At 44.8% G+C, this 71,963-nt stretch overlaps 1 protein-coding gene across 1 annotated transcript; it reads left to right on the forward strand.

Annotated features, from left to right (window-relative positions):
* The first annotated feature begins 8,353 nt into the window (after positions 1 to 8,353).
* Positions 8,354 to 38,032, forward strand: WNT9B (Wnt family member 9B). The gene is made up of 4 exons (XM_007529653.2): positions 8,354 to 8,483; positions 33,109 to 33,365; positions 35,048 to 35,313; positions 36,419 to 38,032. Exons 1-4 carry the CDS (start codon positions 8,407 to 8,409, stop codon positions 36,890 to 36,892), a joined length of 1,074 nt encoding a protein of 357 aa, XP_007529715.1. The 5' UTR covers positions 8,354 to 8,406; the 3' UTR covers positions 36,893 to 38,032.
* The last annotated feature ends 33,931 nt before the right edge of the window (positions 38,033 to 71,963 follow it).

A 71,963-nucleotide genomic window follows, 5' to 3' on the forward strand; every position in this document is an offset into this window, starting at 1 on the left:
ACACAAGGACAGATAGATGGATGTCACAGCAGGACTTCCACATGAACTTCCCTGATTCCTCCCAAATATCTTTCCTGCCAAAGCTTAAAGTTCTACAATTAAAGACTTATTCTGATGTATTTGTCCTCTCACCCCTTTTAAGGAAAGCTTTTATTTTTTGTTTATTTGTTTGTTTTCTCCAGAGCACTACTCAGCTCTGGCTTGTGATGATGCTGGGGACTAAATATGGGGTCTCAAATCTCAGGCATGAGTGGTCCGGGAGGTGGCACAGTGGATACAGCATTAGACTCTCAAGCACAAGGTCCTGAGTTCAATCCCCGGCAACACATGCCCAGAGTTATATCTGGTTCTTTCCCTCTCTTCTCCTCTTTCCCATCAATAAATCTTAAAAAAAAAAAAAAAAAATCTTAAATAAAGTCTTAAATAAAGTCTTAAAAAAAAAACAAAGTCTCAGGCTTGAAAGTCACCTTTTGCATAAAAATTATACTGTCTCTCTAGCCTGATTTTTTTTTACATTATAAGTGTTAAATATGCTCATAGGAGAAAAATTGGGAAATATAAAGATAATATAAACAGTTTTCCCCACACTCCCAAACTCTAAGTCACCTCTAAGAGTATTTTTTTATTTACTTTTGTTCTTTTTTAATTTTTAAAAAAAATATTAATTTTCCGTTTTGTTGCCCTTTTTTTTTTTTTATTGTTGTAGTTACTGATGGCTGCCAGTTCTTAGCAACATCGCCCCACCAGATATTCGTCGGGATGCGGGCATCATCTAAGTTCATTTCCCACGTCTACGCTCGACTGGACCTGCCAATATACGCGGATATCTTCGCCCACCTGTTCAACGCTTGACGTCTCGTCACCCAATCTGGTCCCCTACGCCTACACTGAACTTCTCTGTTCCAGTCTCTTGGAAACAGAGCTGGCAGTCAGCTGAGGTAAAGAAGAAACACCTCATCACAGACCCCTGCAAGCGTCAACCTGGCTTTGACCTAGCACGTTATGATTGGGCCCTCCTCAATCGCTACCGAACAGGCCATGGCCAGTGCACCGCTATGTTCCATCGCTGGGGAGCCAGAGATGACCCGAACTGCCCCTGCGGCTACAGACAGACTATGCCCCACATAGTCAACAACTGCCACCTCTCCAGATTCAAAGGAGGTCTCGAAACTTTACATCAGGCTCAACCTGATGCTGTTGACTGGCTACGGAAGAAGGGCAAATGCTAGAAGAAGAAGAAGTTACTGATGTCATCATTGTTGGATAAGATAGAGAGAAATGGAGAGAGGAGGGGAAGACAGAGAGGGGGAGAGAAAGATAGACACCTGCAGATCTGTTTCACCGCCTGTGAAGCGACTCCCCTGCAGGTGGGGAGACAGGGGCTCGAACCAGGTTCCTTAGGCCAGTCCTTGTGCTTCATGCCACCTATGCTTAACCCCTGCACTACTGCCTGACTCCCTCCCTGTATTTTTTTTAAGTTTTCTTTTATTTATTTTTTCTCTATTGGATAGAGAAAGCCAGAAATCAGGAGGGAAGGAGATGATAGAGAGGGAGAGAGATATCTGCAACACTGTTTTACCACTAACAAAGCTTTCCCCCTGTAGGTGGGGACTGGGGGAAATCCAGCTCCCTGCCCATTGTAACATGTGTGCTCAACCAGGTGCACCACCACCCAGCCCCAAAATATGTATTTTTAGTCAGGAAAATAGCTTAGTGGTTATACAAAAAAAAATTTTTTTTTTCATGCTTGAAGTTCTGAGTTCCCAGGTTCAATCCCTGACACCACCAGAAGCCAAAGTTGAGTACTGATGGGGCAGGGAGAGAAAAGAACATGAAAAAAGAAAATGTATTTTGTTGTCTTTTTCTGTTTTTATCATTGTTTTCAAGCATAGTAAACTAAGTGTGGGGTTTGGAAGTTCACATTTCACACTAAACTTCTGTCCTCTTTCAATTTGAAGTTCCAGAAACATCAAGTCCCCAACCACCAATTGACAGCAAATTCTGTGACTCAAGGAAGTTACTCATATTTGTGGAATTCTGTGTCATGCCTGTGAAGGGGAGATATTGAGGCCCAGGATGCCATCTCACAGAGTCAAATAATTCAGGTGAAAGTCAAGTTCAGTTTAAAGGTGTGGGAATGACAAGAACAGGACTAATATGTACCACAGAGTTGGGAGGAAGTATACTCACCCAGTAGGACAAAATGAGCCTAAGGCCTGGCTTAGGCACCCAAGTCTTCCCTTTGGAACTGCTGGGACATCACCTGCCCCTTTCCAGTCAGGTCTGGTGGCTCCATTTCTGGAGCCTAGAATTCCCCTTTTCAGCTAGATTATGAGCTTGGGGAATGGTATTTGGATTTTACACAGGGCCTGATTGTAGCTAGGATTTGGAGTCATACTGATGTGGGGGTTTTGTGATGAGAGCATAGGGGAGGCCTGATGGTCTGAATTTGATGAAGCCATTGCATATGTTTCATTCACACATTTGAGCTCTAAGGTGTGTGTGTATTTGTGTGCACATGTGCAGCGGCTGAGGACTCCATCTCCTCAGAACTATAGCTACCTTAGGCTGGTTCATGGAAGCAGGTAGCTGCATGTGGATGTCTAAGAATTCTTCTGCATACCTGTGTGAACGTGTGGGTCCAGGAATAGTTGTGAATCTGCCTAGGAATTTAGCCATTCATGGGGGATGTGAGGGGAGTTTGTCACTGAATGCTTGGACTTGTGCTGTGTGTACGTGTGTGTGTGTGTGTGTGTGTGTGTGTGTGTGTGTGCAGAGAAGGGATACTTTTGTGAATATACACTGTATCCATAGGATATTTTTAAAAAGAATTTATTTATTTAATTATTTATTAATAAAAAAGATAGGAGGAGAGAGAGAAAGAACCAGGCATCCCTCTAGTACATATGTTGCTGGGGATCAAATCAGGACCTCATGCTTGAGAGTTCAACACTTTATCCATGGTCCACTGCCTGGACCACTCCATAGGGCGTTTTCTACCTCCACAACTCCATAAAAAAGACCACATTCCAAGGCTTTAGCAACAGCATATGTTTCCTGCCTGCCTACTATGGGCTGGGTCCTGTGCTGGAAGTGACACTCAGGCCCACCTTTAGGGAGCTCAGAGGTTAGAAGAGAGGCAGGGACAATCAGCCATCAATAGCACAAGGCAGTCACCCCTCATGTCCTTCCTTAGGGTAGTCACAATACCCATTGTTGACATGACTGGTTGTCACCATCATCTTCTCTTCTAGCCTAGAAGGTGGGCAGTTAGGAGGTGCAAGGGACAGCTAGAGTCAATCATGAGTCACAGCCAGTGTGACAGTCCTACTGGAGCTGCTCCCACTTCTTAGATTTGAGTCACATGTATTAACTATTTAAGCTTGCTGAGCCTCAGTCTCCTCACCTGTACAATGGGAATAAGAGTTGTCTGAATCTCAAGGGGGCATGAGCCTCTGTGAGAATACAGGATCAACTGTTCTATGAGAGCTCAGTACCCTGGAGCTGCTACAGGGATTGACACTGGCAGCAGGAGTTGCCATCCATGCAGGCCCATAAAGCTCTGTTGCCAAGAACAGCAGAAGCAGAATTATAAAGCCTCTAAAGGCAAACTGGGGTAGGCAGACACCAGGCACTGACCGATTACTAGGAGGAAGGCACTCAAGGGAGGGTCTTAAGAATATGCACTTCCTAACAAAGCCTCAAAACCTAGATATAGACCAGGGCCCATGAGATAGGGCATATGTACACATGTATCCATAAGTTAGAAGAAATATATACCTTAAAGCCAAAGTGCACAATAGTTTGCAGTGAGTCAAAAAGTGCAGCATGCAAGTAGAAAGACCTAAAAAAAGACACCATAAAGTACCTAATCAAATAATTTCTACTTAGACCTCCTCACCAACTACCTATTTCACTTCCCTCACTTCCCTTAATCACTTCAAGGTTAACATTGTCAGACAAAGTAAGGAATACAAAAGCTAGATAAGGGCAAAAGATTTTAATGATGGCTCTTTTGGTTACTACTAGGCCATCCAGGGCCCTAGTCAGGGAGTCTTGGGATTCCCACATAGACATGATGGGACTAGACCTCTAACAGATCCCTCTCGCCACTGTCACTGGTCATCTCCATCAGGAACAACACAATGGACCCCTTTGTGGGCCCCTATAGGACCTTGTCCTCAATGTGGATCAACAATGGTAGGGACAGCCCCATTCTCCATAGGGATGCTAGGAAACATACTCTACTGCCTGAGGAAGATGGGTCCTGAAATTAGCCTGGAATGTTCCTAGCTGTGACCACAGAATGTGAACTCGGACCTACAAGGATGAGAGGTTACATAGGCTCCTGTGCTGAATATGGGCCCCAGATCAAAGTAGTGGAGTTTACAGTTAACAATATTTATATACTTAACCCATACTTGGTAGCTACTCTCTTTACTGATCCAGCTTTCTAGCCCTTTTTCCAACTCTGACACTGTCTCCCCAGACAATACTTTTGGTCCACCTACATGTTAGCAGTCAGACTCAGGCAAAAATTAGCAAAGTTATAGGCCCCTTGGAATATACCTAAAATAGACCCACTAGCTTTTTTCCAAGATGGAGACCCCAAATCTTTATCTGCAATATTCTTGCCTTTAGGTTCCTGGCTGTTTAACAATTGTTCTGCTTTATATCTTAATGCATTTTCAGTCACCAGGTTCCAGGTACTACCATGATGCCAACCTGACTTCCCCCGGCAGACGACCAAACCAATGTGTCCTGGAGCCCTGCCTCCCCAGAGCCTTGCCCCACTAGGGAAAAAGAGAGAGAGGCTGGGAGTATGGATTGTCCTGTCGATGTCCATCCATGTCCAGTGGAGGAGCAATTACAGAAGCCAAATCTTCCACCTTCTGCACCCCCTAATGATCTTGGGTCCATAGTCCCAGAGGGATAAAGAATAGGTAAGCTTTCAATGGAGGGAATGAGCTACGGAGTTCTGGTGGTGGGAAATTTTTTTTCCCTTTTTTGTTGCCCTTGTTTTTTTTTTTTTTTTGCTTTTTTTATTGTTGTTATAGTTATTATTGTTATTGATGTCATTGTTAGATAGGACAGAGAGAAATGGAGAGAGGAAGGGAAGACAGAGAGGAGGAGAGAAAGATAGACACCTGAAGACCTGCTTCACTGGTTGTGAAGCGACTCCCCTGCAGGTGAGGAGAGGGGGATCCTTATGCCGGTCCTTGTGCTTTGCGCCACGTGTGCTTAACCTGCCGCTACCGCCCAACTCCCTGGTGGTGAGAATTTTATGGAATTGTGCCCCTCTTATGCTATGGTCTTGTCAATATTTCTTTTTAAAATTTTTTTATTGTTTTTATTTATTTACTGGATAGAGATAGCCAGAAATCGAGAGAGAAGGTGGTGATAGATGGGGAGAAAGAGAGACACCTGCAACACTGCTTCACCACACAGAAAGCTTTCCCCCTGCAGGTGGGGACTAGGAATTTAAGCCCAGGTACTTGAGCAGCATAACATGTGCACTCAACGAGGTGCACCAACACCCGACCCCTCAATATTTTCATTTTATAAATAAATAAATATTAGCCACCTGGAAACCCCAGGTTCTATCCCAGCACCACTATAAGTCAGAGTTGAACAGTGCGCTCATCAAAATAGTTAAAAACAGAAAACCAAAACAATTGCTGTAGCACAGGGATTAAGTGCACGGGGTGAAAAGCCCAAGGACTGGCTTAAGGATCTCAGTTGGAGCTCCCAGCTCCCCACCTGCAGGGGAGTCACTTCACAGACGGTGAAGCAGGTCTGCAGGTGTCTATCTTTCTCTCCCCCTCTCTGTCTTCCCCTCCTCTCTCCATTTCTCTCTGTCCTATCCAACAATGACGACATCAATAACAACAACAATAATAACTACAACAATTAAACATCAAGGGCAACAAAAGGGAATAAATAAATAAAATAAATATTAAAAAAAAAGAATTGTCTGTTCTTCTGTCTATCTCATTATGGTACAACCACTGAAGCTTATAAAATCTCTGGTGCCTCCTCTATTTTTTTTCCATAACACCCTGAAGAGTCAGGTGTCAACATGTATCTTTCATGCAATGTTAAAATTGTGTCACTTTGAGAGGATATGCACCGCTCACCTCTCCACCCACTCCAGGCACATGCATGCTTGTGCAGGCTTATGTTTGGTCTGGGCTTATGGGTCTGAGCACAGGAGGGACAGATGAACAGCCCACGCTGGACCAGTTCCCTCCTCACCTGTTGGACACACCTGGTTCTGGTGGGAGCTTTCCCTCCTTTCTGACTCACACTGGTGCAGCCTGACACTTTTCTCTGATTCTCAATGTGCCTGTCTCTGAGTCTGCAACCAACTCAGTCTGACAGGTAGAACTGACTACAAATCTCCTCCTACCTTCAGTGACCAGAGACAGTGTCATATTTGTAGCCATAGTGAAATTATTTACACCACAGAAATAGGCAGAGGATACAAAGCGGACATTCATTCATTTCCCCAAAACAATTATAAACACCCAAAGACATACCACTAGTTTGAGTGCCAGTACCATAAAGACTCAATATCACTTCCCCTCTTTTTTCTTTACCAGAATATTGCTCAGCAATGGCTTATGGTGATGTAGATTTGCACCTGGGACCTTTGGTGCCTCTGGCATAGAAGGCCATTTGCATAACCGTTATGCTATTCTTCCAGCCAGGTATCACTCTTATTTACAAGGAAACCCTGAGATGTCAGTGGAATATGTGTTATCAGGCCCATTTTATATCTGGGGTCTATAATTTACACAGTTTCATTCCAGGTTTCTGCCCACTTAATTATGGACCTCAATAAATAGAGGCATGGGAGATTTAATCAGGCTAGCATTGCTGCTAAAGATCACAGATCATCGAATCACTGACCACTAAGCAGGAAGACCACACTCAGAGAGGCTCACTGTAGCCATTATAGCTGGGGGTTCCTCTGCAAGCACCACCCACATAACCTCTGTCATTTTCCCACTGTCCTCCCAGTCCCCACCATTCTGTTACCCACTATAAGCCGAGGTCACTGTCACCTGATGTTCTGCATGCATGGCTGATTATTTGGAAATCTTTAATATAGAGTTTGACATTCAGTGCAAGTTATAGTTTGTTTCACTAGATTTAACCCACTGTCTGAAATTCTCAAAACCAATCTTGTTTGGGTCATTTGGTGTATGTGCCCCTTATGGTCTCCATCACTGTATCTTTGTTGAAAGAATCCGGCTCCAATTGAGAAAAGAAGCAAGACAGCGCTGTGTGCTGACACTGGAGATCCCAATCCTGTCTGACAGTGGTTCTGGCACCTCCACTTTCCCCAGCCCCGCTGCTGCCTACCCCACTGGCTCAGAATCTGGGGTTTTGCCCATGATCATTTTGTTGTGTTCACTCCCCAGATGAGTTCCACAAGGAACATTTGGCTCTTGAGAGAATCCATTTAGAAAGAGGGCTGGGGCTGGGCGGTGGCGCACCTGGTAGAGCACACATGTTATCATACCCAAGGATGGGGGTTCAAGTCCCCAGCCCCCACCTGCTGGGGGAAGAAGCTTCAAGAGCAATGAAGCAATGCTACAGGTATCGCCCTCACTCTTTCCTCTGTTTCTGTCTCTACACAAAACAAACAAGATCATTTAATTTTAGGAAGGAAGAATGGAAGAGGAGAATAGAGGAGAGGGGAGGGGAGAGGGAAGGGGAAAAGAGAGGGGAAGGGAAGGGAAGGGAAGGGAAGGGAAGGGAAGGGAAGGGAAGGGAAGGGAAGGGAAGGGAAGGGAAGGGAAGGGGGAGGGGAGGGCTTCCTTTCCTCCTGGGCTCCCACAAGAGTCGCGCCAGGGCCCGTTTGTTTGTTGAGGATATGCCCGCTGCCATAAGACCTGAGTCCCGGGCTCCGGAGAACTGTTCTGCGTGGGGGAGGCGGGGGGTTGGGACAGAAAAAGGACTCGACCTACTTCTCGCAAATTCTGGGGCCTCCCTCCTTCCCTGTCCCTCGGGGAAGAAAGTTCTCTGGGCCCCTCCACCCCATCCAGAGAGGCACACATTCCGCGCCCGGCCCTCGCCCCCCATCTCTGCTCTGCAGACCCATGGCGGGGTAGTGGGAGCTTCAGGTTCCGCGACTTGACTCCAGGCGGCACCCGCTCAGGTGAGCTCTCACCTGGGTGGGTGAGAAGGCGAGGTGGGGGCGGTCCAGATCATCGGCCCCTCCCGCGACGGGGCGGGCAGAAAGCCGCGGGGCCAATGGGGTAGGGGGCTCGCTGCTTGAGGGTTGGTGCCCAGCGCGCGCCCGCCCTCCCAGTCTTAAAGCCCCGCGGGAGGCGAGTGACCGCTCAGCTAGCGCTCCCGGGCGCAAGGAGATGCAAGAGGGTGCCTGCCGCCGGCACCATGCACCCCGGGCCCGTGCCTGCCCTGGCCGCGCTCTGCCTGCTGGCGCTGCCTGTCGCCGCCGCCGCCTACTTCGGGTCAGTGCCCGCCGCCCTTGCCCTGGAGCACGGTCAGCGGACGGGATCTGCGCCCTTGACCGGAGCCCCGGGGGTGGGGGACAGACCCTTCTGCAGGTGTGAGTTCGCGCCCCGAGCGCCGGGCATGGTTTCCCGGGCTCACACCCGGACAGTGCCTTCTGGAGGTCTTCTGGGCTCCTCACCGCCGCTCTTCCCACCCCACCGGGAACATTCCGCTGGTGTCGGACTCGGGGCCGAACCTCCAGTGTCTCAGACCCTGTCCCCGCTGTCCGGGAGACCCTCCCGCGCCCTCAGGATCCTCACCCAGTGCCCTGTGTCTGGTGCTGGGGCTTCCTCTCCACTCGCTGCTGGCGCCCAGCGCAGACCCAGAGAGGGCTGGGTGGCTGGGTGGTTACCAACACGGGGGGGCGGGCGGGGGGCGGTGATAATGGGGCAGGGGGCGGGGGCGTATAGCTCAGATCCAAAGGGAGGGGCCGCCTGCGCACGGTGAGGACAGTCATCTGGAGGCGCCCATGGGAATGGTTCTGGGGGAAAAGTAGACCAAATCGCGTCCCCGCCGTCGGCTGAGGGTGGGTTCTGGGGAGAATGCCGCGAGGCATGTGGGTCGAGAATGGGAGATGGGCAATCAGGACGAAGGCGGGTTGACTCCAGGCAGACAGTGCCTTCTCTGACCCTGAATGTCAGCAACTTGTGGGTAGGAATAGGATCTGGGATGCAAGAGCTCTTCCCACCCAAATTCCACTCTGAATGTGTACAGTCTGTAACTTTCATTCTTGCCAGTTTTTTTTTTTGGGGGGGGGGTAGTGACAAAAAACAAACAAACAAAAAAAACTATGTCCTAAAACGAAGGCAAGAAATAGCAAGTCAGAGATGGCTCTTCAGGACCTGCAGGGAGGGGCATAAAGGCTCTTCTTCTTCTTCTTCTTCTTCTTCTAGCGTTTACCCTTCTTTCGTAGCCAGTCAACAGCGTCAGGTTGAGCCTGATGTAAAGTTTCGAGACCTCCTTTGAATCTGGAGAGGTGGCAGTCGTTGACTATAAAGGCTCTGAGAAGACACTGCACTGGCTGGACTAAGGATCCAGAGCTAATTTCCAGGTCGTGACCCCTGGTAAACGTGCTTTGGCTGTGGGCAATGACCCAGCCTGAGATATTGGGGGGTGGAGCTGTCAACCCAGACACTAGCTCAGAGCTCAGCTTGCTGGTGAGCTGGGAAGATTCATTTCTAGCCTTTGGCTTGTACACAGAGAGAAGGCCGAACTTGATAGTGCAATGCACGCATACATCATTCCATGCTGGAAGGCACCCGTGCTGCTTCAGCAAGCAGGATGTGATGGATAAAGCACAGATTCTGACCTCAGTCTCCAGCCCTGCCACTTGCTAGCTGTATCCTCTTGGCCAAATTACTTAATCTCTCTGTGCTTCCCTTTCTCATTTGCAATACAAGGGTAATCGTGCCTATTTAATATGAGGGTTATGTTGGGTAGTATCTGGAAAGTGCTTAGGACAATATGATACAGTCACTTTCATATAGTGCATGCTCAACTAGTGCTACCAATAGTTATTATTATTAAGTGGATGAGGCACAGTATCTTAACATTTTAACACTGGGACTAGGGAGATAGAGTATCATATTTTACCATAACTGAGCAGTGTTCTGGCAAAAATAAATAAGTAGAGAGATAAATAAATAAATAAGTAAATAAAATTTATGCTGAGGAATTTTCTTTTCTTTCTTTCTTTCTTTCTTTTTCTTTTCTTTCTTTTTTTTTTTGCCTCTAGGGTTATCACTGGGACTCAATGCCTGCACTAGGAGTCCACTACTCCTGGAGGCCATTTTTCCCATTTTGTTGCCCTTATTGCTGCACTTGTTGTAGTTGTTATTATTGTTATCATAGCTGTTGTTGGATAGGACAGAAAGAAATTGAGAGGAGGGGAAGACAGAGGGGAGGAGAGAAAGATAGACACCTGCAGACCTGCTTCACTGCTTGTGAGGCTATCTCCTGCAGGTAGGGAGCTGGGGGCTTGAACCGGGATCCTTATGCTGCCCTTGCGCTTTGCAACATGTGCGCTTAACCCGCTGTTCTACCACCCAGCTCCCAATTTATTTCTCTTTAAAAACATTTTATTTATTTTTACTTTAATGAGAGATACAGAGAGAAAGACCAGAGCACTGCTCAGCTCTAGCTTATAGTGGTTACTGAACCTGTGCTCTCTGGAACTTCAGGAATAAAAGTTTTCTTTGCATAGCTATCATGCTGTCTCCCCAGCCCAATACTCAGAGATTTCTGAGCTGAAATTGAGAGGAGGAGGACAAGCAGTACTTGTATCCTTTTAGACTTTAGCTCATTTTCACAATTATCTTGTTTGGGAATTGGTATTGAAGATGAGGGCCGGGTGGGGTGGGAGGAGTGGGCACCAGCAAGCCCGGCCCTCCATGGCTAGTGTGCTTAGTAAGGGAAGGAGTTCACAGCCATGTAAAGCTTAGAGTTTGAAGGCTGTGAACAAGGGGGAAGTTGTTTTAGATGTAGATTTGGGCTGAGAGTGTCATGTGAGTACTGAAGCAGCACTCCTCCTCACCTTCCTACTCCCGCCCTATCAAGTGGCGTATCCAGCTGGCAAAGCTGACAAAGCTCACACAAGCCACTGCCACCCCAACCTGGGCAGCAGGGCAGATAGTTTGAGACTAAGCTCAAATTGGTGTGTGAGGCTATTCTACGCTTGGTCTCAGATGATGGACAGGATTCATCCTGAGTTCTCATTTAGAAGACTGCTATGACTCAAACCAGTTTTCCAACTTTTCCATGGGTATTTTCTCTGGAAGGAATCTGGGAATGAAAGGCCACGTGCTTCTACCTTTTCCAGATCATTTGAATTCCAGCTCCCATTTCTGAGTGTAACATAAAATGTTTGGGCATCTTGCAGAAAAAAAATGCAAATGTCAGGAAAGCAGGTGAGGCCAACCTTCCTGGGGTCTTTGGAATCTTAGCATTATAGATTTAATAACTGCAAAGGATCCCTGGAGGGTCTGTATTACAACTCCCTGCCTCAAGTAGCATGTGACAGTACCCATTTTCCAGATAAAACAAACACCATTCCCCAACCAGAGCCAGCACCTCCTGCTTTTTTTGTGAGCCAAGAGCCTGGTTCTGTTTGTGATAACATAATTACTAGTACTGTAATTTAAATATTATTACCTCATTAAGACTCTCTCTTGTCTGATCCCCAGAGCTATTTCTGAGGTATGTAAGGTAGATATAGAAGGTCCCCAAAGAAAGACTGGGGAGAAAGCATAATGGTTATCAAAAGACTTTCCCTCCTGAGGCCCTGAGCCCCCAGGTTCAATCCCCAGCACCACCATAAGCAAGAACTGAACAGTGCTCTAGTCTCTCTTTCTCTCTCTCTTTCATTAAAAATAAGTACAATATTAAAATCAAGAAAGTTTCAAAAGGAAAATGAGGATCAGAGAGGATTAGTGACTCACTCTCTATCACACAGTGAATTGGAAGAGAGACTAGACAGAAAGCAGGTCCTGCTTCCAGCCTAGGCTATTTGCCCCAAGAGATTCCATGTGGATGGCAGGTGGAGCAGAAGTCAGGGATAAGGGATTGTTCTGCTCTGGACCATTTTCTATTAAGTCTCTCTCTTTTTAAATTATTAATTAGTTATGCATAGAGACAAGGAAAAATTGAGATGGAAGGGGAGACAGATAGAGAGAGAGAAAGAGAGAAGAGAGAGAGAGAAGAGAGAGAGAGAGAGAAGAGAGAGAGAGAGAGAGAGAGAGAGACTTCCAGCACTGCTTTACTGCTTGTGAAGCTGTCCATTTGCAGATGGGGATCAGAGCCTTGAACATTTGCCAGGTGTAACACCACCCAGCTTCCTGTTTTTTGTTTATTTGTTTATTTATTTACCTCTGAGGCCTTTAGCATTAGGATATCCCAAGACTCCCTATCCCTAACTGGCTGGTCCAGGATTAAAAGTCTAAGATTACTTAAGAGCTCTGACTTGCCACAGATGGACTGCGAATTCTGCAAATATTAGCTTCTGTGGTGTTTTATTTATTTATTTATTTATTTATTTTATCTTTTTAATTTATTTATAAAAAGGAAACACTGAAAAAACCATAGGATAAGAGGGGTACAACGCCACACAATTCCCACCACCAGAACTCCATATCCCATCCCCTCTCCTGATAGCATTCCTATTCTTTAACCCTCTGGGAGTATGGACCCAAGGTCATTGTGGAATGCAAAATGTAGAAGGTCTGGCTTTTGTAATTGCTTCCCCGCTCAACATGGGTATTGACAGGTCAATTCATACTCCCAGCCTGCCTCTCTCTTTCCCTAGTGGGGCAAGGTTCTGGGGAAGTGGAGCTCCAGGACACATTGGTGGAGTTGTCTGTCCAGGGAAATCTGGTTGGCATCATGCTAATATCTGGAATCTGGTGGCTGAAAAGAAAGTTAACATATAAAGTCAAACAAGTTGTTGACTAATCATGAACCTAAAGGCTGGAGTAGTGCAGATGAAGAGTTGGAGGGTCTCCGTTTTGTAGATAGCTAGTAGCCTATTTTAGTTCTATTCCAAAGGGCCTGTGACTATATTAGTTTTTTTTTTTTTTCCCTGAGCCTGAAATCTGATGCAGGTGGATCCAAGTTATTGTCTGGGAAGATGATGTCATGGCTAGAAAAAGGACCAGAAAGCTGGATCAGAAAAGAGAGTAGCTCCCAAATGTGGGAAAGGTGTATAAATATTGTTGACTGTAATCCCCATTGATTTGATGTGATCTGGGGCCCATATTCAGCTTAGGAGCCTATGTGACCTCTGCATCCCTGTAGATCTGAGCTCACATTCTGTGGTTATGAGTAGGAACGTTCCAAGCTGCTCCGATTTCAGGACCCATCTTCCTCAGGTGTAGCATAGAGTATGTTGTCCATTCTCCCTTCAGAGGATGGAACATTCTCTACCATTGTTGATCCAAGTTGAGGGCAAGGTCCTATGGGGGCCCACAAAGGGGTCTGTTTTGTTGTTACTGATAGAGATGACTGATAACAATGGAGAGAGGGGTTTATTCGAGGTCTAGGCCCATCATGTCTGTTTGGGAATCTCAGGACTCGCCAGCTAGGGCCCCAGATGATGGGGTGGCCTGATAGTGACTAAAGAGTCATCATTAAAGTATGAAAGTCTCTTGCCCTTATTCAGCTTTTGCAGTCCTTGCTTTGATAAGGATAGCTTGGGAGTGAGGGAAGTATAACAGGAAATAGGTGAGGAGGGTATCTAAGTCTAAGTAGATACTATTTCATTATGAACTGTATACTGTTCACTGCAGACTATTGTGTACTTTTGCTTTCAGGTATATATATTTTGCCCTAATTTACAGATACATGTGAAAATATGCTCTATCTCATGGGACCTGGTCTATATCTAGTTTTTGGGACTTTGTAAGGAAGTGAACCACCTGAAATGGAATTAGAGAATTCTATGAAAGGAAAGAGCTCACCTGAGTAATGAGGCTGAAGGGTTGGCATTCCACTCCTAATGTCTCTGAACACAGTCCGAAGTGAAGCATGCTGAGGTGGTACTTGTTGCATTGATTAGGTTAGGATCAGCAGATGTGATATCATTTGGTATGAATTGAGCTTCTGTGGTGTTTTTTATACATGACCAAACTATATGTTATGTGACATACTGGACATATGACAGGCCTTGCTACCAAATCCAGCCTTTAAATTTTTTTAAAAATTATTTTTATTGGATAGAGACAGTCAGAAATTGATAGGGTAGGGGGAGATAGAGAGGGAGAGAGAAAGAGAAACACCTGCAGCCCTGCTTCCCCACTTGCAAATCTTTCCTCCTCCGGGTGGGAACCAGGGGCTAGAACCTGGGTCCTTGTGTATTGTGACATTCACACTCAACCAGGTGTGCTACCACCCAACCCCTCAATTTAGTCTTTATATAGATAGTAACAGGCCTATTTTCTTTTCTTTCCTTTTTTTTTAAATTGGGGGATTAATGTTTTACACTCAACAATTAATACAGTAGTTTGTAAATGCATAACATTTCCCAGTTTTCCACACAACCCCCATTCAGGTCTATCATGTTGCAGGACCTGAACCCTCCCCCACCCCCAGAACCTTGCTTTAGTGCAATACACCAACTCCAATCCAAGTTCTGCTTAGTGTTTTCTCGTCTGATCTTGTTTTTCAAACAGTACCGTCTTTATATCAGACTTTGTAACAAGTAATAATTCATGCAGATGTAATTTTCAAAGTTCCAGTTCATTTTGGTAGTATCTTAAAATTATATGGTCTCTGAGTTGTTTTTTTTCTTTTCTATTTTGGAATGAGCAGAGAAGTTTATGAAAGCATTGCCTTTTGAGTCAGATACACCCCCAGTTTATATGCTAGTCATGTCTCTTGCTATTTATGTGACTTGGGCCAAATGTCTTAACCTGACTGAGTTCAGAGTGATCACAATTTTCCCTCTTTAAGATTGGCATGAAGCTTATTGAAACAACAGATGAGGGACCTAATAGGCTGCCTAGAACATACTGAATGCTCAGGACTTGTGTATAATTGGTGATTGTAGTGTTCTAACCATTTTCTTAGGCTGTAGAGGCATCACCATTGTAAAGAAGCAAAATACAATATTACCATCACCCAAATCTGTGTTACAAATAACTCATGCATTCCTGGGGCACAGTGTGGGTTTCAACAAATGTACATCATACCATATGCTGTATGAAACCACCATAACAATTCATAGATGGGACATTTCTTTTTTAAAAAATTTTTTATTGAGGGATTAATGGTTTATAGTCAACAATAAAATACAATAGTTTGTACATATGTAACATTTCTCAGTTTTCCACATAACAATTCAGCCCCCACTAGTTCCTCTTCTGCCATCATGTTCCAGGACCTGAATGCTACCCCCCTACCCCAGAGTCTTTTACTTTGATGCATTATACCAACTCCAGTCCAAGTTCTGTTTAGTGTTTTCCCTTCTGATCTTATTTTTCAACTTCTTTTTTTGCCTCCAGGGTTATTGCTGGGGCTTGGTGTCTGCAGTATGAATCCACTGCTCCTGGAGGTCATTTTTGTTACTCTTGTTATTATTGTTATTGCTGTTGTTGTTATTGGGTAGGACAGAGAGAAATTGAGAGAGGAAGGGAAGGCAGAGAGGGGAGAGAAAGACAGACACCTGCAGACCTACTTCACCACCTGTGAAGTGACTCCCCTGCAGGTGGGGAGCTGGAAGCTCCAACTGGGATCCTTACACAGATCCTTGCACTTCACACTATGTGCACTCAACCCGCTGCACTACTGACCAGCCCCCATTTCTCAACTTCTGTTTATGAGTGAGATCATCCCATATTAATTTTTTAAAAAAATATTTATTTATTTATTCCTTTTGTTGCCCTTGTTGTTTTATTGTTGTAGTTATTATTGTTGTTGTTATTGATATTGTCATTGTTGGATAGGACAGAGAGAAATGGAGAGAGAAGGGGAAGATAGAAGGGGGAGAGAAAGATAGACACCTGCAGACCTGCTTCACTACCTGTGAAGGGACTCCCCTACAGGAGGGCTGCTGGGGGTTCGAACTGGGATCCTTATGTGGTCCTTGCACTTTGTGCCACCTGTGCTTAACCCACTACGCTACCGCATGACTCCCATCTTTTTGTTTTTGACTTATCTCACTTAACATAATCCCTTCAAGCCCCATCCAAGATGAAATGAAGAAGGGGAATTCACCATTTTTAATAGCTGAGTGGTATTCCATTGTGTATATAGACCACAACTTATCTCAGCCACTCATCTGTTGTTGGACACCTGGGCTGTTATTTACATGAAAAGCAATAATTACTTCACATCATAGAAAGTAGCACAAAATCAATCACAAATCTGAATTTAAAATCTAAAATTACAAAGTTTCTAGACAAAAACATAGAAGGAAAACTTTGCAACCTCAGGTAGGTGGGGGAATTTTTGTTCAATATTTTAGTATCTGTGTTCATCAGAGGTATCAGTCTGTATTTTTTTTCATTGTATTCCTATCTGCTTTTGGTATCAGAGTGATGTTGGCTTCAAAGAAAGTGAAAGGGAGTATTCCTGTGTCTTCAATCACTTGGAAGACTTTTAAAAGTAGGAGGATTAAGTCATCCTTGAAGGTTTTGTAGAATTTGTAAAACCATCTGGTCCAGGACTTTTATTCTTGGGAAGGCTTTTGATAACTGTTTCAATTTCATTGGCTGTGATTGGCCTGTTCATATTATCTAGTTCCTCTTTATTTAATTTTGGAAGTTCATAGGTATCTAGGAAATTGTCCATTTTTTCCAGGTTCTCTAGCTTGGAGGCATATAGTTGTCCATAGAAGCATCACATTAAATATGTTGAATTTCTGTAGTGTCTGTTGTGATATCTCCTCTTTCATGTACAATCCAATTTATTTGGATCTTCTTTTTTTAAAAATTATTTTTTAACTTTTAGGATTATTTATTTATTCCCTTTTGTTGCCCTTGCTGTTTTATTGTTGTAGTTATTATTGTTGTTATTGATATCATCATTTTTGGATAGGACAGAGAGAAATGGAGAGAGATGGGGAAGACAGAGAAGGGGAGAGAAAGATAGACACCTGCAGACCTTCTTCACTGCCTGTGAAATGACTCCCCTGCAGGTGAGGAGCCGGGGATTTGAACCAGGATCCTTACTCTGGTCCTAACTCTTTGTGCCATGTGCGCTTAACCTGCTGCACTACCGCCTGACTCCCTCCTTTGTGTGTGTGTGTGTGTGTGTGTGTGTGTGTGTGTGTGTGTGTGTGTCTGGACTGTCAATTTTGTTTACTCTTTTGAAGAACCAACATTTACTTTTGTTGATCTCTTGTATGGTTTTCTTATTTTCAGTGTTATTTATTTCTGCCCTAACTTTAGTTATTTCTGTCCTTCTGGTTGCTTTAGGGTTCTTTTGTTCTTCTTCTAAGTCTTTAAGGTGTGCAATGAGGTTGTTTATTTGAACTTTTTCTTGTTTCTGAATGTGTGCTTGTATGACTATGAATTCCTTCTCAGTGCTGCCTTAGCTGTGTCCCAAATATTTTGATAGCTGGTGCCTTCATTTTCATTGAACTCTGGAAATATTTTGATTTCTTCCTTTATTTCCTCTTTGGCTTAGTATTTGTTAGGTAGTGTACTTTTGAGTTTCCACATTTTGGGACTATTAGTAATTTTTTGCTTATTGTTAAGTGTTACTTTAATTCCACTGTGGTCTGAGAAGATGCTTGGGATGATTTCAATGCTCTTGAATTTGCTGATGCTGTCTTTGGGGCCTAACATATGGTCTGTCCTTGAGAATGACCCATGCTGACATGAGTAGAATGTATATTCCAGTTTCTTGGGGTGAATGACGCTGAAAATGTCCAATAGTTCTATTTTATCTATCTGTTTATTTAGCTGCCTCTTTTCTTTATTGATTTTCTGCCTATATGATCTGTCAAATTGAGAGAGTAGGGTGGTGAAGTCCCCTACTATGATTGTGTTGCTGTTAATATATTGCTGTAGATTTTTCAGTGGATATTTGATGTATTTAGGGTGCACAGATGTTGCTAATCATCAAGTCCTCTTGACTGATTTATCCTCTGAGCACTAAGTAATATCCATCCCTATTTTTAAAAATTTTATTTATTTTAAAATTTATTGTGTAAGATATGAGAATAGATTTTTGTGTTCCCTTGGCTTGTATGATAGTTTTCCATCCTTTCACTTTGAGTTTGTGTTTGTATTGTTGAGTTAGGTGGGTTTCTGATCCATCCTCCTACTCTGGGCCTTTTAATAGGTGAATTCAGACCACTGACATTTATTGATAGTATAGACTGAAGATATTTTAGTGCCATTATTGTATATTTTTATAGTGTATTGGTACATGACATGTTTAAGGTGATCTGATTATTTATAGGAGACCTTTCAGAACTTCTTTCAGGGCAGGCTTGGTGATAGTTGATTCCTTCAACTATTGCTTGTCTGAGAAGGTTTTTATGCCTCGATCTATTCTGAATAACATTTTAGTGGGATACAGTAGTCTTAGTTGAAAGCTTTTCTCATTTAGTACTCGAAAGATATCTTACCATTTTCTTCTGGCCTGTAGAGTTTGTGTGGAGAAATCTGCTGCTAATCTTATGGGTTTTGCTCTGTAGGTGACTCTTTGTTTTTCTCTTGCAGCCTTCACGATCCTTTCTTTATCCTTATTCTTTTCCATTCTAAATATGATGTGTCTTGGTGTCTTTAAGTCTGGGTTAATTCTGTTTGGGACCCTCTGGGCTTCTTGAACCTTTATATCTTTTATGTTGTCTAGACTAGAGAAGTTCTCAGGTATGATTTCCTGTAGAATGCTTTCTTCCCCTCCCTCTCTTTCTTCCTCTGGTAAGCCAATAATGCGTATAGTATTTCTTTTGAAGTCATCCCATAGGTCTCTGTTGTTGTTTTCAGTATCTCTTAATCTCTTTTTGAGATTTCTTCTTTCTTATTTTTCTCTAATTCATCCTTGATCTTGCTAATTTTGTTTTTTGCCTCACTTATTCTATCCTCTCTCCCCTCTGTTGTTTTCTATAGCTCAGCTATTTCGTTACCCTGTTGAAATACTATATTATCTTGTTCAGCTAATTGTGTTCTTAGTTCAGCTATTTCAGCTTTCAGCTCTCTAATAACCTTGAGATAATTAGTATTTTTCTTCTAGAGTCTCATTTGTTGCTTCTACATTTCTGATGACTTTTACTTTTAAACTTTTCCCTCACTCCTGTGACTAATTCCTCAATTAGCATTTGGATGCTGATCTCATTCTTCTTTGTTTCTACTTTTGGAGGACTTTTAGCTGGTTCATGTCTCCAGTGTTTCTTCTTGATTTAATCATTGTATATATTATGTTATGAGGTCCCTCTCTCAGTACTTTTTAATCTACTGATCACTCTTGCCTGGATTGACTTTTGTCTAAGTAAGAGACTTAAAGAGTTCACAGTTGTGGAAATTAACAGTTGTTTCAATATTATCTCAAGCCCTGAGTTGAAGCATAGTGGGTGATAAAGTCTCCTTTGTTCTTTTTCTTCCCTGTAGGCTATGGGAGCCTTAGGGCTTTTAAAGTATAAGTGGGTTTTTAAACTTAATCACTCACTCCTGACCAAGAGATAAATCAGGGTGGGGGGAGAGATGGCACAGTGATATGCACAGAGACTCCCATGCTCTGAGGATCCAAAGCCCCCAGGCTCTTTTCAACTGCTCTTCCAGCAGCCAGTACCAAGCTGGAAGTATTACTTGGCCCTGTGATTTCCCAAAGAAATCCTGTTTATACTCTGTGGGTTCTATGGCAATTATTCACCATGTCTCCCAATTCATCAGGAGAACAATGAGTAAGGGTTCCCACTATACAGCCCCACCTCTAGACCACTGGGGTGTAGATCTTCTCCTGAGTTTCCCAGCCAGATCTCTGCCCCCTGCCCCACAATGTCAGCACGGGGCCTCCTGTCTGCTGCTCCAGCCTCCGAGTGGCAACAAATGGAGACTCACAGTTGCATTTGGTGAGTCTTAGGGGAGTCCTCTCCACCCCTCAGCAGTCTTCTGGTGATTTGGCGGATCACCAAAGTGGTTACAGTTCTGTCTTGTTGAGGTCCCAGGTAATCTCCCTTGATATTCCTAGTTTACAGGGGAGAGAACTCACGTTGTTATCTGGAGTTTCATACACCAGGAACAGGACTAAGTAATTTATAAACATGCCATATTTCTCCTTTTAGAACTTCCAAAATTTCCACATTATTTTATAGTTTTCAGTGTATGAGTCTTACAAATATTAAAATAATTCTTAAATGTTTTATGTATTTGGATAATATTGTTTTTAAGAAAATCTTTTGAGACATAGATTGGGTTCTGAAGAATGCAGGGTTGAAGGGAAGAAAGGGTAAAATAAATTATATTGCTTTAAGATGGCAAATTGAAAGCCAAAAGTGATAAGAATCATTGTGTTTGGGGAAGGAATTCATGCCTGCTTGTCCCTGGCTGAGCTATAAGCCCTGAGGAGTTGGGCTCTAGAGTTGGGATCAGGGTCAAGCCAGCCTCCTCAGTGGATGATGGTGGAATTTCTGGGGCTAAAGAGAGGAAAGGAGGGAGGGTGGTGTTGAAGGACTCCTATGCTAAAATCTCTTAAGGAAGAGGGGTCTGGTACTGTTGGGATTATGTACTTAGTATGTGTTTTATTCAAGAAGAGGGAGGTGGTGCAGCTACTGCCACCCCCACCCCCACACATATAGTATCAGCTTGAGCAGGGTAGAGGGAGACCCAAAGCCCTGTTGTAAGATCAGGAGCACTTGACATGGAATACCATAAATTGAGTTCAAATTCTCCAGCTGATCATTGACTAGATGTGACCCTGATAGATAGCCAGTCAGCTATCTATTCTGACTGTGCTCACTGTAAAATGGGTTAATCTGTTCCTTATAGCATTGCTTTATTGATTGTTTATTAAAATATTTATTTACTTATTTGATAGGACAAAGAGAAATTGAAAGGGAAAGGGGGGGAGGGTTTCCCTTCTGCAGATGGGGACCCAGGGCTTGAACCTAGGTCCTTGTGCATGATAATGTGAGCACTCAACTAGGTGCACCACTTCTGACCCTCCTTGTAGTATTGTTGTAAGGATCAAATAGAATGCACATAAAAGTGCTGAACTGCTATCAGATACAAGGAGTCTAAAAAAATCTAGCCATCTGTCAGAGTATCTCAAGGAGCATCTTTGGTGACTCATCTTCCTTCCTTTTGTTTCTTTTTAAAATATTTATTTATTTATTTTCCCATTTGTTGCTTTGTTGTTGTTATTGATGTTGTCATTGTTGGATAGGACAGAGAGAAATGGAGAGAGGAGGGGAAGACAGAGAGGGGGAAAGAAAGACAGACACCTGCAGACCTGCTTCACTGCTTGTGAAGCGACTCCCCTGCAGGTGGGGAGCCGGGGGCTAGAACAGGGATCCTTACACCGGTCCTAGTGCTTTGTGCCACGTGCACATAACCTGCTGTGCTACCACCCAACTCTCCTTCCCTTTGTTTCTATCCCAGCCATCGTGTGACTCAGAACAAATAAAATCCTTCCTGTGCTCAGCACTCTATGTCCTTCATCTCATTTAATCCTTGTGACAGCCCAGGAGGCTGGTGCTATGATAATTATCCTCATTTATAGATGTGAGTTATCAGGAAAGGGGCTCAGAGAGGTCAAGTACCTTGCCTAGAGTCCCACAGGTAGGATCTACAGTACTGAGACTGGAACTCTATAGTCTGTCAGAATACAGAGCCAACCTTTTCATCCCTGCCTCATGCTGCCTATTTGGTCTATATGGAGGCCTCCATCTCAGGACAGCTCTGACCCTCTGAGCCCTCTTCTCATAAACTCTACCTGTCACTAGGTATATATCACAGGTCTCTCTTTACTGGGTGGCAAACTCTTGATTTGCCACCCAGGTTTTTATGTGCTCAAGCCTACATTCCTGGATTCCTTGAGCAGAGGTCTTCCTGGTCCCCAGCTAAAGTCCCCTCTCCTAGCCCTTCCTGTCCCTCAGGATCTCCCTCTTGGTTCCATTGCATGGGCTTTTTCACACCCCCTCACTCCCACCCCTCTTACCTTTGTCTCTGGTGTGCACACTACTTTACCACAGCCTGGCCTCCTTCTGGGTAGTAGCTAGAAACAAAGCAGAGTTGAGTTATGCCTCCTCTGAATAATAGAAGTCAGACACTCCTGACCTCCTCAGGGAGTTTTGGTGGCAGCAGGTGAGCTGGGGGGTAGGTCAGCCACCTCAGACACAGATCCTGCCACTAGAGAGATGAGAAATGAAGGGGCAGCACCAGGGAAGATATAACCTCCCCATGCTCAATAATACTAGACATGCCAAAGACAGGTCTGAGGGCAAGCTCAGGGGCCTGTGCTCCTGATATGTGTTTCTACATTTCAAATATTTGTGAAAAAAATTTAAGATGGAGACAGAGGATGAAGGAGACCATAGTGCCAAAGCTTCTTCCATTTCTGTGGAGGCTGGTTCATACCTTTGTTGCACACATGGCAAAGCAGCACATTATCCAAGTGAGCTATTTCACTGGCCTGCATTTCAGAAAGGTTCTATGACACACCTATAGTGTGTAACATGATCTTCCTAGCTAGGTCTACAGCAGCTCCCCATAAGTAGACACCGTTATTATTGTTATTATTTTCAGAAAAATGACACATTAGGGTAAATAAGAGCCATACATATTCTCACTTTGGTTCAAGCTAATATTTGTTGCCCCAGTAGTTCACCTCAACTCTATGGGAAATGTGTACCTGGCCAAGCTCTGGAATTTGGAGCTATGGATAAAGGCCTTCAAGCCTATAACACTTTCTGTGTGTGTCACCACAAGGAACTGGGCAAACTGAATTAAAAAAAATCTTCGTTTATTTATCAAGCTCCCTAAGACCACAAGTAAGAGCTGGGGGAGGTTTTGGGGTGAGGTGGCCCCTGCAGCCTGGCAGTGAGACAGCAGGAAGTCCAGTGCACCAGGAAGAGGGGACAGCTGTCTGGAGCTACACTTTCTGCTGGGGTTGGACATCAAAAGAATTAATGCAGCAACCACATACCTGCTCAGCATGAGAAGTCTAGGCTAAGGACAGGGTGTCCCCAGGGGCTGAGAAGCCAGAGGTACTTACAGGTTTGGAAAGACTGTCTGTAGAACCCCAGAAAAGGAGAAAGAAGCAGCAACCACACAGAACTGATGCTGGTTGGGGGGTGGTAGGAATGAAATGGGTCTGTTTAGTCAGGAGGACTTTCTGTTCAGGGCAGAGAGCCTCTGGATCATCTCTCCCACTCCTGCACTTTTTAGTCAAATGTTAAAAAAAAAAAAAAAAAGCAGTGACTGCAGAGGAGTCAAGGGTCTCCTTTAATAAGGACTTTGAGAGAAGGAAAGAGCTTCTGATGCATCACTACAACTTGAAGAAAAGTGAGGTGGCTTGAGTGGTTCAGCTATGACAGGAGGGCAAAGAGACTGGCCAGAATGAAGGGCCCTCTGCCATAGCTCTGGCTGTCTGGGTCTTGGGGTGGTCCCAAGTCATCATGGTTTTGTTCTGCTCCAGATAATCCCTCATCCATCCTCTGGGGCTTTCCTAGGCCACTCAGCCTGTCACTGGGCATATTCAGGGAGTGGCTCTTGGAGCCCTTGGCAAAGCAGGAGTTTCCTGGAAACTGAGGAGAGGCCCTGGGGGAATGTGTAGCTTGGGACACCTCTTCTGGGGACACTGCACACAAGAGGTTGTCCCCATGGCAGAACATCTCAATGCCTTTCCAGGGCCCACAGTCCAGCCTGAACCTGCCCATTCATGAGGACAGTGGTGGCTGAGCCCAGGGAGCAGTTAAGAGTTTGCCACGCTGGTTAGTCGATCAACTTAGTATGTTAAACAACAAGGCTGCCATTACCCAGCCCAGAAGCTAGGACCCTGGTGATGTGACTGGCCATGAGGTGATACAACGCTAGTGGCTATTCACCTTTTCCTGCAGTCTCTTCCCTATGTCCTGTGAGCTGCTTCTCCCATGAATTAGGGCTGGGTCTGTGAACCCAAGATGGGAAAGCTTGTCTTTAGGGAGTCAAGCCCCTCTTTACTCTCCCCTGCCCCATTCTTGTCCCTGACTCCCCCTTTCTCTTTCTTTCTTTCATTTAAAAAAATATTTTATTTATTAGAAAGATAGGAAGAGAGAGAGAAAGAACCAGACATCACTCTGGTACATGTGCTGCCAGGGATTGAGCTCAGAACCTCATGCTTGAGAGCCCAATGCTTTATCTACTGTGCCACTTCCCTGACCATCCCCTTTCTCTTTCTTGCCAGGTTCCTAGGACCTTTTTTGATCTTCCTTGCAAAGTAGTGGCTTATATTAGACTCTCACACTTTAGTATGATTAGGCAGTCTATTTCTCTAAACTTTATTTTAGAATTATGACATTAAAGAGACCTAAGGGATATAGTCCCTTTTTTTAAATAAAAGATTAATTTATTTATTAATGAAAGAAGGTGAAAGTTGGGGGTGGGGGAGATAGAGAAAACTAGAGCATTCATTACATGTGGTCCAAGGGATCAAACTAAGAACCTCGTGCTTGAAAGTTTAACACTCTATTCACTATACCAACTCCTAGGCCACAGGATATAGTATTCTAAACAGATGTGCTCTCTTTTTCTGAGGTCCCATCTCTGAGGCTGCCCAGGGGCTAGAGGAATCCTCACCAGATTTCCTTACCTTGGAAATTCTCTGTCTTACATTCCATCACCTTAGTTAGATATTTGCTGTTGTGATAGCTGATTTTATGTCCCTGAAATGTTGCATTAAAAATGAAACAGAGACAACTAGTCTTAATAGAAGTAATCAGGAGATGGGGGCAAAGTCTTAGCCCTGCAGCTAACTCTGTGATTCACCTTAGACAATGAATCTTAACCTCCCAGCATCTCAGACAGAACAAAGAAGAGACCTGAACACTTGGAACCCCCCCCCCCACCACCACCACCACCTTCCTGCCTTCCTGCCTTCCTCTAGAAGCTCCTAGGATTCCTTCTAGGATCTGTTAGGGCCTAACTTCCAAACTGAAGGCTCTTGAAGAGTTTCTCCAGCCTTCAACAATAATGATCCTAGTGGTATGCATTTGTCCCTAGCCAGGAAACTGGAGCAGGTGTTTATGATCCCAGACTTTGGGATTCCTCAGCACAAAGGTAGCCTTGGGACTCTCCATCTCCATCATGCCACTTGATCTATGTGTGTAAGAGACAAATATTTCCTCCCTCAGCTTCAGGCTGACCCTGAGTGAAGAAAGACAGAAGGAAAAAAGGGGTACATGTTTCTTCCACAGATGGTGTGCCAGCCAAGCTGGAAATGCCCAGGATTGTTGAGATGCAGAGCATGTTGCTATGTGGGCTGCTGCTGCCCATTTAGTGCATCCTCAGCGGGCATCCTGGCTGCATCTGCCAGATGGGAAGTGAGGCTGCTCTTGTGTGGGGATACAAAGTCCACAGCTGGGCCAGGCTCTTTTTTCCCTTGGATCCAGGGGCAGGTGGTCAGGAGGAGAGGGATGGCAACCAGATTAGTGGGTTTGTGGGGTCCCAAGGGTAAGAGGTGGGTAGAAAGGAAGGCTATACTTGGATAGGGTGTGGGGTCCAGACAGGGAAGCATGAGTTGCCATTATTTCCATCTTCTGTTGGCAATCCTGGCATGGAGCCCTTTCCATTGATATCTAAACGAGTGAGTGAGAGAGTGGAGAGGAGGGACTGGAGTAAAGGTAGTAAGTGAAAACTGCTGACTTCACCAGTCTGCTCATTGAGGACATCTCAGGAGATGCAATGTGACATAAATCCTGCAGAGGAGAGTCAAGTCTGAAAGATGGAAGGAAGGAGGCAAAGAACCATGAGGCTTTCAGCACAACGGCAGAAGGGGAGTGCAGGCTGGGGTGCCTGTTGGTGGGACCCCCCCTCTGAAGGACTGCCCAAGTCAGGTGTCCTATTTTCCTAGGCCACACACTGCCCTTATCCACTGTCCCCTCTGGAAAGAAGTGGGTGGTAGAGAACACAAAGTAGGGGGTGGGAAGTATGTATGTGGGTGTTGGGGAGGTTAGTGAGGGCTGAGAGATGTGGAATGAGATGCTTGAGATGAAAGCACAAAGGGAGCAGTTACCATGCAAATGGCCCTGCAGCGGAAGCCTGTTATCGGAGCATCTAATGAGGTTTTCAGGGCCTTGGCCAATGCTCCAGGCAGGGCAATGCTTTCCTGGTTCCTAGGCAGCTGCTTGCAGTTGGCACAGCCCTTCTGCCAGGCACAGCTCTTGGTCCCTCTAGCTAAGGTTCAGACACATTGGCATTGCCTGGTGCCCTGGGAACCACCAGCCTGTATGCCCTCACCCCTCACCCATATCCTGGGTGTGACTTCCTCTGAGACCATCAGACATTCCGGAGCAGAAAGAAAACAGGGAGAGGAGGGATGAAAGTGCAGAGTCTGGGTACCTCTAGGTACCTCTAGGTACCTGTTCCACCTGACAGGTCTACCCCAACTGGCTGGACTTGTACCATGGAAGCTTCTCCCCCACTCCCCAAACTGGCAGAACAAAACTGGCAGAAGTCAGTTTCACACCCAGTTGGAGCCAGTTCTTATAGAGGCCCTGCACTGGCTGTTCTGCAGAGAGTTCTGCTAGTTTAAAGCTTTCTTCTCTGGTCCCTGCTCCTCCAGGTCTGGGAGGGTTTGGAATGCTTCTGAATCCAGCTCAGATCTATTCAGGCTGGGAGCTCCTTGGACACTTGATACTAGGTAGTTGGTGACATTTGTCTGAAGCTTCCTTTTTTTTTAAAAAAAAAGGAATTTTTTTCTTTTTTTTAAATTAATTTTTATTTACTTATTAGATAGAGACAGCCAGAAATCAAGAGGGAAAGGGGTGAGAGAGAGAGAGAGAGAGAGAGACCTGTAGCACTGTTTCACCACTCGCAAAGCTTTCCCCCTGCAGGTGGGGACCAGGGGCTTGAACCCTGATCCTTGAGCATTATAATATGTGCACTCAACCAGGTGCGCCACCACCTGGCCCCTGTCTGAACCTTCCTGTGTGCCCTGCAGTTCAAAGAGGTTTATAGGTATTCATTCATTCATTCATTCATTCATTCCTCACAATACCTCTACCAGGAATTACTGCTACTCTCTGCTTTTTTTAAAAAAATTTATTTATTTATTTCCTTTTGTTGCCCTTGTTGTTTTATTGTTGTAGTTATTATTGTTGTTGTTATTGATATCGTTGTTGTTGGATAGGACAGAGAGAAATGGAGAGAGGAGGGGAAGACAGAGAGGGAGAGAGAAAGATAGACACCTGCAGACCTCTTTCACCACCTGTGAAGTGACTCCCCTTCAGGTGGGGAGCTGGGGGCTTCAACCGGGATCCTTATACCGGTCTTTGTGCTTTGCACTACCTGTGCTTAACCTGCTGTGCTACTGCCTGACTCCCTACTGTCTACTTTTTAAAAATTTATTTATCTATTCCCTTTTGTTGTCCTTATTGTTTTATTGTTGTAGTTATTATTGTTGTTGTTATTGATGTCATTGTTGTTGGATAGGACAGAGAGAAATGGAGAGAGGAGGGAAAGACAGAGAGGGAGAGAAAGAGAGACACCTGCAGACCTGCTTCACTGCTTGTGAAGCGACTCCCCTGCAGGTGGGGAGCCGGAGGCTTGAACTGGGATCCTTAGGCCAGTCCTTGCGCTTTGTACCACCTGTGCTTAACCCGCTGTGCTACCGCCTGACTCCCTACTGTCTGCTTTTTACGGATGAGGCACAGAGAAGAAACATGCTTATTGTCCAAGATCTCACAGCCAGAAAGAGATAGAGCTGGGATCTGAACCCAGGTCTCCCAGGTCCTACTGTCCCGCCAGTCACTTGTATTTGTTAGGTAGGATGACCTCAGGGGAGAGTGGACATTCCTGAGGTTCCTCCTGACTGAGACAGACTTGAGACCACCTGAGGTCTGGGGGTTCCCACTCTCTAGAAGCTTCTGGGTGACTGTTTTAAGTTGCTGTCACGTCTTCTCGAGGGTCCGTTGGTTTCAGGGAGTCTTTGATGGCAGAGCAATGAAGTTTCCAGACAGCTTTCCCTAAACCCCAAAAACCTTCCTTTGCTTTCTTCACTGTCAGATGGCTAACTGTGTTAGCCCATGTGGCATAAGGAGTGGAGACTGAAAGGAGGTGTGAGGGGCAACTTGAATTGTATTATTCTGGAAGAGAAAAGGTGGCTTGGGAAGTGTCTAGGATGTCTTGGGGTCCAAGCCATCTCGTTTTGTAGAGGAAGAGGCCTCAAGTCTTACTTTCAACATGGGAGGAGGGAAGTAAAGGAGGGATAAGAATTAAACTGTCCATGTGGGGCGGTTGTTGCTTTCTTCATGAGAAGAGAGACTGTAAGTTAGTCTAGAGGATCTTGACTGGAAGCAGGAATAAGAGAGACCACAATGGTGTAACAGATGTTGGTGGTGGGGGTCACAGTTGATGCAGGGCCACTGGAGTCAGATAGAAGCCTAAAGGAGCCCCATTTCCCCAATCCAGAAGAGTGGTGGACATATTGACAGGTTACCTGTCCTCTTCTTCATCTCAGCACATTGGTGCTCATGTTGTTGACAACAGGCGAGCTGGCCACAGGCACTGCCTTCATTAAGACCCCTAGTTTTATCTGGATTCATGAGACCCAGGAAGCTCATTTGACTTTCTCTGGTTGAACATTTTACCTCCACTGGGTTCAGCTAACAAGTGAACCACTAGAATTTGGCAGAGTCCTATGCATGGTGGTTTGGTTTGGTTTGATTTGGTTTGGTTGTTTACTTTATTTTTATAGGATAGAGAGAAATTGAGAGAGGAGGAGAAAAAGAGAGACACCTGCTTCACTGCTCAAAAAACAACCCCCCTGTAGGTGGATCATTTCACCAGTCTTTGTGCTTTTTTTTTTTTTTTTTTTTTACCACCTGGCCTCCATTTGATTGTTTATTGTTATTGTTTATTTGTTTTTTCCAGAGCACTCTCAGCACTGATGGTGCAGGGAATTGAACCTGGGACTCTGGAACCTCAGAGATGAGAGATTCTTTGCATAACCATTAATCTATCACTTGTGCCCCCCCTTTTTTAGATTTACTTATTCATGAGAGAGAGAGGGAGGGAGGGAGGAAGGGGGAGAAAGAGAAGGAGAGGGAGAGGGAGAGAGAGAGAGAGAGAGAGAGAGAGAATCAGAGCACCAATCCAACACATGCAATGCTGAGGTTCAAACTCAGGACTTTATGTTTGAAAGTCCAATGCCTTATCCATTGTACCACCTTGTGCCTTGTGCATAAGGTTCTTAGGACTAAGGTGCCAGGGATAGTGGTTTCTTCAAGGGGAAGAGCCCAGATCACTGACTGTAGTAGGCTGGAATCCACACTAGAATTTTTCAGAGCTCAGACACCACCAATGTGTCCTGGAGCTCAGCTTCCCCAGAGACACACCCTACTAGGGAAAGAGAGAGACAGACTGGGAGTATGGACCAACCAGTCAACGCCCATGTTCAGCGGGGAAGCAATTACAGAAGCCAGACCTTCTACCTTCTGCAACCCTCAACGACCCTGGGTCCATGCTCCCAGAGGGATAGAGAATGGGAAAGCTATCAGGGGAGGGGGTGGGATATGGAGATTGGGCGGTGGGAATTGTGTGGAGTTGTACCCCTCCTACCCTATGGTTTTGTTAATTAATCCTTTCTTAAATAAAAAAATTAAAAAAAAAAAAAAAAAAAAGAATTCTTCAGAGCTCCAGGGAGAGACCTCTTCCTCAGTGGATGCCATAGGATGGGCACAGAATGTAGAATTCTCAAGCACCACTTAAGGGAATTGGTTGAAAGTGTTTTTGAAATTTGGCCATGCTACTTCTTCAAAGGAAATGTGACTCTCCAACCAAAACAGATAACACGTTAAAGGAAAAGTGGGTGCTACAAGGTCTACCCAGGCCCAGTGGCACCCTGGAGGTGGTGCCAGGGAGTGTTTTTGATCAGCCCTGGCAGAGCAAGGCCCAGTGTGGCCTGAGGCATCTGTGTGCTTGGCTGCCTTTCCTGACCATTAATCACTACTAAGTGTCATTACTGCTAATAAAATTAACTGACTTTATACTGGACTCCTTGGGCCATCAATCACAGGCCTATTACATGAACTTAAAAGAACAGGTGCCTGCTGATGGGGTTGAGAGAATGTTTGTCAAGCCAACTCATGAGAGCTGCCTAGGGAGGGTCAGTGTGTGTGTGTGTGTGGGGGGGGAGTAGCACACACATGGTAGAGCACACACATTACATTGCACAGGGACCCAAGTTCAAGCCCCTGGTCCCTACCTGCAGGGGAGCTTCATAAGTGATAAAGTAGTGCAGCATGTCCCTATCTATCTCCCCCTTGCCCCTCACTTTCTCTATGTCTTTCTCCAGATAAATACATTTTAAAAAATGCTCAGGGATGACATTCTAACCAACTCCAAACCTTGACACTTCACTACAGCCAAAACTGCCCCAGGAAAGAACTCAGGTGCACCTTGGGGAGACTGGCTGAAGAGCTCCCCAAATTATCCTTTCCATTTACCCTTCCGCATCTCTCACACTTTTGGTTTATTGATTTTTCTTTCTTTGGACTGATTCCTCTGTTTATCATCTGAGTCACAGACTCAGTCACCTAAAGAAAAAGAATGTGAGTAATCAGCTACGACAAAGGAGGTCTCAGCTTTTGAGACATACAAGTGTGAACACAGATGTGGGATGGAAAACATTTGAGGAGCTAGACAACTGCTGTCCCCTTTGCTCCCTACAGTCATCTACACGGGAAGTCAGTCAGAGTAAGGGCCTCTTCAGCTGGAGTTGACATTGGGTTCTGCTCTGGACCTGACAAGGGCCAAGTTTGAAGTATTTCCTGCTAGGTGGCAGGGAGGGGCTTGGGTATAAACCTGATGGCCTGGAAATTTACCCATTTGCCCCCAGATTAATAATTAATGGGTCCCTGCTGCCCTCACCCTGTCTGGGAGGGGAGCCTAAGGCCAGGCTGGGCCAGGAGGGGCCTGATAGCATCTCTCTCTTTCTCTCTCTCTCTCTCTCTTTTTCTCTCTTTCTGCTAGGAGGTTTCAGAGAGGCTCCAGACTGGCTTGGCTACACATAATGGAGTTGGAATTTACAGGCATTTTCTGGGAGCACCTGGTCAGCAAGTAGAGATAGGGAGAGTGTGGCATCCAGCCATGTCTCCCACCTGGGGCAAGTGACTCCAACAAGGAGAACTATGCCATTGACTCCATAAGACACAGGTCTCTAGTAGAACCTGAACTGGAGTTGGTGTATTGCACCAAAGTAAAAGTCTCTGGGGTGGGTGGGTGGGGGAAGAGTACAGGTCCAAAAAGGATGACAGAGGACCTAGTGGAGGTTGTATTGTTATGTGGAAAGCTGAGAAATGTTGTGCATGTACAAACTATTGTATTTACTGTTGACTGTAAAACATTAATCCCCCAATAAAGAAATAAAAAAAAAAGACATAGATCTCTGTGACCATGCTCATGGTCAGCTTTGTCTGTGACACATGAGCAGAAGAGACAGAAGTCATATCTGAGTGAGAGCTTCAAGAGCTCCACCTTTTTTCTTCTCCTATGGTCACAAGATGGGCATGAGAACCATGAAAAGGGGGCTGTTTCCTGCAGCCAAGAACCTGGAATGATGTATATTCATTCACGTAGAGGGCTGGCAGATATGCTGGACTGGCAAAAGCACCTTCCTGATTATTTCTGTGAAGAAACTAATATTAATCCCTATCTCACTGCTGATCTTCTCTTTGCCTTGAATCAATCATTACCTCTTCAAAAAAACCTTTGTTTCTTTGTCTGATTAAAAGATGATTCTGTCTAGTTTAGAGATTAAACTTTTTCAACGGGAAAGAATTTTGAGAACCCCCAGCTCACAGGAAGGTGAACCTGCATGTTCCAGGCACTGTGGTTGGTACTTTTCATGTATTCCTCATAGCATCCTCTGAAGAATGAAAGCATAATTTATACTTTCTAGAGTAGAAAATCAAGGATACAAGGTTTTATAGGTAGACTTAGAGCCTGTCAGCCTAGCTTCAAAACTCCTGGACTTTGGATACAGTAAAACAAGATGTCTAAGGCTGATAATCTGATGGACTTTCAGCTCCCTTACCTCCACCCTCTCACTGTTTCATTCATTCATCTCTATGTATATCCTACCTAGCATAACTATTTATCCATCCCATCTAACATAACCACCCACACATCCATCCATCCATCCATCCATCCATATACCCATCCGTCCACCCGCTGATCCCATCTAACATAGCCAGTTATCCATCCTATCCATCCATCCATCCATCCATCCATCCATCCATCCATCCATATATCCATCCATTCACTGATCCCATATAACATAGCCAGTCATCCACCCCATCCATTCATCTACCCATCCTTCCATATATTTCCCAAGCATCTCTTTGTAATAGAGGACTGAAGATCTATCTGGGAATTACAGAAACAAATTAGGTTGGCATAAAATTACTTGTGCCACCAACACAATGTAAGGGAAAGAGTAATATCTGGGAAGTTGACTGGGTGTATTTCAGTGTCTCCATTCTTCTCTTTCCCCCCTCTTGGAAAGATGACTGTCCACTCCAGGAAGCCATTAATATTTCCATACCTGGAATATGTGCCTAGTGTCCTTGATAGTCAAAACTGCCCAAGGAATGTGAATTTGCAGATTCCCTGACCCCCACTGCAAATGGAATAAGATCTGTAATTTTAACAACATACCCAAGAAGATTTTTAAAAACTGGGCAAGTTTAAAATTGGGAAGTAGGGGAGGTAAGAAGAATAGAGACTTTGACATCTGAAAACCTGGGCTTGAGAACCTTTCATTTACTACTCTATAAAATGGGGACATAGCACCATGCTCCAGTCAGTCTCCTAAAAGAGCCATAAATGAGTCCTCTGAAAAGACTCCCCTCCCCCTCACCTGCCCCATGTCCTCAGGGATTGGCACCTTTATCCTGCCCTGCTATGGCACCTAAGGGTCACTCACTTTCCTTCTTTTGTTCTCTAGCCTGACTGGGCGGGAGGTCCTGACACCCTTCCCAGGGCAGGGCACATTGATGGCCCCTGCACAGGGTGGGGCCCACCTGAAGCAGTGTGACCTGCTGAAGCTGTCCCGCCGCCAGAAGCAACTTTGTCGCAGGGAGCCCGGCCTGGCTGAGACCCTGCAGGATGCGGCACACCTCAGCCTGCTCGAGTGCCAGTTCCAGTTTCAGCATGAGCGCTGGAACTGCAGCCTAGAGGGGAGGACTGGCCTGCTCAAGAGAGGTAGGGAGCTAGGATGGGGAGGATGGGAGCCAGGGAGGAGAATAGGAGGCCAGGCTTCTCGCTTCTCTGCTCCTGTGCCACAGAGAAATAAGGTAGACACTAGAAAGAGCAACCCATTCCTAGAGGGGCCCCCAGATGAGATGGGAGTTCCCCAGCCCTCTTCTTTAGTGTCCTCCGCACACGTGTGTGTATGTGTGTGTGTGTGTGTGTGTGTGTGTGTGTGCATACTCATGTAAAACAAGTTGCAAGAACAGATGAGTGTGAAATGCAGTTAAAAGTTATCCAAATAGCATTAGGTTATCTGGATTCACTTGCTTTACTTGTTCACTCATTCACTTGTTTCTTTGTACATCACATCCATTGGCTCCTCATTCCCCCTTTCCCTTCTATTCCCACCTCTCTCTCTCCTTCCCACACCCCTCTACCCAGCCATCCACTCACTAGATACCTGAGAAGGCACCCAGAGAGCCAGCTACTGTTGTTGGGTGCTAAAGGTCAGAGGCAGACAAGACCCCTAACTGCCCTCAGAAAACCTAGATAGAGGGAAGGAAGCAGTAACTCCAACACCAAGAGACATACATGGAGGCTGCAGTCACAGCAGGCTAGTAGTGGTGGGTGGGACAGTCATTCACCCCCTAGGTCAGCTGTTCTCTACCACTGGAAGGGCCTGGGGCAGAGCAAATGTCCCCTCTAGTGTCCCCAGCACCCTAGGTAAATTGAGGAGCATGTAAGAGGTAGCAGGCTCACAGGGAATCCAGGTTTGGACAATGCCCCCAAAGCACATGCATTGTGACTGCTCCAAGAGTGGGTTGGGTGGCCAGTCTGGGGCAAGTTAGGCAGGAGACCCAAGGTCACTCTGTCACTGGGTAGCAAAGAATGACATCAAGATGCATCAAGGAGCATGGGAATCCATAAAGACATATTTCAGAAGATCAGGGACTTCAGAAATGGGTTGGTCCAACTGGCTGTACACCTGCTTGAAGTCAAGATCAGTTGTCACATAGGCTAGCTTATCCCAGTTTTCCCCTCCTTCACCAAGTGGCTAAGTCACTTCTCTTTGCATCCCTTAAAGAGATGAAATCTCCTGGGCACATACTCTAAAACAACTATAAGTTCTGTGGATTCATATCTAGTGATGTCACTACTGGAGCTTCTCCATTCCAGTCCAACTTTTTCAGATAAAGAAAGAGAAGCAGAGAAACAGTCACTTGGATCATGCTCTGCTCTGTCTTGTATATGAACCCAGCTCAAGCCCAGTCCTCCATTTAAGAAAGCTTTGGTGCTGTGGTCTCTTTCACTTTCTTTGCATCTAACAAGAATGAGGAGGAGAAGAGGAAGAAAGAAAGAAAGAAAAAGAAAATGGAAAGAAAGAAGGAAGGACAGAGACAAAGAGGGAGAGGGAGAGACACCATAGCGGCAAAGCTTGCCCCCATGCTGTAGTTCCCCCCATGGTGTACCAGGAGCTCAAACCTGGGTCACCCACATGACAAAGCAGTGACTCTCCCAGGTGAGCTATCTCTCCAGCCCTGAAAATTCCATTTAAACAGCAGCTTGTAGTCTTGCATTTAAGAAGCAGGTGACAGGACAGAGACCCGTCTCCAGGTTCACACAACCTCATTTGCTTATCATGGGCAGCCTCTGAGTTCACTCTTCCCCTCCTGTTTCCCTTGGTGCTGCTGCAGGTTTCAAGGAGACAGCCTTTCTGTATGCTGTCTCCTCAGCTGCCCTCACCCACACCCTAGCCCGAGCCTGTAGTGCCGGCCGCATGGAACGCTGCACCTGCGATGACTCTCCAGGCCTGCAGAGCCGGCAGGCCTGGCAATGGGGAGTGTGTGGTGATAACCTCAAGTACAGCACCAAGTTCCTGAGCAATTTCCTGGGGCCCAAGAGAGGCAGCAAGGACCTGCGGGCACGGGCAGATGCCCACAACACCCATGTGGGCATCAAGGTAAGCAGGCTCTTGGGTGGCACATTAGGTGGCCAGCACCTGCCCTCCTGACCCACAGCACACAAAGAACCAGCCCAGAACAGTCCTTATTCCTTATGCACCTTCTCTGAACCACCAGCAGGAAGCAGGAAATAGGGAAAGCCTCTTGGGAAATGAGTGGCTGGGCAACAGGTGGGCCCCAGGCTCAAGACCCATATATACATTAAGGTTGGAGCATGCTTGGAGGGGGAGCTCCCTGGTGGCCTGGGAAGTCAGCATAGTTTAAATTTGATCTAATTTGATCAATTTTTTTTTATCTAGCAATCCCCACTCCTCCCCCACGTTATAGATAGGAGGAGAGAAGAGGCAGACCAGACTTAGTTGAGGTCACAGAGTAATGGGAAGGCTGGATGGACAGAAAGTATCTCGGCTGGGGGCCAGATGGTGTTGCACCCAGTTGAGTGAACACATTACCATGAGTGACCTGTCTTCGGGCTCCTAGTCTCCACATGCAGGGGGGTGGTGAAGCAGCAGGTCTCTCTCTCTCTCTCTCTCTCTGTCTCTCTCTCTATCCCTCCATGAGAGAGGGGGGTAGAGAGAGAAAGAGAGAGAATCTTGCCATGTGTGCTACTCAGATTCAAGCCTGCCTGCCCCTCCAGTTAAAGAGAGCCTCAGTGCTGTGGCTTTTTTCATTCTGTCACTCTGTCTTGATTTAAAAGACAAACAAACAAGCCCACAGTATCTTGCAATAAGAAGGCTGGAAGAGGCTAGTGTCTCTTTAGGAAATGGAGTTTCGTATTTGGGGTCCTCATCTCTGAATTGGTGTAGACGGGGGCTGCTGTTGTTCTTTCGTGCAAGCTGTCTATTCCAGAAGTACTTCAGGTAAAGGGGAGGAGTTGGGTGGAGACAGACTCACACTACTCTCATGAAGATGTGCATGGGTACAGGCTTCCTCTGCCCATCTTTAGCCAGCTTGCACAGAGGTGAAAAGCTTGAGTCCAACTTGCACAGTTTGTGTAGGTTTCACCTTGTCTTTCTCATTCTCCTACCTGTGCCCCAGCACATATAAAGGCCGGTTCTGTGGACTTTGTCTCTGACCACACTGTCACTCTGCCTCTCCCCTCAGGCTGTGAAGAGTGGCCTCAGGACCACGTGCAAGTGCCATGGTGTGTCAGGCTCCTGCGCTGTTCGCACTTGCTGGAAACAGCTCTCTCAGTTCCGTGAGACTGGGCAGGTGCTGAAGCTACGCTACAACTCAGCTGTCAAGGTGTCTAGTGCCACCAATGAGGCCTTGGGCCGCCTGGAACTGTGGGCACCTGTTAGGCCAGGAATCCCTGCCAAGGGCCTGGCTCCAAGACCAGGGGACCTAGTCTACATGGAGGACTCACCCAGCTTCTGTCGGCCCAGCAAGTACTCCCCTGGCACAGCGGGAAGGGTGTGTTCCCGGGAGGCCAGCTGCAGCAGCCTGTGCTGTGGACGTGGATATGACACTCAGAGCCGCCTGGTGGCCTTCTCTTGCCACTGCCAGGTGCAGTGGTGCTGTTACGTGGAGTGCCAGCAGTGTGTGCAGGAGGAGCTCGTGTACACCTGCAAACACTAGGCTGCTCCTCACTGTGCCAGCTGGGCACCACCAAGACCTTCCTCAGTCATTTGAAGGCCACCCAACTGTCCAGCTGACCCCTTTGGACAGGCACACACAGTCTGCATGCACTTACCCATGTACACACTAGTGCACATGCACCCCACACTCCACCGAGCCTCATAGCCTTTCCCTTTCTAAAGTCTCAGCAGAGAGAGATGCAGGCCACATCCCTGAACCTAAGTGTCTCTAGCCTTGTTGAGGACTTGGAGCAGGAGAGCAAAGTGGGAAAGGATATGGAGGACAAAGAGGGAGGCCAAGAGATGCACAGGACCAAGGTTTTGGAGGGGGGAATGAAGGGACATCCCAGTAGCTCCACTCCTGGATGAGTGACTTTAGACCCTCTAGTGAGCTTGCAGGCCAAAAAGGCAGCAGGAGGCAGTGTAAACTGGAGGCAGGGGCTTGAATCTCTCTGGATTATGTCAGCCAGCCCTCCGGTCCTGCCCAGGGCACAGGGAGCCAAGGGGTCATACACCTGTACTTCTCCTGAGGGCTAACTATGCCAATGTAGGGGAAGGGCTAGCTTATGTAAGCTATTGAAGAAAGGAAAGCTTCCTGCCTTGACCTATCTAAGTCACAGCCCTGGAGCCTGGTACCTTTGACCTAGCTTTTCAAATGTCCCTTCAGGGAAACCCCCATTCTTATCTTGAGAGAAGATAGACCCACATCTATCCAGCCCTACTCAGTGAAACACAGTGCAGGCAAGATAGGGAGGAGGGCCAGCACCAAGAAGGTGTTCAGAGGTATTCAGGGCTGCACAGGAAGATGGTGTACAGAGCCTTTAAACTTGGCCCAGAACAGGGTGATAAGGCCCTGTGTTGGGGCACACAGAGGCATAGTGATCTCAGTTTCTCAGTCTCCCCTGAACTTGCTTTGGCCAGTTCTGCTGGGCTAGACTCTCTCTCCTGTACTGTGAGGCTCTCACATAGCAGGTATTTATGAGCCAGGAGTGTTGGGTTTGCCTATGATTTCAGTTCCATTTCTATTCTTAATGTTCATTTATCTGATTACGACTTTAAGCTAGAGACAGAGGTACAGGAAAGCCATTGCTAAGTCTGGTCCCTTGGGGGTCCCTCATTCCTTCATTTTTGTATGACCCTTCTCTATGCTCTTTCTTTGGTTCTTACATGAATCAAAGTGACCTTGTGCATTTCTTCTGATTCTGTGGACACTACCATTGGTACCTACTGTGTGGGAGCTGAGAAATGAACACATGAACACACACACACACACACACACACCACCTTGGATCTGCCATGTTTCAGGTCCCTGGGTAGTAGCACCACACCTCTGTGGTTCAGGAGCCTTGCAAGAGCTGCTTCACTGGAGGCCGTGTGTCTCCCCAGGGCCTGATGCTAGGCAGGAAGAAGTGACCTCCTTTGGGATACACTTGGTCACTCTGCTGGCTCTCTGCTGGCTCTGCCACACCCTCTATCAACTTCCTTTCTCCCTAAACTCAGAGTTGCTGACTTTCTTCTGAAACAGGAAACTTCAGGATTAGTCCAAAGCTCAGGAACCCTCAGTGCAAGTCCACCAGGCTTCCTGAGAGCTTAAAAGGGGAGGAGAAGATGCCCTTTCTTTGAGTCAAGGTAGCCTGAGGGGTGCCAAAAACCTCTCTGGCTGCAGAGGCTATGATGAGAAACCCAACCGATTTGAGAACCCCTCCCACACCCCTGGCAAGACTGACTGTGCTGACCCACACAGCTGGCTCATGCTAGTAGGACAGCAAAAAGGACAGAGGACTGGCTTTCTCAGTGTCCCCCCCCCCCCAGTGACGCAACCCGACACTACCCCACCTACCCCTACCCCACCCTGTGTGAGGTTCTTCCTCTGCCAGTCCAGTTCATCTTGCTCCCTGAGACTCTGGCTCTGCTCTACCTCCAGCTCAGACCTGAGCAGAAGTGGTCTGAGGCCTGCCTGGAAGGGGAAGGGGGCCTAATCAATCAACATGTCAGCTGCACCCCAACTCTATGATTGGCAGTGCTGTGGCTGCCATAGGGCTCCAGGAGACAAAGGACATGGCTGGCTACTGCCAGGCCAATGGTATGAGCACAAGCTCTAATGAGTCCACCCCATCCAGCCCTCTCCCTCTCTTTTTCCTTGTTCTCACTTCTATTCACTTTCAGGTGCCACTAAAACTCTGCTTGGGGCTCCAAGGGCCCAGTGACCACTGATTCCACAGCTTTAAGGCAAAGACTCACAGGGTATTTTTGTCTACCTCACATAGATAGTTTTTAGGGGAAAATAGAATAATTTATATAGCTAAGATATATGAGAAGATATTTATGTTATTTATACAGTTTCTATCATCTGGCATTGCTGCACAGGCAGTGGTGGAGGAAAAACTGATTCCTGTTCAATATCTAAGCCGGTCCTGGAGCTGGTTAACACACACCCCTGGACCCACTTCACACAGTCTTATTCACACACAAATTCTTAGCTCCTCTGGGTCCCAGGCCTCTTATGTTCTAGCATAACTATCCTGCCAGTTAATAATGACAACAAGGATTACCATGCCTTGCATTTGTAAAGCACTTTTGATTTTCAGAAACACCTTGTCCCTTTGATTTCATTTGGGTCTCCTCTGCCTTTAAGCCCGCCCTCCCACCCCCATTGTCCCTGCCTCCTATTTCATAGATATGGTCCCAAGGTGGAGGACTGTGCTCAAAGTCACATTGAAGAGGTTTGTGCAACAAATAAGCATTCACTGAGTTACATGGACCAAACATTTTGGAAGCTGGCTTCCCCTCAATTGAGAGGCCCGAAAGCCTGGGTACACCCTGAGCTCAAGAACCCAGGAAACTGGCTCCTCCCCTGGTTTTATGTGACCCTGGCCTTTGGGGTCACCATGGACAACATGGTGGTGTTTCTTCAGGAACCTGAACCACTTGGAGAGATGAGGATCCTGGAGGAGGGAGGAGAGTAGTCAGGGCTCTCTCCCTCCTTTTGTAGGGATACTCCAGGCATTGAACTATGTTCCCAATCCAGTGATGGTTTTTTTTTTCCTCTCACTTGTGTTTTTCTTGTAAAGTGGGTTGCTTTCATTGTATTTATGGCTTCTCTGGCAAAATCATCTGTGGTGACAAACTGGGCAGCTAGAGAGAGGGAGACCTATCAGACTGGGTCTCCCCAGTTTATCTGGTTACCTCCCATTCATGGATGTTCCTGATTCTAATGAGCAGGTGCATCCATTCCCTTAGTCCAGAGGCGCTCAGCTTCACTGGTGCCTACCATTGCTAAGCAGATAGACTAACGGATAGATCTGTGCCAACCCTAAGGATTATTTCTTGTTTTCTAGAGTTTTCCTTCTCCACAACTGTGAACTTCCAGTGCTTTTTGTCTCATCATATTTCAGAATCACATGGATGTAATCAGATACCAAGCACCTATAACCTCCATCCATTCAACATCTGGGGAGTTCTTACTGAGTATCAGGTGCCACCCTAGGTTCTGGGGTACAGCAATGAACAAGGCTAAGTCCCTACCTCATGGAGCTGACATTCTAGGGGAAAGGGAGAGGATAAGTCATTAAATGATATGCCAGCTATTTATACCTGTATTGTCTCAATTTACTATAATAACCCAGTACAGTGACACAATATCTCTATGGGAATACTAGCTCAAATAAATGCTGATGGGGAGATGGAAGGTTCCTGGATTTCTGTGGTATCAAGACTGGAACATAGAACTGCTGGGCTCCAAAGTATGGCCTTTTTTTATCTGAGTTTTTGCCTCCTCTCAGATGTAGATGAGAAAGGAGTAGGTCTTCCTATTGTGCTGATTCTGGAACACCCCCCAGAGCTCTTCCTCTGGCCACCCTGTCTTCCCAGCATACCTTGGAAAGTGCCTGTCTTTAACCTGCTACTTCTTCTGTAGGTCCAATGGGGGAGGGGGCCCTTTACTGACAAAGTTTGCAGAGAGGACTTGTCCCTGCCCTGCCCCAGTCCTCCAGCCCTGCTGGGATTTCCATGAGGCCCCAGAAGACAGTGGGAGGCCACAGTGAAACCCTGAGGGCAGCTCCATTTTTTTTTTAAACCAGTTTACTCACTTAATCCTCATAAGGCAGATGCTCCTCTTCTCTTTTCATTATAGATAGGGAAACTAAAGTACAATATAGTTACTTGAGTCACTGAAAGTGACTTAGCTTGAAAGCCAACTCAAGTCTTTGCTTCCAAACCCTCTAGCCCTCCATACCCTTGATTACATCAGCCCCTCATCCTCTCTTCCTGAGCCTTTTCCTCCTTTTGCCTATGAACATGTTCCTGAACACGTAGGTGCTCAGGCCTCTTTACTCCTAGTTTTTAAGTGCAGCCACTTTTTCTGGGGATCAGTGCTTGCTGAGACAATACTCACTAGGTGTTCCTGGTGTGTCCCCTTTGAAAATATTCTGTTGAGCCAGCAAGATATTTCACCTGGATAATGTGCCTGCTTTATCATGTGCCAAGTTCAAGCCTAGTCCCCATTGCACTGGAGGAAGTTTCAGTGCTATGTGGTGTCTTTTCTTCTCTCTCTCTGTCTCTTTATATCTGGTGTTGGGTAGGGGGGAGTCAGCTTATAGCAGTACAGTCCTCTGCAATGTGTACTTTGTATGTGTATGTTTAATGCCCATATTAAACATACATAAGTTTATTTTTTGTCTGTCCAGATAATATGTGGTTCTCACCTGGATCCATGCCCAACTCCAGGAGAAGTTGTCACCCCCTTATAGCCCTCCCTGGGAATTTGTTCAGGATGTGGGTTGTATATTCAAGTAGTTCGATAAGCTGACAGGACAAGGCAGATGTGTAGTTCACCATTAGCCTGCAGCACTTCTTTGAGACTCTCATGAATGAGGCTTTTGGTGACACCAAGTTCTCATTTGTGCTGGTAGAGCCCCTCCCCCCACTAAGCCTGCCTGGTGCTGGCCTGAGTGTCCAGGAGTTGTCCAGTGACCCTAGTGATGTCCCTTAAGACTGGGGTCCTCCTGACCTGTACAACTAGGCTTTTTTTGACCTGTTAATTTCCTTTCCTCATGTCCCTCAGTGGCATGGCTTTCACTCCTTGGTGGTCCCATCCCCCAGCCCTTTACATTATGGTTTTTACTTGTATGGATTTAATAAAAATGTTACCAGTTAATAATAATAATAATAATAAGTCTCTGGTTGGAGAGATAGCTCATCAGGAAGGGTGTGTGCCTTGCTATGCATGTAGCCCAGGTTTGAACCCCAGCACCAGATGGGAGGTACTTTGGCACTGGAGGAAGTTCCAGAGCTATGGTTTCTCTCTCTTTCAATGAAAAATCAGACTAATAGTGGTGAAATCCCACATGAATGAGATCCTTGCTCTGAAAAAAAAGTTTATTTACATGTGTTTTTCAATAAGTTATTAATTTGACCCCTTAGTGAGACTACTTCGGGTACTATGATGCTCAAGCACTTTATCTTCTAAGTACAAGAACATTCTTCAAAAGAGCTACAAGGCTGTAATCACAGTCAGGCATTTGAACACTGACACAATATTATTTGCTACTCAGTCCTGATTCAGATTTCCCAAATTAGCCCTCCAAATCCCTTGTATAGCTTTCTTTTCTGGATCTAGGGTCCCCTCACCTATCAGCCATTGCATTTTGTGGCCCTGTCTCTCACTAAAGATTGATCCAATTGTGTCCTTATGATTAGCATTTTGCAAGAGGTCTGTTTGAGGGCCATGGACACTCAATTGTCAAACACTATAAGATGTCATGTTACCAGTAATGCTGCATGCCATTGCTCCCTGTGGGGGTTTCCTCTAGATCTTGCCATGCAACATGGCTCTCTATCCTTTGTGATCTGTGACTCACCTACAGTGGGAGGCTGTCCCATGACTGTGAGACTATCCTGTAGCTCAATACTGTTTCTCCCAGTGCTTCCAGCATCCCTTGGTAGCCCTTGCTCAGATGAACTACACAGGGAGATTTTCAGATTGCATCATTCCTTGTCAACATTGTTAAAAATATTTTTTTAGTTGTTATCAATAGTTTGTTGCAAGATTGTAAGATTACAGTTTTTTAATTTTTTAATTATCTTTATTTTTTGGTTAGAAACAGCCAGAAATTGAGAAGAAAGGGGGAGATAGAAAGGTAGAGAGACAGAGAGACACCTGCAGCCCTGCTTCACCACTTGTGAAGCTTTCTCTCTGCAGGTGGGGACCAAGGGCTTGAACCCAGGTCCTTGCACACTGTAACATGTGTGCTTAACCAGGTGCATCACCACCTAGCCCTGTAAGATTACAATTAATACTTCCACACCAAATGTTATGCATGTACAAACTATTGTATTTACTGTTGAATGTAAAACATTAATTCCCCAATAAAGAAATTAAAGAAGAAAATAGTTCCACACACCACACTCACCACCAAAGTTCTGTATCCTGATCCTCCCACCTCTCAGAGATAACCACCATAGTTCTCACAAGTTTTACAAGCAGTTTACTTACTTCAGTTTTGATTTTTTTTAAATTGTTGCCAATATTTTTTTTTGCAAGTTCATATAAATCAGATCTCTAGATTCCACATATGAGTGAGGTAGTTGTCTCTCATCTCTTTACTTATTTCACTAATCGTAATCACTTCCAATTCCATTCATTTTGTCCCAAAGGACAAAATATCATCTTTTTTGATTGTAGAGTAGTATTCCATGGGATGTATAGCCCATAACTTCTTTAGCCAGTCATATAATGATGGGCATTTAGGCTGTTTCCACTATTTGGCTACTGTGAATAATGCAGCTATGAACATAGCTGTTGTTGTGTTCCTGGTTCTGTTCTAATAATGATTATCTCATTAAAAATTGAAATTCCTTCTTTTCTTTTTTCTCTTTCTTTTTTTTATTTATAAAAAGGAAACATTGACAAAATCATAGGATAAGAGGGGTACAACTCCACACAATTCCTACCACCAGAACTCCATATCCTATCCCCTCCCCTGATAGCTTTCCTATTCTTTAACCTTTTGGGAATATGGACCCAGGGTCATTGTGGGATGCAGAAGGCAGAAGGTCTGGCTTCTGTAATTGCTTCCACGCTGAACATGGGCATTGACTGGTCGATCCATACTCCCAGCCTGCCTCTCTCTTTCCCTCGTGGGGCAGGGCTCTGGGGAAGCAGAGCTCCAGGACACATTGGTGGGGTTGTCTGTCCAGGGAAATCTGGTCAGCATCATGCTAGCATCTGGAATCTGATGGCTGAAAAAAAGAGAGTTAACATACAAAACCAAACAAATTATTGACCAATCATGAACCTAAATGCTGGAGTAGTGCAGATGAAGAGTTGGACTGCTTGAACCAGGACCCTTATGCTGCTCCTTGCGCTTTGTGCCATGTGCGTTTAACCTGCTTTGCTACCGCCCGACTCCCATCCCATAACTTTTTTATTCAGTCATCTGTCAAAGGGCATTTTGGTTGTTTTCAGGTTTTTGCTTTTATGAATAAAGCTGCTATAAACATAGGAGTGCTTATGTTCTTTCAAGTCAGTGTTATGTCTTTTGGGTATATGCCTAGCAGTGAAATTCCTGGGTCGTATGCATTTCCATTTGTATTTGTTTAAGGATTCTCCATACTGTTTTCTGGAGTGGTTGCACCAGTTTACATTCCCTCCAGAAATGTAGTTCCTCTCTCTCCACATCCTCTCTAACACTTATCTTCCCTTGTTGTATTGATGAAAGCCATTCTCACAGGTGTGAGATGGAATCTCAATGTGGTTTTAATCTGCATTTCTTTGATTATGAGTGAATTAGAACATTTCTGCATATGTCTGTGAGCCATGCGTATCTCTTCTTTAGAGAACTGTCTATTCATATCTTCTGCCCACTTTAAAAAATTTTTTTATTTTTATTTTATTTATTTATTCCTTTTTGTTGCCCTTGTTTTTTTTTATTGTTGCAGTTATTATTGATATCGTTGTTGTGGGATAGGACAGAGAGAAATGGAGAGAGGAGGGGAAGACAGAGAGGGGGAGAGAAAGACAGACACCTGCAGACCTGCTTCACCGCCTGTGAAGGGACCTGCCTGCAGGTGGGGAGCCGGGGGCTCGAACCGGGATCCTGACGCCGGTCCTTGAGCTTAGTGCCACCTGCGCTTAACCCACTGCGCTACAGCCCGACTCCCTTCTGCCCATTTTTTAATTGGGTTTTTTTTTTCTTTTTGTTGACCGGTAGTAGTTCTTTATATTGTCTAAAGTGTAGTGTGCAAGTATTTTTCCCCATTTGCTGTGTTTCCTATTTATCCATATGAAATTTTCTTTTGGTGTGTAAAAGCTTTTTAATTTGATACAGTCCCATTTATTCATCTTTGGTTTTATATCCCTTGCCCAGGAGGTGGAGTCTCCAAATAAGTCCTTAATGTTGAAGTCCTGAAATGTTTCATCTATATATTCTTCTATGTATTTTATCTTTGATCCATTTTGAGTTAATTTTGGTGCATGGCATTAGGTGGTGGTCTAGTTTCATTTTTCTGCATGTCATTGTCCAGTTCATGCAACACCATTTGTTAAAGACTTTCTTTAAACATATTGGACAGTTTTGGCCCCTTTATCATATATAATGTAAATATATGTGTTGATTTAGTTCTGGCCTCTATATTCTGTTCCATTGGTCCATATGTCTATTTTTGTTCTACTGTTTTAACTACTATTGCTTTATAATATAAACTGAAGTCAGGAATTGTGATGCTTCCATTTTTCCTTCTTTTTCCTCAGGAGAGCTTTTGCTATTCATTATTTATTTATTTGCCTCCAGAGTTATTTCTGGGGCTTGGTGCCTGCACTACAAATCCACTGCTCCTGGAGGCCATTTTTTCCATTTTATTGCCGTTGTTATTATTGCTGTTAGATAGGACAGAGAGAAATGGAGAGAGGAGGGGAAGACAGAGGTGAGCAACTGGGGGCTCAAACTGGGATCCTTACTCCAGTCCTTGTGCTTCACACTATGTGCACTGAACCCACTGTGTTACTGCCTGGCCCCCTATTTGTGATTTTTTTATAATTCTATATAAAGTTTTGGACAAGTTGTTCAATTTCTTTGAAATATCACTGGAATTTTAAAGGGACTACATTGAATCTATAGATTGCTTTTGGCAGGGTTGCAATTTTAATAATATTTATTCTTCCAATCCATGAACAGAGTTGTTCTTTCATTTCTTTGTGTCTGTCGTCCTCTATTTCTTTTTTAAAAAATTTGTTTATTTATAAAATGGAAACACTGACAAGACCATAGGATAAGAGGTTCCCACCACCAGAACTCTGTAGTCACTAGAGCTCTGTAGTCATCCTCTTTCTTTTTTTCCCCCTCTATTTCTTTTAACAATGTTTTATAGTTTTCATAGAAAAAGTCCTTCACCTCCTTTGTTAGATTTATTCCTAGGTGTTTTTTCTTTTTGCATTCTATTATAAATGAGGCTGTTTCCTTGAGTTTCCTTTCCCCTGGCCCATCTTTTGTATAAATAAATGCCACAGAATTGAGTATTGATTTTTTAATTTAAGATTGTATTTATTAATGAGAAAGATATGAGGAAAGAAAGAGAACCAGACATCACTCTGGCACATGTGCTGCTGGAGCTTGAACCCTCTAAAGCAGGGACCTCCTGCTTTAGAGTCTAATGCCTTATCCACTGTGCCACTTCCAGGACCACTGAGTATTTATTTATTTTTATTTTATTATCTTTTATTTATTGGATAGAAGACAGCCAGAAATTGAGAGGAAGTGGGAGATAGAGAGGGAGACCTGCAGTATTGCTTCACCACTTGTGAAGCTTCCCCTCTGTGTGTGGGGACTGGGAGCTTGAACCTGGGTCCTTGTGCATTATAATATGTTTGCTTAACAAGGTGCACCACCACTGAGCCCCCTAAGTATTGATTTTGTAACCTGCTTCTTTACTGAATTTATTGATCATCTACAATAGTTTTTTGGCAGAGTTTTTGGGGTCCTCTAGGTATAATATGTACCATCTGCAGATAATGATATTTTAATTCCACCCTTCCCAATTTTGATTCCTTTAATATCTCTTTCTTGCCTGATTGAGATGGTGAGGACTTCTAGGACTTTGTTGAATGGAAGTGGTGAGAGTGGCCATCATTGCCTAGTTTCTGATTTTAGGGAAAAATTTTTTCAGTTTTTCCCCATTGAGCATGATGCTAAACATGGGTTTGTCATATATAGCCTTTATTATGTTGAGGATTTTTCCTTCTACTCCCAATTTCTCAAGGGCCTTTATCATAAATGGGTGTTGGACCATATCAGATGTTTTTTCTGCATCAATTGATATGGTCATGTGATTTTTGTCTTCCTTTTTGTTGCTATAGTGAATTACATTGACTTGCAGATGTGAATATATTCTCTAACTTTCCTTTTCCTCAGGGATCCAAATAACACTGATGTTTGTCTTTCTGATGGAGTCTACTATTTTGTAGAAAATTGCTTTATTTTTCCTAAACCTTCCTCTTCAAAGTTTTGAATTCACGGAGTATGGTGGTTGATATTCTCTCCCCCACCTGATTAAGTCTACTTCCAAGGCCTCTTACCTCAACCTGAACTACATTCGAAGTGACCTTTTGGGGAGCTAGGTGGTAGTGTAGCAGGTTAAGCGCAGGTGGCGCAAAGTGCAAGGACTGGCATAAGGATCCCAGTTTGAGCCCCAAGCTCCCCACCTGCAGAAGATCGATTCACAAGCAGTGAAGCAGGTCTGCAGGTGTCTGTCTTTCTTTCCTCCTTTCTGTCTTCCCCTCCTCTCTTGATTTATCTCTTTTCTATCCAACAGCAACATCAGCTGTGACAACAATAACTATAACAACTACAACAAGCACAACAACAAGGGCAGCAAAATGGGAAAAATGGCCTCCAGGAACAGTAGATTCATAGTGCAGTCACTAAGCCCCAGCAATAACCCTGGAGGCAAAACAAAAAAAAGTGAACTTTAGGCCCTGAAGTTCTGTTTTGTTTTGTTTTTGTGTGTGTATACTTTGTGATTCTTTGGTAAAATGATCACTGAGTTCTTGAATCTTAAGTTTAATTTCTTGAATTGGTTTCATAATGAATTTTTTGAACTCTATCTCTGTCATTTTTTTTTTTTTAATCTGCCTGTCTGGTTATTTGAAGTTTCTGTCATTGCTGTCTGTGTATTTCTTGGTTTCCACATTTAGTGTGGATTTCATTGTTGTGCCAGCAGGAGATGCTGTGGTGAAGGTGTTCAATTTCCCTGTTTTTATGTCTTGGTGGGGGAAGGGGAGATTTTATCCTGAATCATCAGGCAGAGTCAGTGACCTTGATGTCCCCCTGCTGCTGCTCCAGCCTCTGTGGGGCAAAAGCAATGAAAAGTCAAGAAGACACAGTTGTAAATTCATGAGTTTTCAGGAGATTTCTTTTAAACAGTTTTTTGTTGCTTAAATTTGGACCTAAGAGTGGTACACCTCAGCCACCAATATACCAATTTAATGCCAGCTGTTCCTGAGCACCACATTTTCAGTCCTTAGATTGGCTTCCTTACCCCCTTTATGTCAACAAACCACATGTCTGTACTCATCTGTGGCTTAGGTGATTATCTTTTTTCCTCCCTCCTTTTCTTCCTTCCTACCTTTCATTCTCTCTCCCTCTCTCTCTTTAAACAGTTTCTGTAACTCAGACATGGAAGTAGCGTGCCTCAAATGCCAAGCTTCTAGTTTGGTGCCAGTCATCCCTGAGTATGGTCTTTTAGTCCCAGGAATCTCTCCTTCACCCCTTTTCTGTCCACAAGCCACTCACCTGTGCCTTGAGGAGTTTCTGAGAAAATCCTGGTCATACTTTTTGAGTTTTCAGATGATCTTCATTGCTTTCCATAATTGACTGGGAAGAGCAAATGAATCTGCTGCTATTCCATAGCCACCCTTGTCAACATTTTAATTAATACTCTTCTATGAAAAGGAGTTTTCTCCTTTAACTACCCACATCTCTATCTGAAATAAGCAAGAGTCCACCAGGAGTGGTGGAATTGAGTAGGCCCCAGCAAAGACTTGGTAGGAGAGAAAAAGAATGAATTTTATGGATAAGGGGTTTGAGGTTCAGGAAACTTCAGTCATTCACCAAGTAAGAAGCAGAGCCAGGATTCAAGCAGCCTTTCTCACGTCTGAACTTCTATCCACTGCCCTCTCAGATTTTCTTGAATGGCTGGGTTTCTTCACTGATGACTCAGCCCTGAGCAGGGGGGTGAGAATGCCTGTCTGGAGAGAATTCCTAGAGCAGGTGCATTCAAAGCAGGAGAGGGGGGGTGGGGAGGGAGATGGGACCTCTCCTGAAATTACTAGTCAGCTCTGCTCCTGCCTCCTAGCTCACCTCCTACCTCAGATGCTCAGCAGAGCCCCTTAGGACTCCCCACCCTGTTGCTGTGGAGCATCATTGTGCTGATGGCCCCAAGCTCAATTACTCAGCCCTCAGTGACTTCTAAAGATGTGTTGAGATGAACCCCTATGCCCGTGTTCCAACTGGGGAATGATTGTAGCCTACCTAAGTCCTGCTATAGAAGAAAAAGGCATAAAAAGCCAGAGGGTGATGGGGTGGAGACATTCTGGATGAATAAAGTGGTGGTGGTCTCCTCTACCTGTCCCCCAACCTTCCTTTAATTTCTCACCCTTCATTGCACATACCTCCCACTGGTATCCCTTCATGTAACTGTTACTCTGCAAACACTGACTAGCCTACAAAGTGGCAGGCATATGCCAGGGTGCTAAGATGGTAAAACATGGGCCTAGTCTTTGGAGACAGATAAGGAGAGATACCTTTGGGCATCACATGCCAGGAGAGATGCCCAACTTTATCAGAATTCCAACTTAGCAACTTTTTCCTTGCCATCTCATTTAATTATCACTTGAAGATGAATGGTACAAATAACCTCAAGCTCTGCTTCAGAGAGGAGAAACTAAGGCTCAGGGAAGGTCCCTGCCATGCCCCAACCACCACAAAGAAGAGCAGATCTGGAAACACAGCAGCCCTTCAAGTGCCCCCTTCAGATATGGTACAAGGGGGGCCACTTGTACAAAGGCCCAAGGACCCAGGAAAAGTGATCTGAGAAATGCAAGGATTCAGCATGGCTGCTGGTGCCTTCCTCCTTCTTGCTCAGTCCTCTTTTTTCTCCTTCCATCTCTTCCTTCTCTCCTCCTTGCATACCTGTATGCCTCCTGAGTGTCTCACTACTCCCATCCATCCTCTAGTCCCCAGGGGCTGTGGGGCCCACATTCCTCCCTAGCTCTTTCAGACCCATTAGTGTGTTTATGCTGGAGTTATCCCAGGGAGAGCCAAGCTCAGACTGTTTCATCCCTGTGCTACCCCCACCCAACAGTGGAGAGTGGACTGCTGAATGGTAGAGGCCAGTCCAGGTCTGAGGAAGAGCCTGACCCAGCGTCCAGATTCCTTCCCCCCCTGTCTGAACAAGTCCAGGGCAGCCAACAGTAGCCCGCAGGGTCCTTGCAACCCTTCCTGTGCAGCCCCTCCTGTGGCTGACACGTCCTAATCTCAGCTGTCTTCAGGCAGCCAGCCCTCCAAGCCTGGGGTCACCTGACGCCAACACATTTTAATTCAGGAGCTGATTTCTGCTTGTTGGCAACATGTCATTTCTGAAATTGCTTTCTCTGCCCAGAGGCAGGAGATGTCAGAGCTGTGCAGGTGTTACAGAGGTGCCGCCCCCCACCCACCCACCCCCAAGTTCAGGAAGGATTAAGGGGCGTGGGGGGCACACATTAGATCCTCAAGCACTGCTTCTCATGTTTCTTTTAGGGTGGGGGTGGGTACAGGACAGGATGGGGGTGTAGGAGAAGGTGGGGATGCCAGGAACAGTTTCAGCTTCCCTTCTTTTGCCCAAAGATAGGGCTGGAGTGGAATGAATGGAGTTATTGCCACTTCTGCCATGTAATTTCAGCAGTAATTTGTTTTGAGCATATTCCAGGCAGGTATCAGACCTCCTTCATAGTGCCTCTCACTGACTCTTGACAACTTCCAAGCTGGCATCATGCCTACGTTATGGCTGAGAAGAGCAAGGCCCAGAGAGCTTAGCTCACTTACCTGAGGTCCAACAGCAGATATGTGAAAGGGCTAGGACTCAAACCCAGTGAAGGCAAACAGCAAGACTGGGGTTTGGAGACTGAGGAAGTGGACCTCACAGCTGGGGAGGACTTGGGGGCTGATCTCACCTTTCATTATTTCCTGGTTTGGCTGAAATACCTTCAGTGATATTTGCCTGTTCCCTTGACCTCCACACTCCTGCAATACATCAAACTGGTCTTACTCCTGCTTACATTTTCTTTTTTATATTTAATATTTAATTATTTGATAGAGACAAAGAGAGACTGAGAGGGGGGGAATAGAGAGGGAGAGAGGAAGAGAAAGAAAGAGAGAAAGACAGAGGGACCTGCAATACTGCTCTGCAGCTTGTGAAGTTTCCCCTGCAGCTGGGGCCAGGGGCTTGAGCCTGGGTCCTTGCACATGGTAACATGTGCTCTACCAGGGGCACCACTGCCCACACCATTTGCTTACAATTTCTTAGCATTTTGCATGTACCTTATGGTCCCTTATTTCTTAATACTGACATTCTTTGTTTTATCAGATGAATGAATAAAAAAGATGAATGGGTAAATGAATTTGTGCATCTTGTTCTCCGTACCCTTCCTCCAATCCCGTTTCCCACCCCAGCAGCATCCTACCATAGCAATCTTCCTGTTTTAGCTGGCACCATGCCCCTCCCTGATACACTGGCTCCTCACCAGCCATGCTTCCTCCCTTTTCTCTCCTCCCTTTCCTTCCCCCCACTCCCTCTTGCTCTCCCTTCTCAGCCCCCAGCACCCGCCTTGCTTCAACCTCTAAAAACAAGGGTAAGCAAAAGCCTGCGCCTGGAACTTCCACAAACTTTCTACAGCCCCAGGCAGGAAATGAGTTAATCTAACTAGAAAGCAGCCTAACAGTCCCCCTGGTGAAGATAGTGAGTGGGCCAACCCACCTTCCCCCAAGGTGATCCTCACTGCTCAGCCCCACCTGCTGCTCCAGAATTTTTTCCCCTCCTGCTCTTTGGAGGACAAAGTATGTGTATGTGGCCCTGGTTCTGAGCCAGAGCTAGGAATATGGCCAGACTGGCAGGTATGGAGCCAGGGAATGTTCCTGGCCCACCTCATGCATTTGTTGCACTGGTATCAGATGTTAGTTTTAACAGAAACCTTTCACAGCTATCTTTTCACTTTACTGCTGAAGTAAAGGAATACTCATTGAAAGGGGTAAAAAACAGAGAAGAGACATCAAATATGCATGAAGTGTCAGCTCTGGGGAGCCTCCTCTTCCATTCTACATGTGAGAAAACTGAGGCTCAAGTTGAGCAGTAGCAGCAATAACATCCTCCTACAATGTTGAAGCACAGGATTGGGTGAGCATCAGGGGATTTCTGGAGTGTGGGGACACTTTCCTGATGAAGACTCACTGTTTATGATTTAGTAAGGAATAGTATAATAATATACTATTATGTTCTCATTTTTTAAAAATTAAATTTTAGGGACCATGAATATGATTCAGTTGTAGGATGCATGCCTTATATTTATGAGGTCCTACGTTAGAGTCTCAGCACAAAAATAGAAAGAAGAGAAAAAAGGAAGAAAGAAGCCTTAGCTGAGCACTATCTTGGGGGGTTGAGCCAAGCAGAATTATGTTTGTTCTCTGAACCTCATTCATTAGGTGAAACTATTTACATAGAGATGAACATATTGCATAGCCAGTACTCCTACTGTGTGCGGGCACTATGCTGGGCCCTGGGGAGGAAGCAGTTAATGAGCTAGGCACAGTCTTTCCTCTTAAAAGGCAGGACTCAGATAAACAAGTCCTCACAATTCCATGTGATGAAACTGACAACCCTGGTAGCCCAAGGCAGCTGAACTCAGTGGCTGGGGCACAGGGCGTGGAGAGTAGGGAAGCTTTTCACTGTATTTCTTATTGCTTTTGGATTTGGAGCCATGTGAGTGATTTTTTTTTTTTTTGCTTCCGGAGTTATCGCTGGGTCTCAGTGCCGGCACTATGAATCCACTGTTCCTGATGGCCATTTCCACCCTTTTTTATTGGATAGAACAGAGAGAAATTGAGAGGGGAGGAGAGATAGAGAGGGAGAGAGAAAGATACTTGCAGACCTGCTTCACTGCTCATGAAGCTACCCCCTCCAGGAGGGGACCCAGTGGCTCCAACCAGTATCCTTGCACTGGTCTTTGCGCTTTGTACTATGTGCGCTTATACCGGATGTGCCACCATTTGGCCCCCAACGGTAGTTTTTTTCTTAAAAAGTAGAAATACACATGTGTGATGAGGGGGTTGGGGAGGTGACTCTGCTGTAGAGAAACTGCCTTGCATTGAGGGCCTGGGTGTGATCCCCAGCACCACATGAAAGCAACAAAGACAAAACAAAAAGAATTGCATGGGAGTTGGAGAGGTGTTTTGCTCTCTTGGCCTATCTATAGCTTATTCTCCTGTTTAAAAAAATGAAAAGGGGGAGTCAGGCGGTAGAGCAGAGGGTTAAGTGCACATGGCGCAAAGCACAAGGACTGGTGTAAAGCCCCTGGCTCCCCACCTGCAGGGTGGTCACTTCACAAGCAGGGAAGCAGGTGTTTATTCTTTCTCTACCCCTCTCTATCTTCCCCTCCTCTCTCCATTTCTCTGTGTCCTATCCAAAAACAATGACATCAATAACAACAACAATAATAACTACAACAACAATAAAAAACAAGGGCAACAAAAGGGAATAAATAAATAAATAAATAAATATTTTAAAAAATAAAAAAGAGTGGTCTGGAGGAAGTGTAGTGGATAAAGCACTGGATTCTCAACCATGAGGTCCTGAGTTTGATCTCTGGCAGCACATGTACCAGAGTGATGTCTGGTTCTTTCTCTCCTCCTATCTTTTTCATGAATAAATAAATAAATTATTTTTAAAAAATGAAAAAGAAATAGTCACAGAATGTGAGTTTGATCTCCAGCATGGTACATTTTGTTGTTGTTGTTTCAACAGAAAAGGTTCAGATTCAATCCCCTTTACCACTGTCAGAGGTGAGTAGTGTTCTGGTTAAAAAATCAATCAGTCAACCAATAGGAGGTGTAACAAGTGTTCACAGAACGTAAGTCCAGGGTGCTTAAAGGAACAATTTGGGGGCAGACCTTTTTTAGGGGATGTGAAAGAAGCCCCCTAGAGGAGCAATAGCTCACATCTTGATGAACTCTCCATGTGAGGAAGTGGAGAGAGTGTGGTAGCTGTGGGACGATTCTGCAGGAGCTGACTAAACCAACCTTGCAGGATCTTTGGGAGGATTTGTCAGTGTCTCTAGAAAGTGCCCAAACACAGATGTGCTCAATGTCCCATAGCCACAGCTAGTATTAGTCCCCAATTAAAGCTGCCACCTTTGAGAGGGGCTAGGTAATGGGGCCCTTGTGCTGCAACTAACCCTGTTATAATCCATTTCCCTCTTGGTGGCAGGAACTCCTGCGCTCTTCAGGTTTTACCTGGACCAGCCCTTGGTGCAGGGCAGCCAAGAGAAGGCCCAAGATTATCCTCTAGAATCAGCTCCCCTTGAACACAAGACCAAAGCAACCCCAGACCTGAGAAGTAGAAATGGCTGTCCAAGGTTTCATCTCAGTCATAGACCGAGGGAGGCAGCCCAAGGCAGCATGTGGCACTGCAACAAAAACCAGTGTGTGTCTGAGTACTAAGCATGAACCTTGGCTATGGTTTATGTGTATTCATGTATTTTGTGTGGATTCATCCTCATCCTCACTACTGCCCTGCCAGGAGCCAGGTGTAGTGTGTCCTTCCTTAATGTCATCAACAAGTACTAGGAAATGGTGAGTCTGAGTGAACCTACTTAGAATGAAATTAATTTGGCCATAGGTTGACTGACTGATGCAAACAAGAGTCTAAGCTCCTTTTTTTTTTTTGAAGTCTAAGTCCCTATGGAATACTTGTGGGTGGTAGCGCAGCCAGTAGAGTATACATATTACCACACAAGAGGATCCAGGTTCAAGTCCCCAATTCCCACCTGTAGAGGTGAAGCTTCACAAGTGGTGGAGCAGTGTTGAAGGTCTCTCTCTATCTCTCTCCCTCTCAGTCTCTCTCTCTGTCTCCCTGCCTCTCTCTCTCTGTCTCACTTAAATATTTATTTATTTGATAGGACAGAGAGAAATTGGGAGGGGAAGGGGAAATAGAGAAGGAGCGAGAGAGAGATACCTAGAACACTGCCTCACCAGTCAGTTGTGAAGCTCCCTCTGCCATAAATGAGAACCAGGGCCTTGAACCTGAGTCCTTGCACATATTAACAAGTGCATTCAACCAAGTGGGCCACTTCCTGGACTCCTACAACTAGCTCATGCTCTCTCTCTATCTCTCCCTCCCCTCTCTATTTCTTTCTGTACTTTTCAAAAAAAGAGAGATAAAGAAAGAGGGAAAGAAAGAGGAAGGAAGGAAGGAAGGAAGGGAAGAAGGAAGGAGAGAAGGGTAAAATAATCCCCTCTGGAATCAGTGGAGTTGTTCAGGCACCAAGCCCCAGAGATAACTCTGGTGGCAAAAAGTATCAATAAAGAAATTAAAACATACCCAAATTCCTTAAAAAAAAAAAAAAACCAACCCAAGAACACTTCTAAAATCAAATAATACTTGGGCCAATGAAATAGTTCACTTGGACAGGGCACTGCTTTGCCGTGCATTTAAGTCGGCCTCCACTTCATTAAAGGGAGCTTAAGTGCTATTTCAGTGCTTTGGTGTCTCTATCTGCTTCTCTGTCTCTGTCTTTAAAACCATAATGCAGGGATTCGACTTCCGGAGGCAGAGCTACGAGCAGCAGATCGCTTTCTCTCCTCTCCTCTCCTCTCCTCTCCTCTCCCGGATCAACTAGGAATACCAAAGGAGACCACCCGGACCGAAACAAGACAGGACTAGAATGACCACAGAAACCTAGTAAATCACCCGTGAGTACAAACACGCGTGGCTGGTGACAGAGAGGAGAGAGAGGCCTAAGGAGAGATTAAGTGACTGCTAACAGTTCTACAGTTTGTCAGTGGAGACACCACTTCCAGTCTGCTCCACCAACAAGGGGACAGCTGAAGGGAGGAAAGGACTCCCCAGAGACTCACCAAGTGCAACTCTGAGTCTCCATTGCTACTACCCTCAGAATCTGGAGCAGCAACAGGGAGGGACACCAGGGTACAGAGACCTAACCGGAAAACTCAGAAGACCTATACCTCGGTGGCATAGCTGAGGGGCTGTGAAAGTCTCTTTGCATAACCACTGGATTATCTCTGCCACACCCTGCTTTATCTCTTGGTCAGGAGTCAGTGATTAAGCTAAGAAGCCTATTGATAGTTTAAAAGGCCTCAGGCTCCCATAGCCTACAGGGGAAAAAAAAAAAAAAAGGCTTTTACACCACTGAACTCCAACTCAGGGATTGAAAAAACTGTTAACTTATATAAAATGGTTAAAACAACAAGAAAAAATATTGGAGACTCGAACCAGGACAAGAGTCCAGCTAAAAGTCCTCCAGAGGGTGAAGCACAAAACAATGAGTTCAACATCCAAACATTAGCTAAGGAAATAATAACAGGAGTGAGTAAAGAATTTGAAAAAATTGTAATCAGAAATGCAGGAACAACAAATGAGAATATGGAAGAAAATTCTAATTATCTCATGGTTATTAGAGAGCTGAAAGCTGAAATCGCTGAGCTAAGAAGGCAACTAGCTGAACAAGCTACAGCAGTATCAGAGCAGGGCAACAAAATAGATGAACTCCAGAAAGCAGTAGAGGGCAGAGAGAATAGAATCAATGAGGCTGAAGACAGAATTAGCAAGATTGAGGATGAATTAGAGACAACTAAAAAAGAAGTAAGAGATCTCAAAAAGAGATTAAGAGATGCTGAAAACAACAACAGAGTCCTATGGGATGACTTCAAAAGAAACAATATACGCATTATTGGCTTACCAGAGGAAGAAAGAGAAGGGGAGGAAGAAAGCATTCTCCAGGCCATAATAGCTGAAAATTTCTCTAGTCTAGACAACACCAAAGACATAAAGATTCAAGAAGCCCAGAGGGTCCCAAACAGAATTAACTCAGACCTAAAGACACTAAGACAGGTCATACTTAGATTGGAAAGGAATAAGGATAAAGAAAGGATCCTCAAGGCTGCAAGAGAAAAACAAAAGAGTCACCTACAAAGGAAAACCCATAAGATTAGCAGCAGACTTCTCCATACAAACACTACAGGCCAGAAGAGAATGGCAAGATATCTATCGAGTGCTCAATGAGAAAGGCTTTCAGCCAAGAATACTATATCCTGCTAGATTGTCATTCAGACTAGATGGAAGCATCAAAACCTTCTCAGACAAGCAACAGTTGAAGGAAGCAACCATCACCAAGCCTGCCCTGAAAGAAGTTCTGAAAGGTCTCCTATAAACAACCAGACCACCACAAATAGGACATATATCAAAACACTCTAAAACTCTACAAGAATGGCGTTAAAATATCTTCAGTCTTTGATATCAATAAATGTCAATGGCCTGAATTCACCTATTAAAAGACACAGAGTAGGAAGATGGATCAGAAAACACAACCCAACAATATGTTGTCTACAGGAAACTCACCTAATGCAACAAGACAAACACAGACTTAAAGTGAAAGGATGGAAAACTATCATTCAAGCCAATGGCCCACAAAAAAGGGCAGGAACAGCTATTCTCATATCTGACATGATAGACTTTAAAATAGATAAGATTAAAAAAGATAGGAATGGACACTACTTAATGCTCAGAGGATCAGTCAATCAAGAGGACTTAACAATTATTAATATCTATGCACCCAATGAGAAGCCATCTAAATACATCAAACTTCTACTGAAAGAGCTACAGCAATATATTAACAGTAACACAATCATAGTAGGGGACTTCAACACCCCACTATCTCAACTTGACAGATCATCCAGGAAGAAAATCAGTAAAGACATAAGGGAGCTAAGTGAAGAGATAGATAAACTAGAACTATTGGACATTTTCAGAGTCATTCATCCCAAGAAACTGGAATACACATTTTACTCAAATCCACATGGATCATTCTCAAGGATAGACCATATGTTAGGCCACAAAGACAGTATCAGCCAATTCAAGAGCATTGAAATCATCCCAAGCATCTTCTCAGACCACAGTGGAATTAAACTAACACTTAACAATCAACAAAAGATTAGTAACCGTGCCAAAATGTGGAAGCTCAACAGTACACTTCTTAACAACTTCTGGGTCAAAGAGGAAATCAAGGAAGAAATCAAAATGTTTCGAGAGTTCAATGAAAATGAAGACACAAGCTATCAAAATATTTGGGACACAGCTAAAGCAGGCCTAAGAGGGAAGTTCATAGCTATACAAGCACACATTAGGAAACAAGAAAAGGCACAAATAAACAGCCTGATTGCACATCTTAAAGACCTAGAAGAAGAACAACAAAGGAATCCTAAAGCAACCAGAAGGACAGAAATTACTAAAGTTAGGGCAGAAATAAATAACATTGAGAATAGGAAAACCATACAAAAGATCAACGAAAGTAAATGTTGGTTCTTCGAAAGAGTAAACAAAATCGACAAACCTTTAGCCAGACTCACAAAACAAAAAAGGGAGAAGACCCAAATAAATCGGATAGTAAATGAAAGAGGAGAAATCACAACAGACACTGCAGAAATTCAACATATCATGCGAGGCTTCTATGAACAACTATATGCCACCAAGCTAGAGAACCTAGAAGAAATGAATGATTTCCTAGATACCTACCAACTTCCAAAACTAAGTAAAGAGGAAGTGGATAACATGAACAGGCCCATCACAGCTAATGAAATTGAAACAGTTATCAAAAATCTTCCCAAAAATAAAAGTCCTGGACCAGATGGTTTTACAAATGAATTCTACAAAACTTTCAAAGAAGAACTAATACCTCTACTTTTAAAAGTCTTCCAGAAGATTGAAGACACTGGAATACTCCCTGCCAGCTTCTATGAAGCCAACATCACCCTGATACCAAAAGCAGACAGGGACACAAACAAAAAAGAAAACTACAGACCAATATCTCTGATGAACATAGATGTGAAAATATTGAACAAAATTCTAGCCAACCGGATACAGCAGTATATCAAAAAAATTGTTCATCATGACCAAGTGGGGTTTATCCCAGGCATGCAAGGTTGGTTTAATATATGTAAATCAATCAATGTGATCCACCACATCAACAAAAGCAAGACCAAAAACCACATGGTAATATCAATAGATGCAGAGAAAGCCTTTGACAAAATACAACATCCCTTTATGATCAAAACACTACAAAAAATAGGAATAGATGGAAAATTCCTGAAGATAGTGGAGTCTATATACAGCCAACATCATACTCAATGGTGAAAAACTGGAAGAATTTCCCCTCAGATCAGGTACTAGACAGGGCTGCCCACTATCACCATTACTATTCAACATAGTGTTGGAAGTTCTTGCCATAGCAATCAGGCAGGAACAAGGAATTAAAGGCATACAGATTGGAAGAGAAGAAGTCAAACTCTCCTTATTTGCAGATGACATGATAGTATACATGGAAAAACCTAAGGAATCCAGCAAGAAGCTTTTGGAAATCATCAGGCAATACAGTAATGTGTCAGGCTATAAAATTAACATTCAAAAGTCAGTGGCATTCCTCTATGCAAACACTAAGTTAGAAGAAATTGAAATCCAGAAATCAGTTGCTTTTTCTATAGCAACAAAAACAATAAAATATCTAGGAATAAACCTAACCAAAGAAGTGAAAGACTTGTATACTGAAAATTATGAGTCACTACTCAAAGAAATTGAAAAAGACACAAAGAAGTGGAAAGATATTCCATGTTCATGGGTTGGAAGAATTAACATCATCAAAATGAATATACTACCCAGAGCCATCTACAAATTTAATGCTATCCCCATCAAGATCCCAAGCACATTTTTTAGGAGAATAGAAAAAATGCTACAAATGTTTATCTGGAACCAGAAAAGACCTAGAATTGCCAAAACAATCTTGAGAAAAAAGAACAGAACCGGAGGCATCATACTGCCAGATCTCAAACTGTATTATAGGGCCATTGTCATCAAAACTGCTTGGTACTGGAACATGAACAGGCACACTGACCAGTGGAATAGAATTGAGAGCCCAGAAATGAGGCCCCACACCTATGGACATCTAATCTTTGACAAAGGGGCCCAGACTATTATATAGGGGAAGCAGAGTCTCTTCAACAAATGGTGTTGGAAACAATGGGTTGAAACATGCAGAAGAATGAAACTGAATCACTGTATTTCACCAAATACAAAAGTAAATTCCAAGTGGATCAAGGACTTGGATGTTAGACCAGAAACTATCAGATACTTAGAGGAAAATATTGGAAGAACTTTTTTCCGCATAAATTTTAAAGACATTTTCAATGAAACGAATCCAATTACAAAGAAGACTAAACCAAGTATAAACCTATGGGACTACATCAAATTAAAAAGCTTCTTCACAGCAAAAGAAACCACTACCCAAACCAAGAGACCCCTCACAGAATGAGAGAAGATCTTTACATGCCATACATCAGATAAGAGTTTAATAACCAACATATATAAAGAGCTTGCCAGACTCAACAACAAGACAACAAATAACCCCATCCAAAAATGGGGGGAGGACTTGGACAGAATATTCACCACAGAAGAGATCCAAAAGGCCCAGAAACACATGAAAAAATGCTCCAAGTCTCTGATGGTCAGAGAAATGCAAATCAAGACAACAATGAGATATCACTTCACCCCTGTGAGAATGTCACACATCAGAAAAGGTAACAGCAGCAAATGCTGGAGAGGGTGTGGGGTCAAAGGAACCCTCCTGCACTGCTGGTGGGAATGTCAATTGGTCCAACCTCTGTGGAGAACAGTCTGGAGAACTCTCAGAAGGCTAGAAATGGACCTACCCTATGACCCTGCAATTCCTCTCCTGGGGATATATCCTAAGGAACCCAACACATTCATCCAAAAAGATCTGTGTACACATATGTTCTTGGCAGCACAATTTGTAATAGCCAAAACCTGGAAGCAACCCAGGTGTCCAACAACAGATGAGTGGCTGAGCAAGTTGTGGTCTATATACACAATGGAATACTACTCAGCTGTAAAAAATGGTGACTTCACCGTTTTCAGCCGATCTTGGATGGACCTTGAAAAAAATCATGTTGAGTGAAATAAGTCAGAAACAGAAGGATGAATACGGGATGATCTCACTCTCAGGCTGAAGTTGAAAAACAAGATTAGAAAAGAAAACAGAAGTCGAACCTGAAATGGAATTGGAGTATTACACCAAAGTAAAAGACTCTGGGGTGGGTGGGTGGGTGGGGAGAATACAGGTGCATGAAAAATGATGAATGAAATAGTGGGGGTTGTATTGTTAAATGGGAATCTGGGGAATGTTATGCATGTAAAAAAAAAAAAAAAAAGAAGTAGAAACGCAAAGCAGAAATTGACTGAGTTTGGAGTATGGCACCAAAGTAAGAAAGCAGAAGTACACTAGAGTTTGCAGTGAGTACCTCCCTAATACTTCCTCTCCACTTTTCCAAGGTTTGGGTCCATGATTGCTCAACAATTTGTTTGGCTTTGTATGTTAACTCTCTTTCCAGTCACCAGGTTCCAGGTGTCATCAGGATGCCGGCCAGACTTCCCTGGATTGAAGACCCCACCAATGTGTCCTGGAGCTCAGCTTCCCCAGAGACACACCCTACTAGGGAAAGAGAGAGGCAGACTGGGAGTATGGACTGACCAGTCAACGCCCATGTTCAGCGGGGAAGCAATTACAGAAGCCAGACCTTCTACCTTCTGCAACCCACAATGACCCTGGGTCCATGCTCCCAGAGGGATAGAGAATGGGAAAGCTATCGGGGGAGGGGGTGGGATATGGAGATTGGGTGGTGGGAATTGTGTGGAGTTGTACCCCTCCTACCCTATGGTTTTGTTAATTAATCCTTTCTTAAATAAAAAAAAATTAAATAAAAAAATATAAATAAATAAATACAAAAAAAACCCATAATGCATAAATAAGCATCCACTCATTCATTTTCCAATCCACTTATTCTAGCTCTAAGTCATAGGTGATTAAAGACTACCCCAATAGTTCTGGATAGGACACCATTCCATCACCGGGTGCAACACACACACATGGACAGTAGAGTCAGGCCAGTGAACCTTCAGTGCACATCTCTAGGAGGAGAGAGGAGACCAGAGTGCCTGAAGAAAACCCACAGACAAGGGGGTGGGGATGAAGGAGGTATACAAATCCAAACAGATAGTAGCTATGACTGGAATCATCTCCTTTTCTCAACAGTATTATGATAGGACCATGCTGAAAACAGCAGTGTGAGTTGAGGGCCTGCAGAGCTATAATCACTACCTGCATTTCACAGGCAAGGTGACTAAAAGGTTAAGTACTTACTGTTCATGAGGTCGAGTGGTCATGCTCTGACTTCAGGGTGGCTCTAAGTTAACTTCTGGCCCTAAAGCAAAACACTTGTGTCTCAAATGTTCCTGCTGGCCTTCTCAACTCTTCCCTGCAGCAGGAAGGGGGTGATTTCCTTCAACCAGCAGAGCCTATGAGGCACAACTAAAGCCTTATTTGTATCCTAGGCTTAGAGCCCACGGTGATGTCTCAATGGTAGAGTGCAGGACTTGTGTACCTAAGGCTCTGAGTTCAATTCCTGGTGCTACACATATGCTGGAGGGGGTACTCTGGTCTCTCCAAGACATAAATGCATCTTTTAAAATAGAATAAAATTTGGGAGGGCAGGAGAGATAGCTCATGTCTTTAGAGCACCAACTAATATGGCTGAAAGGCCCAGAAGCTGAAACTTGAATCTCCAGCACCAGTTCATGCCAGAGCTAAGAAGTGCTCTGGCCCCTTTACTCTTACTCTCTCCCCTCCCACTCATCCCATAAATAAAAAGTTCTCATAATAAATAACTAAACATATGAAAAATTTAAAATTTGATTTTAGGGAGACTGGGGTATTTTTAAAATTTTTATTTACTTATATTTTTATTTTCCTTATATTTGATAGTACAGAGAAAAATTAAGAGGGGCAACAGAGATAGAGAAAAAGAAAGAGAGATATCTATAACCTTGCTTTACCACTTGTGAAGCTTTCCCCTGCAGGTGGGGAGTGGGGACTTGAACCTGGGTCCTTATACATGGTTATATGTGTGCTCAACCAGGTACATCACTGCTCTATCCACTATCTGGTATCTTGAGGCAGGGTGGGGTAGGTACATCACTCACTCATACGTGTCTCTTTGGGAACCAGGACCTCTGGGTGTGACAGCTGTACCTTGACAGGAATTGCCCATTCCTTTGTGGCTAGGGAGGAAGGAAGACCCTTGACTCCAGAGTGCTATGAGGCCATATAGCTACAGGGAAACAGTACTGGTGACCACACTGCCCTTCTTCCTTTTGGAGAGAGAAAACTAAAGTCACATAAATCTACAACTCTATCATAATCTTGGCAAGGTCCAGTCAATTGTCAATGGCCATGACCTCCAACTCTGCTTGGCTTATGTGGCCCTCTGGCCTCTGGGTTCCCAGCCCTATCATCCCTGCCCAAGTACTGGTCCTGAGAGTAGATGCTTCCTTCCCTTCTGGGACCAGGAGAGAAGGCCCCTACGCATCCCTTCTTCATGAACGTGGCAATTGTACCTTATTAACTGTGGAGGAACATTTGACTTTCTGAGAGCAAAGAAAGCCCCTATGAACAGCATGCCCAGCTTTGCAAAAAGGGTGGGTAATCTTTATTTGTGACCCTCTTGATTCCACAGTGCATATACCATCTGTGCAATGGGGATAGTAATACTAATACTTATATTACATTTGTTCATCTGAGAATTTAAAATGGTACCTGGCACAATGTCAACTCTGAGCTCTGATCAGTTCCATTGCTTTTATTTTTTATTATTTTACCCCCCATTTCCCTGGGTAGCCCTTCTCAGGGAGCCCCTATCCTACTACTTATGTCCTACCTGTTTTCATCCACTAGGCCCTGTCTCTTTTATTATTATTATTATTATTATTATTTATAAAAAGGAAACATTGACAAAACCATAGGATAAGAGGGGTACAACTCCACATAGTTCCCACCATCAGAACTCCATGTTCCATCCCCTCCCCTGATAGCTTTCCTATTCTTTATCTCTCTGGGAGTATGGACCTAGAGTCCTTATGTGATGCAGAAGGTGGAAGGCTTGACTTCTGTGATTGCTTCCCCACTGAACATGGGCATTGATAGGTTGATCCATACTCCCAGCCTGTCTCTAGTGCAGTGGGGCTCTGGGGAAGCAGAGCTCCAGGACACATTGGTGGGGTTGTCTGTCCATGGGAATCTGGTTGGCATCATGGTAGCATCTGGAACCTGGTGGCTAAAAAGAGAGTTAACATATAAAGCCAAACAAATTGTTGACTAGTAGGCCTATTTTAGTTCTATTCCAAAGCCTGTGACTATACTAGTTTTTTTTTTTTTCCCTGAGCCTGAAATCTGATATGCAGGTGGATCCAAGTTATTGTCTGGGAAGATAATGTCATGGCTGGAAAAAGGACCAGAAAGCTGGATCAGGGAAGAGAGTAGCTCCCAAATATGGGAAAGGTGTATAAATATTGTTGACTGTAAACCCCATCGATTTGATGTGATCTGGGGCTCATAATCAGCTTAAGAGCCTTTGTGACCTCTGCATCCTTGTAGATCTGAGCTCACATTCTGTGGTCATGAGTAGGAACATTCCAAGCTGCCCCAATTTCAGAACCCATCTTCCTCTGGTGGAGTATAAAGTATGTTGTCCATCCTCCAAAGGGAGGATGGAACATTCTCTACCATTGCTGATCCATGTTGAGGGCAAAATCCTATGGGGGGCCCACAAAGGGGTCTATTGTGTTGTTCCTGATAGAGATGACTGGTAACATTGGGGAGAGGGATTTATTCGAGGTCTAGGCCCATTATGTCTGTTTGGGAATCTCAGGACTTCCTGAATAGGGCTCCAAATGATGGGGTGGCCTGATAGTGACTAAAGAGTCATCATTAAAGTATACCAGTCTCTTGCCCTTATTCAGCTTTTGCATTCCTTGTTTGATAAGGTTAGCTTTGGAGTGAGTGAGGGAAGTGTAATAGGAAGTAGGTGAGGAGGGTATCTAAGTCTAAGTAGACACTATTTCATTATGAACTTTATACTGACTCACTACAGACTATTGTGTACTTTTGCTTTCAGATATATATTTATGGATACATGTGAACATATGCTCTATCTTATAGGACCTCGTCTATATCTAGGTTTTGGGACTTTGTTAGGAAGTGAACCACCTGGAATGGAATTAGAGAATCCTATGAAAGGAAAGGTCTCACCCGAGTGATGAGGCTGAATGGTTGACATTCCATGCCTGAAGTCTCTGGACACAGTCTGAAGTGAAGCATGCTGAGATGGTACTTGTTGCCTTGATTACGTTGGGATTGGCAGATGCAATATCATTTGGTATGAATTGAGAGGAGCATGTAGGAAAGTGAGCCCCACACAGGTTCCTACTGTCTTAGGGTTTAAGAAGGCAATAGATAGTTATTGCTATAATCATATTGTTTGGTAGTTGGGTTAACTTTCAAAAATCCCTTTGTTAGGAATTACTGTATCATACACAACATCACCATAATTTATGTCCTTTGACATTATTTGTATAACTGTACCACTGGTTGCCTCTGTTCTCCCTGGTCTAAGCTTTTAAGAGTGTTAACATATCAAAGACTCAGCCTATGGTCTGTGCATTAAAAAGTTTGAGATATTCAATCAATTTCCCCCTCTCATATTAATTAGTGATGTATATGACTACAAATTAATAGGAATGTACATAAACACCATTCTCACTACCAGAAGACTTTGTCCCAGCCCATCCTCCCTGCCCCCCCCACCCTGTCTCTTTGTCCTCCACCCCCACCCCACCCCCGTTCTTCCTCTTCTCCCTTTTCCTCCTCCTCTTCTTGAACTTTCCCCTCCTCTCTCTGCCTATACCTCTGCTCCTGCAGCCCTTGGCTGGCTAATAATACTGCTGTCAGTTCAGATTAGGGCCCATTACGTTCCTTCATCTCAGCTTAAAATTTTTGTGGTTTCCCAGCTCTGCCTAAAGTGCTCTACAAGGGGCAAAGGCTGCCCAGCTGGAGGAAGCTTCAAAAGAGGAATGCAAGCCTGTGAATTCCCAGGTGGGTTTTCCTGGACTCCTGCCCACCAGAGATGGGGCTATAGTGTGGGTAGGAGGTGAGGAGAGATAGCCCCTCCTAGAGCAACACTCAGGAGACCAGAAATCAGAGGTCTTAGAATCTGTCTGAGGCCAGGAGGTAGCTTACCTGGTAGTGCCATGGGCATGTGAGAGGACCCAAATGGGAGCCCCCAGTCACCACATGGGAACACCATGCAAAGGTGAAGCTTCAATAATGGTGGAGTGTTAATATAATGTTTCTCCTCTCTGTCTCTCTCTGGAAAAAAAAAAAGTCTACTAGAAGCAGTGGAATTGTGGGGGCATGAAGCTTTGAGGGCAAATAATAAAATAAAATAAAATAAAACAAAACAAATCTCAGCCTCACATTCCTGGGGTAGACTCACAATCCAGTGTCTTGTGACAGACAGAGCTATGCAGAGACTTTGACTTGGGTATTCAGTCTCAAAGGATAATCACAGAGTCATGAAATTATGCATTTGGAAGACTCCTGCAAAACTCTTGGGCCCATCCTTGAGTTGGGGCTCGGCTCTCTGGTCACAGGTATAACCTGTTTTCCAGAGGTTTCTTCCACAGTGGCCCTTCTCAGATCCTGCTGCCAGCCTGCACTTAGGAAACTGAGGCACAAAATGATAGCAACTGGGAAGGCAGAAAGCAAGATTTGACACTAACTTGCAGAGCTCTGGGCAAGAGACCCCAGCAGACTCTCTGGGACTCTCTCTGGCTCACCTTTATTCCTATTAGATCAGGGCATAGAGGCCTGGCCTTCTCTGTTTGGTTCTTCCCTGGAGGGTGTTGCAGCTACTGTGTGTTAGTACTCACTCTTGTGTAGGGCTCTCCCCTGGCTGAGCCCCTAGTACCTCTACGAGTACACAAAGCATAATTCATCCTTTTTTTGCAGATGAGGAAACCAAAGCTTAAAGAGGTTCTTGCTAAGATTGCATATAGAAGATGACTGAGTCAGAATTCAAAGTAAGGTCTTCGGGGCCTGATATGCAGGGTGGGACATCACACTGTGATTTCTCTAGTGAAATCTATCATGTGCTGTTCTAACTGTGATGTTCATCTAACTGTGCTGTTCCAAGTGCTGACAGACTTCTAGGGGATGGAGGATTATCTGTGGACTCCTTGGAACTTCCTTCTCCTGACCCATCAGTTCAGACTGGAGGATTCCAGTCTGTAGAGAAACACCAGGGAAAAAAATGACCACCACCATGAAATTCTCATTCCAGCTGGCCTGCATCCTTCTGGTTAAAGTGTTTTCACATGGATCAGTCTTGCCTGTATCAGATCCTGGCCCTTCTTGGCTTCCTTGTGTGCTCTGCTTTAAAGACCCCAAAACATTCTTTTTTTTTTCTTTTCTCCAGGGTTATTGCTGGGACTCAGTGCCTGCACTATAAATCCACTGCTCCTGGAAGCTATTTCCCCCTATCGTTGCCCTTGTTGTTTATCATTGTTGTTATTGCTGTAATTGTTGTTGGAGAGGACAGAGAGAAATTGAGAGAGGAGGGGAAGACAAAGAGGGGGAGAGATAGATAGACACCTGCAGACCTGCTTCACCACTTGCGAAGCGACCCCCCTGCAGGTGGGGAACCAGGGGCTGGAACCAGGATCTTCATGCTGGTCCTTTCGCTTCGCACCAGGTGTGCTCAACCTGCTGCACTACTGCCCAGCCCGCAAAAGATTCTTTTTTTATTATTAATTTAATAATGATAGATAAGATCATTGGGAAAGAGGGGTACAATTCTACACAATTCCCACCACCATAGTTCCATATCCCATCCCCTCCACTGGAAGCTTTCCTTTTCTTTATCCCTCTGGGAGTATGGACCTAGGGTCATTATGAGGTGCAGAAGGTGGAAGGTCTGGCTTCTGTAATTTCTTCTCCACTGGATATGCACATTGACATCTCCCCAAAACATTCTTTTTTCATTCTCTTTTTTTGACATTTCATATTTTTATTTACAAAATAAGAAATAGAAAATATAGACAAAACCATAGGATAAGAGGGGTAAAATTCCACACATTTCCCACCACCAGAGTTCCATACCCCATCTCCTCTACTGGAAGCTTTCCTATTCTTTCTCTCTCTGGGAGGATGGACCCAGGGTCATTATGGGATGTAGAAGGTGGAAGGTCTGGCTTCTGTAATTGCTTCTCTGCTGAACATGGGTGTTGGCAGGTCAATTCATTCTCCCAGCCCCTCCCCTCTTTCCCTAGTGGGGCAGGGCTCTGGAGAGATGGGGTTACAGGGTACACTGGTGAGGTTGCCTGCCCAGGGAAGTAAGGTTGGCATCATGGTAGCATTTACAATTTGGTGTCTGAAAAAGCGTTATGATATAAAGAAGAACAAATTGTTTAATAATCTGGAACCTAAAGGAAAGAATTTAGCAGATGAGATTTGGGGTATCCATTTCCCAAAACATTCTTAACTACACATGCCCTTAATGCTTTGCTTATAGGGAAAGATAATGCCAGTCCTTAGATTTTCAAAGACTTTGTACTCCTGGATGGCTGAATATGTCATACCCCTGCTTGAAATTCTTGACTTGCTATACCCAGGCGAGCTCAGTCTTGCTCCACAATCCCAACACCCTTTTCATGACTCACAGCTCCAGACTACCTGCAGGTGTCAGCACTGTTGTCAGCTGATCCATGTCACCTCTTCCTGAATGTAATTACATTTCCCCACTTCATGCCAGTTCTGATGAGAATATCAGTCCTCTATCTTCCCACCTAGTTCACTCCTGCCTAGCCTTGAAGATTCAGCTACAGAAAAAGTCCAGGAGGTCAGGTGGTGACACATCCAATTACCATGATTAAAGATCTAGGTTCAAACCCCCAGTCCCCACCTGAAGAGGAGGGGCCTCACATGAAGTGAAACTGTGCTATAGGTAACTCTTTTTCTCTTCCCCTCTCTCCCTCCTCCCCTGATGGCAATAAAAAGTTAAAAAAAAAAAGGAAAAAAATTAAATAAAAGGGAGGAAGGAAGGAAGGAAAGAAGGAAGGAGGGAGGGAGAGAAGGAGGGAGGGAGGGAGGGAGGAAAAGAGGAAAGGAGGGAATGAGGGAGGAGAGGGAAGGAAGAAAGAGTCCAAACTCTCCAGAGTAATTCCACTCCTCGGCTCTCACCATCAGTTTGGTTCCTCCTTTAAGAGTACCCAACACCCTACACTGTGGACAACTATGTGTCTCTCCATCTTCCCCGTTGGACTATGAGTCTCAAAGGGGTCAGACAGGGATTTCCAGTGGGGGAAGGGGAGTGAGAGTGAGCACCACATTCCCAGGGTCTCTGTGGGGTGTCAATCTGGTGGACATCTTTGTCAAGACACAAACTATGAGGGCTAGCACAGCTGGATGGGCACAACTGACAGACTGGATTTCAGCAGCCAAGTCCCCAGCTGTGCCTTGATTTCTCCTGGCAACTTAAGACCCTGACACTCATATATACCCATTTTCCATGGCCAATGAATTAACCCTTGGATTTGGAGAATGTTCAACATGATCACCATGCCCTCTTAGGTGTCACTCTTTTATTACATAAACACCACACCACACCATCCATTGAGCATTCACTCCCAACACAATTGTCTGCAATGGCACAATACTATGATCCTGGTCCTGGTAAGTCTTTTTAAAAAATATTTATTTATTTATTCCCTTTTTTTGACCTTGTTGTTTTATTGTTGTAGTTATTATTGTTGTTGATGATGTCATCATTGTTGGATAGGACAGAGAGAAATGGAGAGAGGAGAGGAAGACAGAGGGGGAGAGAAAAATAGACACCTGCAGACCTGCTTCACTGCTTCACTGCTTGTGAAACAACTCCCCTACAGGTGGGGAGCCAGGGGCTTGAACTGGGATCCTTAAGCCGGGCCCCTGCACTTTGTGCCATGTGCGCTTAACCTGTTGCACTGCTGCCCGACTCCCCTGGTAAGTCTTTAAAAAAAATGGTTTTATGTTTATTTTTTTAAGTATTTATTTATTCCTTTTTGTTGCCCTTGGTTTTTTTTTAATTGTTGTAGTTATTGTTGTTGTCATTGATGTTGTTATTGTTGGATAAGATAGAGAGAAATGGGGAGAGGAGGGGAGACAGAGAGGGGGAGAGAAAGACAGACACTTGCAGACCTGCTTCATTGCCTGTGAAGGGACTCCCCTGCAGGTGGGAAGCCAGGAGCTCAAACCAGGATTTTGCGCCACCTGTGCTTAACCCGCTGCACTACCGCCTGACTCCCAATCTTTATTTCTTTATTGGATAGAGACAGCCAGAAATTGAGAAGAATGGGGAGATACAGAAGGAGAGAGACAGAGAGACACCTGCAGCCCTGCTTCACCATTCTCAAAGCTTTCCCCCTAAAGGTGGGGACCAGGGGATTGAACCTGGGTACTTGCACATTGTGACATGTGTGCACAACCAGGTGTACCACCACCCGGCCCCTGGTAACTCTAAACTAATTACTCCAGTTCCTTTAGCCTCAACATTTAAAAAGAAGAGCATTGAAGAAGTAGCACTCAGGGGCAGGGCGGTAGCATACTGGGTTAAGCACACATAGTGAGAAGCACAAGGACCAGAGCAAGAATCCAGAGCAAAGCCCCTGGATCTGTGTGTGTGGGGGGTCACTTCACAAGCAGTGACGTCTGCAGGTGTCTATCTTTCTCTCCCCTATCCCCCCTCCTCTCAATTTCTCTCTGTCCTATCCAATAACAACAGTAGCAACAACAACAATGGAGAGAAAGAAAAAAAAAAAAAAAGAAAAAATATGGCTGCCATGAGCAGTAGATTCCTGGTGCAAGGCACTGAGCCCCAGCGATAACCCTGGAGGCAAGGAAAAATAAAAAAAGTAGCACTGTCCTCAAGGGACTTCTAGCTTCATAGGACTAACCATAGGACATTGTGACTGCCTTTCCTCCTTTGGGCCTTGAGCTCTGGCTGTGAAACCATAGGCAAGATCAAACTCCCTGACCTTGAGTCCTCACCAGGCCACACATACTTTCAGTGTGCATTCTACATATAGGGTCACTGGGTGGTGTTGCAACAATCATTTCAGACAGGTGCCAGGAAAGCTACCAATTGGATAATTAGACTTGCACCGACCCCTCATCCCTTGAGGGAGTAAACATGGACCTCAACTACCTTCTCCACAGCAGTGGGCGGAAGCATGGGGACTCAGAGGGGGGTCCCCCCATTGGAATGTGGCTTGTGGTGGGTGCTGGGACAGAGGGAGCGGCTGACAGATCTAAGGCTACCGCCCGCCACCAGGTCTTCACAGGATGACCTGCTGGCCTCATTCCTGTGGAATGAAGACCCACTCCCCCCCTACCTGGTGTTTAATCTTTAATGCAGCCCAGCTGCCCTGGGGCAGGACCTATCAACCCACCCTCTCTGATAAAAGTGATAATTAGCTCTTTTTCAACTTTTCACTGCCCCCCCCCCCCCCACCCCTGCGATCCGCTCTGATGTGTGAGCATTGGGAGAATTCCAGCTAATGGCCCTGCCCTCAGTCCATTCACTCAGCCCATGCAGGCCGGAATGTGCCTCCCCAGCAGAAGTTGTGCTTGGGACTTGCTGGCCTGCCCACTCTGGGGTGTCTCAGCCACCTGAGAGAGGGCCCAGCCTCAGCAAAGCAGACCTGTCCAGACCTGCCAGATCCCACCTTCCTCAACCCTGCACCTCAGAACCTATGGGAAGGTGGCCTTAGGCTCACATAGGGCCAGGCTAAGAGGACACAGGGCCATCTGTCCTCAGGCA

This window comes from Erinaceus europaeus, chromosome 12 (genome assembly GCF_950295315.1).
Source record: "Erinaceus europaeus chromosome 12, mEriEur2.1, whole genome shotgun sequence".
Classification (NCBI taxonomy): Eukaryota; Metazoa; Chordata; class Mammalia; order Eulipotyphla; family Erinaceidae; genus Erinaceus; species Erinaceus europaeus.

Bases quoted from the DNA above. Each gene is read 5' to 3' on its own strand.
- WNT9B (XM_007529653.2), top strand. From the start codon at position 8,407: ATGCACCCCGGGCCCGTGCCTGCCCTGGCCGCGCTCTGCCTGCTGGCG. The intron at 8,484-33,108 runs GTCAGTGCCCGC...TTTGTTCTCTAG, and splicing joins GCCGCCGCCGCCTACTTCGG to CCTGACTGGGCGGGAGGTCC. The intron at 33,366-35,047 runs GTAGGGAGCTAG...GTGCTGCTGCAG, and splicing joins GACTGGCCTGCTCAAGAGAG to GTTTCAAGGAGACAGCCTTT.